This window comes from Schistocerca piceifrons, chromosome X, assembly GCF_021461385.2.
Source record: "Schistocerca piceifrons isolate TAMUIC-IGC-003096 chromosome X, iqSchPice1.1, whole genome shotgun sequence".
Classification (NCBI taxonomy): Eukaryota; Metazoa; Arthropoda; class Insecta; order Orthoptera; family Acrididae; genus Schistocerca; species Schistocerca piceifrons.
Window position 1 is genome coordinate 397,609,837 of NC_060149.1, and position 72,089 is coordinate 397,681,925.

The 72,089-nt window shown below is 43.1% G+C and overlaps 1 protein-coding gene across 4 annotated transcripts; it reads right to left on the reverse strand.

Annotated features, from left to right (window-relative positions):
• Nucleotides 1-531: 531 nt before the first annotated feature.
• On the reverse strand, nucleotides 532-47,892 carry LOC124721793 (pancreatic triacylglycerol lipase-like). 4 transcript variants are annotated; one of them, XM_047246912.1, is made up of 11 exons: nucleotides 47,689-47,892; nucleotides 6,751-6,902; nucleotides 6,554-6,658; nucleotides 6,311-6,457; nucleotides 5,803-5,926; nucleotides 5,597-5,713; nucleotides 5,386-5,508; nucleotides 4,960-5,262; nucleotides 3,884-4,013; nucleotides 2,902-3,093; nucleotides 532-1,111 (listed from the first exon to the last, which is right to left on the reverse strand). In XM_047246912.1, exons 1-11 carry the CDS (start codon nucleotides 47,834-47,836, stop codon nucleotides 1,024-1,026), a joined length of 1,629 nt encoding a protein of 542 aa, XP_047102868.1. In that variant the 5' UTR covers nucleotides 47,837-47,892; the 3' UTR covers nucleotides 532-1,023. The 4 variants fall into 4 exon arrangements, with proteins under 4 accessions (XP_047102868.1, XP_047102869.1, XP_047102871.1 ...); XM_047246913.1 differs by lacking the exon at nucleotides 47,689-47,892 and adding an exon at nucleotides 9,794-9,926; XM_047246915.1 differs by lacking the exon at nucleotides 47,689-47,892 and adding an exon at nucleotides 7,861-8,061.
• Nucleotides 47,893-72,089: the final 24,197 nt, after the last annotated feature.

Sequence of the window (72,089 nt, forward strand, 5' to 3'; positions counted from 1 at the left end):
TTCCTATGTACAGAAGTGTAATTTTGCATTAAATGGAAAAAATTCCTCCCTTGTCTGTAGTTTCATTTAATACTCTGTCAGGTGTGTGTGTGTGTGTGTGTGTGTGTGTGTGTGTGTGTGTGTGTGTGTGTGTACATGTACTGTGTTCGCCAAGACATTACACCAAAGCTATTTGAGAAAATTATCAAGGCTGTAATGCAAGCATTTAAGAGTCCACTACCAATGACAATTTAAGTTACTACTGAAACTTTAAGATAAAACTTTACACAAGTCACCAGTCCAGCAATTTGTTTAACAGTATTTCTTTCTTTATACTATTCTCCGAACATAGTCAGCATTTGTTTAAAACTGCTATCGTCTTTCACAAAAATTCATATTTTCTAACTCAGTCTCTTATGAAGGATTCTGTAGACCATCAGCGCCATATTCACATGAGCAATTGGTTAAGGACAGGAATTTTGTCAACAGAAGGAAGCAATGAATTAATGAATGCAGCAATTCCATTTTTCAAAACTTGTTTACTAATATAAAAATCTATAAAAACAAATGTGAAATCATGTCACATGCTCTCACATTTAAACAACAGTATATTACATCTAAAAATATGACTATAAAAATAATACTGTATGTCAAATGTTTGCTTTTTTCACTAAGTGCCAGGAGTTAATCTAACAGTTGTCTTGTTTGTTAGTATAACCTCCATGATGACAGGAACAGCAGAGATGACTGCAGAGACTTAGAATTGAACACCTCAATGTTTCTTCACTTAGTCTATGCTAATTACACCCACTCCTGCTAAGCAGATCAAACATTCTGTTTTCAGTCCTTTTGCAAATATTTAACACTTGCAAAAAATTAACTCACACTCAATTCTTTGGTACATTATGAGAGAGAGAACAATGTTTCACACTGTCCTCGTGTAACAACACACTATCACAGATTCACTGACAGCATCTCCAGTACCTGTTGGTACTGAATATTAGGAACTGCCAAGTAATAATTTAGTTAAATGGTTTATGGAAGTCACTCTTGTTTACATTCCAAATTCCTCCTCATTTCCATTACTTCTTTGGGATATATTGCTCTACCATAAGGTGGACATAACGTGTGCCTGAAACAATAACAATAACAATAACAATAACAATAAAAATATTGTTTGAAATATATATGATTCTTTCATTCTACAATACATATAACAACAAACATCAAAGAATATTTAGCAGGCATGTAACTTTAAAATGATGAGTGAGTCACCAATGTAACATTAGAACAATCTACAAAAGTAGACCAGCATGTCATAGTGGAAATTCATACTATATCACTGTGTGCTAAAATGAAGGGTTTATCTGTCAGGAAACTAACAGTAAATCTCATCTTATGCGTAATTATCACTCAAGATATGGCAGTGGACCTTCACTCTACACATTGTGTCCTCCAGACATACAAAATTCAGGCGGTGGTGTGTTAAACTTAAGTGGCTGGCAGGGCTTAATTCTCACACTGACAAGCTATACTATTTGCTTCACTTTCAAGCACCACTCCTTACACTGGTGCTTCATCTGGTTACTCAGTCATGCACTGCAGTGACAGCATTTAATGTGACTGTACAAAATTCAGTGCAGACTACTTTCGCTAGTCATCTGCTTACTCATGCCATGTCACCAGCAGAAAAACAAATTCCCACACTCTGCAGGCAGATGGGAGTCATTGTTTCAACTTTTATTGGGTCAGCATGCACACTTCACTTCACACTTTCAGGGCACTTGAGAAGATGGAATGATTGTATTTCCAGTTTCATCTACTGCAATGCCCTTACGAATAAGTTACATTAAAACACTATTTCATGAGCATATCTTTAAATGTACCACATAAATTAGTGAAAGCAGTCCCCAGGCTTCAATGAAGTCCAAATTATTTGGATCACCTTAGTGCTACCCTCCAGAAAATTTATAATATTGTGAGGCATTCTTTTGAGTCAGTAACAACGTCTCACACTGGTGGTTTGCTTTTCTTTTGTTCTGCATGAAATAATCTTAAGTCTTTGTAGCTTATTGTCTGTAATAGACTGCATACATTGTTCACAAACTTATCAGTTATGGTTTGGTGGAGAAAGACAAGTCCAATAATTCCAGTTGCACCAAATAGTACACCACTCTGCTCTCTAATTTTGCAGACACACTGAGTTATCAGAGTTTTCCGAACCCATGTGTGTTTTAAGGGTTTGCATGCAGCCATGTTTAAAAACCATTGAAAAATGGAACATTACAAATTATTTGTTCACAGCTCACAGCACATGCTTTCAACACCAGTCTGAAGCACTGAACATCAACGATTTTCTGACTTCTTTCAAAACCCACTCCTAACTTTTCTAGTTTATTCTCAGTTAAATCTGATACACAACCTACTCCACTGAACAACAGTCCCCATTAATGAGCCAGAGCACCATGTGGCAACTGCAGCCTATGTGGGTATTTGTTGCTGCATAATGCCGGAGAGAATGCACTGTATAGTGTAGCAGTCCAAAGCAATGAAATTCTTTGTCCTAAGGGAAGTATGAGTTAATACATTACTGAAGCTTTCACTTCACAGTAACATCACAAAGGCAAATTTGTCACGTCCGAGTTCCATGAAAGTTTTGCCCAGATGACCACATCTGTGAACCACTACTAATACGTCCCACTGAATTCCTTAGTCCTTCATTTTGACAAAGGAAATGTGTTGTGTCCAGGTATTATGTCTGCAGTTACATTAATCTCTCAATATGCATTTAGTGAATATCGGAAAACCTCACTACAGTGTACACATACATACTATTTTAACTTTTTCTTTAACACACAAATTGAAATTTGGACAGTAACATTAATATTTATTTTCAAATACATATTTCACATTTAGACCAACCTGCTTGACCGCTCCAGGTTCTCAACCACAGCAGACTGCAAGAATAATCTTGGGGGTGTGACAAATCTCCATGTAAGGGGGTTTAAAAATGACGTTTCATACACCCATTCAATACTAACTCCTTCAAGAGATTCTGAACACTTTGTTGATACTATGAACTTGTGTTGTGTACCTGGTTCAAACAGTATAGCCCTATTGGAGAAAAGAAAAATACATATACATAAACAATCATTTTTTAGAGTTAAGATTCTTATGTTGAAGTATTCATAAGAACTACTTACTAAGAAACTAAAACTACAATTTCAAATAATTATTTGCAAATTCTCTTGAGTGAAGATATTGTCAGCAGATGGATATAGCAGATTAATTTTGCCTACATGTGATTTAAGAGAAGAGAACCTGTGATTTGTTACAAATGGAACTCTACTGAATCAAATACTTGACATCACACCACTTAGCAGTAATTCGCCTGGTTGATACCCTGATATTGCGAGTCCATTATCAGTAATATTTTATACTCTCAACTGCCCCACAGTCTGCTGAAATAGTGCTGCTACAGAAGCTGTGAACTTCTAGTGCAAGATGATCTGGTATTACTCAGATTTACCAGTGCTCTTTCAGAAAGAGCAACTAGTTAGGATCATTTTTCCCAAAAAACTGTTCTACTTTGCACTTCCCATCAACATCGACATACTATCCAACTGCAGGTAGTTACTGTATTTTACCCTGTTTATTGTCAACTTTTTTCCAAGATAGTTTTCCTGTGTTCCCTTCAAAAGAGAATTATTTTCATCTTTTGGCCAACAGAAGAATATTCTGGTTCCTGTAAGTTTTTTATCATGTGCAACATGGCAAAATAGTTTTACTGAATGGCAATTTTATTATGAAAGTTTATTTTACTGTCATCACTACAGATATGTTAAGAGGCAGAATAAATGTTATTAACTTTTGTGTCTGGTGGATTCCACCAACTTGTGCATACCTTGTATTCACTTGGATTCTTTCAACAGATTCTCCTCTTTTTAGAACAATCCAGAAGTGTCCAATTTCACTCCCATGTTTCACACTTGCAGGTGAAGTTGAAACGTTTATTAATACTCTAAAATGTTCACCTGAAACAAAATGTCCTGTTTAGCACACAGTTCATTTCAATGCACTCATGTAATGTACTGTGTTATTGGTTAAAACAAACTCCACTTTAAGCAGTAGACAATTTGAAGTAGTTCTCACCACCACTGGCAAACTGTTCCAGAGTTCAAGAGCAATTTGTTTTCACAGACTATGCTAAGAGGTTGCTACAAGCATTCATTCATGACAATCTTAACACTTTTTTTCAGTAGTGTGCTAAATTTTATTTGTGACTGCTTTCAATAAACATTGAAGTTGCTATCAAACCAAATTAAGTGAAATAAAGAGTATTTTAAGCGTAAGAAAAATGGATGCCAGGCAGAATCTTATTCTGTCCTAAGGAAGTCAATTCATCTACAAAAGAAATGGCTTACGAAACTCATTCAAATAATTTTTTAGTACTGTTTGTCAGTGTGGGACCCTTATTGCGTAGGGTTACTATAAACAAGAAGATTGTATTATGAGCAGCACCTAATCATGGAATTATTTCAAAAATGCAAGAATGTTAGGGAGATTCTGTAACTTCCTTTCCATACACTGGAAGAAGCATTGGGGTTTACAGAAGGTTAGTGTTAAAACTGTGAGTGTTGTCCAGAAGAATCCGACAATGCACTCCTCCCACAAACAAAAACCAACACAGTAAACATATCTGAGCAACATACTATGTAAAATCTCAGACACATTTCTAAATTTCTTCATTTGTTACTAATAATATCTGATGTACAAATCCAGAGATTATAGTTGTAAAATTAAGCTGTAATACTGTCATAAAATGTTTTGACAGCAAGAGGTGACAAAGCTATCTCATTCTAGAAATTATTCACAATGAAACACTCACAATGAGGGTTAAGGAATACTTTAGTGAATCTTATACATCAAAGTTTTAAAAATCTCTTATGATGTTATTTTTGGAAAGTGAAAGTTACTTACGACAAAATGGTGTTTCAGATCCTGTAATTAGGTATGTTTTAACACTTCTCCTTTGTAGAATTCTGTTTTTTGAATTTGTCACCATATGCGGTTGTGAATTGTAACCAAATCTTGTGCAGTATGATTCTCCATTGTTATAACCATTTTTTATATCATAGTGCTTTCCACAAGAAAAGCAAGAGCCATTAAGAAAATCTTCCCAAGACTTGCATTCTATAGCCATGAAAGGATATTTTGTATTTATTGATTCCATATAATATTCATAGCTTCTAAGGTGGTTGCAGCTGACAAAACTGCGCAGACCTGAAAATTGGAAAACCAAATAATTATTCAATAATTATATTCCATGCAATTCTGTACATAACTTCCTACAGTGAGGCAAGGAAACATTTCTTTTGCTTATTAGCTGTACATTGACTGCAATACCTTTGGACAAACTTCCTTTCTGTCTTCCTATATGCCCAAAGACTCCATCAGTACAGCCAGGCTGACGAATGCCTCCATTTGGGTAAAAGTCCACGTGACCAACAGGTTCTTTCAGTCCAAGGCCTAAAAGCATTAAGCAAAATATTATATTTCTTCATTATGAAGAAAAAATGCAAACATGCCACCATCTTAATATTTTGCAGACACTCACCGCCGCTCATGAACGGTGCTGCATCAGTATGTACAACATCTACATAATCAGCATCAGATGGGTCCAGGCGCACAATGGGGTCAGTTTTTGTAAAATGCGGTTCTGCAGGATCCAGTCCTAAAATGATATGAAAGCTTAGCTAGATAATATACTTTATGAGAGGTAATTTCATACTGTGTTACAACAAAAGCAACAACTTTTGTTACCTGTTATGCGACCAAGCTTCATTCTAAATTTTGTTTGTAGAGTATGTCCAATGTATGACGCTACATGAGAACCTAAACTGTGCCCAATGACATGGCACTTTTTCACATCAACTCCAACATTATTCTGCAAAAAGACAAAATTGTGTAATTAACATATGCACAAACAAAATTAATACAAAATGGACAAACTAAATGAATGGATCAGCCAGAATGAAATCTGTCTGCATTTAATAAATCTACAGTTACAATTGGAAAAAAGAAACCAATCCAAATTTCCTGATTTTTCATGAGCAGCTGCCATAGCCACCAGACTATCTGAGTATGCCTCTACACCTGACTCAAACTTCCACTGCCACCTGAGTTTCCACATATGATTTACATTTACCAGGAATCCAGGTTCAAGTCCCAGCTCAAATTTTTAGTTCTAGGTTTAAACACAAAGCTTACAGTCTTAGTTTTTTATTTATAATACTATTCTGTGAACAGGCAGGGTGGGAACTGAACTTACCACCATATGTGCAACAAGATGGCCAGCCATTGCACCCACAACTCTAATATTTGCAACTGCTTGGGAGTACGGTGGTTTAGAGCCTCCACCCCATCCAATAACAATAACATTCATATCAGAATGGTCAAGAAGGGCCCTGGTCATATTCTGCAATAAAACATTTTGTGTTACAGATTAATACGTGAAAACCATTAATTTTATGAGATTATATATAATCTTAGCCTTAACACGTTTTCAGCTTACCATAAGCCACGGTTTCTGTCCATTTTCCAAATATCCATGACTGATAAGCACTACATTTTGCCTGGGGTTTAAATAGGAAGCATTCCATCTCATTAGTTCCAAACGCTGCAAATGAAAACATAAATAAGTGACAATTCTGGTTTTACAAACAAAGTACAGAAGTATCTTACAAATACTGTTGTAACAGAAGTTCTTACTTGGCACTCTTGTCGATTCCTTCGTGTGTATAAACAAAAATAGGGATTTATTTTCTCTGGAGATTCTGGAGGCAAGCTGATTGGTCGGGTCTCAGATGTCCATGGGCTATCCGTACTGAAGCAACCATATATGCCGTAACAACGTGTGGAGTCTGCAACACGAACATGACATACCATAAGCCTTCAGAGTTATTTTCTCAGAATTGGTCTTACTGTGTAAAATTCTGTCCCTGCATTGCATGTCACCATTTCTAAGGTCCGGAACATTCTTAATTAAAACCACACACTGCCAAACTACCATTCTGGGGAACCGCCTCTAATCTGACTAACACCCTCAACTGCAGCAATCCAAAATACATGAAATGAGCATTCTGCTCAAATATGAATGGAAACCTGAAACCTTGTCTTGTCTTTTCTGTTCTGGTCTGTTCTTAATTTCTTTTCTTGAAATTCTGACTTACATTGCGTGGTTGGTTACCTTATTCCGTTTCAACAATTCCATTACAATCTAGTACAAATTTTATAGGTGTGGTATTTGGAAAATAATTTTTCCAGTCACCACAATCAATCATTTAGATACTATACTGACATTAACAAATGTAGACTGCTAAGCAGAGTGCAATTTACAACATGAAACACCAGTATGTTAAGCATGGTTGAATACTGTCATCTGAACTTTTTCCCACCTCTCAATGCCTTAACATAATTCTGGACTTTTCCATCTTTATGTTTTAAATACAAGATAACAGTGTAATGTTTTGTTACGGCCTAGTAGTAACTGTTGCATTAAATGCAACTACCAAAACCTGAAACCTAGTTGTGTGGCAGCCAGTACAGAATACTAACACCTGGAAAAAGGAACACAAAATACCCCAAGTAAACTGGATGGCACTGCAAGGACAAAATACTATTCATACAATTAGCAGTTTAGTGGTACATTACTGGTTTACAGAAAAATGCGAAAGGTTTTTCTAAAATTGGCAAAGTACGAGGGAAGATACGAATATATTCTCATACTCCGGCAGATTGGATTGCAGAGCTGCATACGTTTCAAGAGCTGCTCGTACATGAAACAGAATACTTAACTAGTATCACCATTAAAATCATCACCGCAACGTTTTGCCGCACGTCATTCGTTGTCTGATGTACGTAGTCATTTTGCCAGATGGCAGAAAAACACTCGTTGGAAGGTGGTCCGGTTATATCGATATTCCCGCCCGACTGGAGACCTGTGAGCCTTTCATCAGCTGAGTAGACTGTGCTCGGGAAGTCTAAATTTATATTTACAGTTCACCAGTGTCTGAAACAAGTGCAGCCAATACTGCTGGAACCACAGTATGCTATTCCAGCAAATTTAACGTTAACATGTTTCCCTGCAAGAAACTAAGATGCAGATGGAATTACAGCAATGAGGAAGTATCTACTCAACATTACCGCGTTTATATTACACGGTAGATATAGTGACGGTAAAATCTACTCTCGCGAAAGTCTGGACCAAATTTTGTTTCACAGACTCACGAGGCGCACTGATACAAGAAACCTACAGTGATACCGGTACGCGTCTCGTGTGGCTACTACAGAACTACGGAGCCACTTTCCATGGTGTTGTCTTCGTGATATGGCGAAACCGCAAAAGTTTAAACTAACTTCTTGAAGATGAGGAAAATTTACTTTTCGTGCCGCTGACCTAGCCAATATAGCTACGGAACCTAGGAATTTTTTTATATATGTAGTCAACTGATTGTAAACATGGAGGTTTGTCTATTTTACCATTTATCGTGTCATTATCTTTAAGACTTTGCAGTTTTGCACAATCGATGTTTGAAAGTTGATGAATCTTACGGCTGCAGTAGTGATGGGAAAAACCGACCGGTTGCAACAGATACCAGTATTTTAGTTCTGAATAACTGGTATTTTCAGTATTTGTTTGGTCTTTTACGATAGGCCTTTAATTTTTTCACTAGTAACTGGAGAGAAACCAGTATGTCAATTTGCTGTAGAAGCAGTGATAAAATTTTTGGTTTTTAAATGAACCTTTTTGAAATGAGTAATTTTTATTTGAAAAATTTCGACTGCATTGAAATCAAAAGTGTTCATTTGAATTTCCTGAAAAAAAAATCCGTTGTATTCAAATTCCTGCTACAAAGCAAATATATTTGAATACGAAATTGGTTTTTGTCCCAAATAATTAAAAAGAACACCAGAAATTTCAAGCGAAAGCTTATTACTAGCTCGCTTTTTCTATATTATAAAAGTTAAGGAAATTAAGGTAACAAACTAAAAACAATTCATTCATAGTTTATGATAAAAATGGAAAGTAGCTGATCAACTGTGTATGTAATATACGTTCATCTACCTCTAGTCCCTTGTAACAAACAGCACCAAAAATAGAGTCTTCCAACCTCAGTTTAGACCCTCTAGCACTATTCGTTATACCCAAATAATGGTATGATCTTCGATTACAACACGATTTTTGAGCAGAGTTCCAAAAAATTGAAATCAACAGGGGAATATTTGTGATTTTTGCAGTATTCGTCTCATTGCTTTCGAGAAAAACGGCGAACAGCGAACGGACAGATTTCTTTATTTAGTTATTCTGACATATTGATTCTGTTTATATTGGAAAAAAACACGCAGAACTTTGGTGGTGTCTTAGAGCTTTTCCAACTTTCTGATGTCACCATTTAGAACTCGTAAAAATCTAAAAATAGTTTATTTAAAAAACTGGCTATTTTGAGCCGTTTTAATAGACTAAACCGGAGATGAAAATCCAGTATAACCGATTACAGGTTGTATCACCGACAGCCGCCATCCATAGACTACAGCTGCCTTGCGAGAACTTAGTTTCTACCTGGTGGGATAGCATTAAACACGTTATACCGCTTCAAATCGAATATATTGCAAAACCAGTTGTCAAGAGTATGCTCGCTCAGTTTCCTGTAAACTATGGTGGAGCGTGACAGATCTTCTTCATTATGTTTGTAAGAGCCTCGTCTGTCAGTACGACAAACTAAACGCGTGCGACAGGTAATGCCTGACTTACTTGGTCCTATTTCGATGTCACCGATAGAGTCGATGTCAAAGTCGACCTCGTCAGACACGGGCGGCACGGTAGCGTTGTGCGCCGTGAGGTTGAAGACGACCAGCGCCATCTCCATCACAACGGCGGGGTGAGTCATGGCTGCGACTGGAATGCGGCAGACGACCGCGCCAACAGCTTTTATTTCAGAGGGCCGGGCCACGCCTCCAGCCCTTGACGTCAAACGCCCCTCCACGTGTCTCCACACCGCCGAACTTTGATCTCGCGATAAATCGTTTGGCCCCCTCCGCTCGCCAATAACTCTCCATCTGACACGTTCCGATTAGGAACGCGTCTATACATAAACAAACCATTCGTCGGCTACGCTGCTTTGACCGTGTCCCGAAATCATTTGGTAATAATCACGATACCGAGCACCAACACACTACAGACGAGAAATTTTCCGTGTCTGCGCATACATCAATCTAATCCACTCTGAGCTTAGAACTTGCCTAATTTTTTACCATTTAAATCAGTCTTCTATGCTTTGACTCTCAGTTACAGTAGGTAGTGATCGAAGAAGAATCCTCGAGAAAAAACAAGTGAGATATCCGGCGTTCCCCAAGGAAGTGTTATTGGCCCTCTGCTGTTTCTGATCTATATAAACAATGTAGGTGACAATCTGGGAAGGCCCATTTAGAAGATTTGCAGGTGACGCTGTCATTTAGCGTCCAGTGAAGTCATGAGAAGATCTAACTGAATTGCAAAGTTATGTAGACAAGATATCTGGAAGGTTTGAAAAGTGACAATTGTCTCTCCTTTCGGAAAAGTGAGAGGTCATCTATGTGAAGTACAAAAAAATCAGTTAAATTTCAATTACACGATAAATCACACAAATCTAAAGGCTGTCAATTCTACTAAATACCTAGGAATCACCCAGGAGCAACTTAAGTTGGAACTGTCACATTTATGTTATGGGAAAGGAAAAATTAAAACTAAGACTTACTAGCATGACACTTAGAAGATGCAACAGGTCTACTAAAGCGATTGCCTACATTACCCTTGTTCGTCCTCAGAATTGATAGGTTGATTGACTTGGGGGAGGGGACCAAACAGCGAGGTCATAGGTCCCATCGGAGTAGGGAAGGAAATCGGCCGTGTCCTTTCACAGGGACCATCCCGGCATTTGCCTGAACCAATTTAGGAAAAATCACGGAAAATCTAAATCACAGGTGCTAGAGTATTGCTCTTGTGTATGGGATCCTTACCAGACAATATTGACGGAGGGCGTCGAAGAAGGGCAGCTCATTTCGTAGTGTCGCGAAACGGGAGAGAGTCACGGATGTGATACGCGAGTTGGGGTGGCACTCGTTAAGACGAAGGTCTTTTTCCTTGAGGCGAGATGTTTTCAAGGAATCTCAATGCACTTTCTCCTCTGAATGTGAAAAATATTTTGCCGCCAACCTATCAGTACATACGAAGTAATATTTTAAGTATTCAGTTTTCCTACCCGCTGCTACAGAGTAGAAAATAGCTTAAAATTGCTTCGAAGAGCCTTCTGCCAGGCGCTTAAAGGTGAATTGCAAAGTAGTCATGAAGACGTGGACTTAGATTACCAGGAAGTGAAATAATGTGTAACGCAAATTATTTCATTATGAACAACGCAGCTCTGTTGTTCCAGGAAAATAAGTTACTACTGTTAAATGTCAACTGACTACACACTTCCCTTTTCTATCCTTGTAACTCAGAAAATAAAGCGTTCTGTGAAATTATTCGGCATTTATTATTACCGTAAATAATAGCGGAACTCCAAGAAAAATACGCTCTGATGAAAGTTAGCAAGAGTGACACTTCCCAGGAAACTTAATTGTGCACACACGCATTAATACTAGAGCTACCGGTATTATTTCTGTCGAGGCAATGGACGTTTTGCTTCGGCAGCAATTGATCGTAAGGTGTAATACTGGTTTAACTACATACACGAGGTATGTTGTGTCCTTAGGGCAAGCACTTGTGCATGATAAAGAGAACGTCTAAGTGTATGAATTTACATCGTGTTTGCAGGCATGTGGAACTTAACTATTTCATTAATAACCCATGACTAGGCACAAGGAAATCACTCTTAAGTAAATTTCAAATTGTGATGTAGTCTTGGATGATAAACTCATACAATACTGACGTCTTTAGTGAAATACAAGCTCTTATTTTATGCATTTTACGGGTCAAGACTTAGTAGTGTTCTGCCACTTAACTTGTATAGCTTAATTAACTGAAGTATGTCCAGATGTTAGAACGAGCCGGCCGTGATGACCGAGCGCTTCTAAGCGCTTCAGTCCGGAAGCGCGCGACTGCTACGGTCGCAGGTTCGAATCCTGCCTCGGTCATGGATGTGTGTGATGTCTTTAGGTTAGTTAGGTTTAAGTAGTTCTCAGTTCTAGGGGGCTGATGACCTCAGCTGTTAAGTCCCATAGTGCTCAGAGCCATTTGAATCATTTTTTGTTAGGAAGAGTATTTATATTCTCATACTCCATTTGCATTCATTCATATCTATGACTGATGTTCCTGTTTTCTACATACGAATAAATCCACTATTTTGGTACAACATTCGCTGAGCTGAACTTCTCCAGTCATGTTGTACCATCAAAATTGCTACAGTGTCTTTCTAGGTCCTGGTTTGCAGAGTGTCAAGTGTTGGTGAACACACTACGTTGAGTGAATCCGTCTTTCGCAGTTTTGTTGGGCTTACGGATCCCTAATTTAAGTAGAAACCTCACCACGTTCACTTATTTCCGCTTGACCCAGTGTGACTTTCCTGAATATTCACCTCGGAGGTATCCTTCAACTGTCACGTTTAAATTTGCGTTTTTTATCTGTCGTCCGGCTCTAGATTCTTAAGGGTAATAATCACTACTGTCGACGGGCCTAGCCGCTAATGTGTGTACCTATTCAACGTAGCGAGCGAGAAACAACTGTTTCTTTACGCGCACTCCTTACTGGATTCTCATTATCACTGCTAGGAACGCGATGGAGGTGATTGCTGTTTTAACAGCATCTTCATTTCGGGTTTTGTACATTTAGCCAACAGGGATTCGCTAGAATGTCGCCTTTCGTATAACTTCCCCGACTGAATCTACACTTTTATTATGTAGCCTCTATAGAAGTGTCAAGAATATTTTCTAACGTCCCTGATGGTAATTCCCCGTGCGTACCCCAAGGTGTAAACGATGCCAAGGCTCAAGATGTTGATCGGTAACGTACATGGCCCATGTTCCGGCAAACACCAGTTTCTTAACTAGCAAGTTAAGTACCTAAGTTCGAAATGCTAAAACCGAATAAGAATTCCTTGCAATAACGGAACCGAAGCCCAAGAGACCGAGGGAAACAGATCTTAGCAATTATGAGCAGCTTATGCAGGGATTTAAGCAAATGTGAACATTTTATCCCAATAATCACTCTTTTATGACTCGTTAATTTTATGGTCATAATTGTCGTACACCGTGTTCTTTCTCCAGACTTGCTACTGTAGTTCACTCCACGACGAGGGAAATCAACTCTACGGCAACGAAATTGCGAAGTCGTGTTCTTTTTGAGCGGAAAGAAAGTGTCTCGTCTACGTACATGGCACCATGGGCTGGACTGGTCGTGACAGCCCTTTAGTTTAAGAACAACTCGCTTTTATCAAGTAAAGCATCGCTTGTACGACCACTACTTTCAGAAATTATCGAAATACGTATAGCGCTTACATGCTTAACAACCGGTCGAGTGGCAGTATATGTATGTATTTCTGTGGTTTGTCTGCTTCCATCACCATCTGTACGTTCTCAGTTTCCAGATTTCTAATTTTATTCATGTTCTACGCATGTTACTTCGGCTACCTCCATATTTTGTTGGGAACGCTTTTCATTATTTGATTTTACTTTGTATTTTATGGCCATTTTGCTTCTTTTCTCTCATATCTTAGGTTTATTAAACTATTGTGGTACCCTGAAGCCGAACTTTATGATGCCGCGGGAAGAACTAAAGAATAAGGTCACGCTGCCACATCCCAACGAGGCTAGTCAGCACACGGTAGACGACGATGCAGTTGTGAAGGCAAATCTGCAGTTTGACAGCCACGGGTTTGTCAAACGAGCGTGCGTACGTACAACCCAATTTTGTCGAATCTGACCTAACATTTTAAGCAGCTGTCACACTGTATGTACGTGTCGTAAAGTACTTTGGCACTCGTGTAATGTACGAGGCGCAATGCAGAATATAAACTTGCAGTCTTAGAAACCTGCTCCAATTGACAGATATATCAAAATTACAGCTAATACTCTGGCAAGCAAATGGCTACTGTGTGACGAACGCATGCGTAAACGGTAAACTTTGTCAGATCGGCCGTCGATCAAAGTACCCAAGATCTCTAACAAGTTACGTTTTACAAACCTTAAAGGAAACAGCACTTTTTCAAATAATTGGACAAACACGTGAAGTCTGACAAATTGCTTGATCGATTATTGATGCCTTAAGCGAGCCACATGTTTCACGACAATTACAGCCGATCAGAAGATGCAGGTAGGGTTTCTGATTTTCTCGCCTCTATCTACTTCCATTTGCTTTATCAAGCGTAAGAGTTTCGAAAATGCACCACTCTCAATTAGAATGGTTTCAATGCCAACTGTCTCTCAAATTGGAGCCTTATTAGCCTTCACCTTTATTAATGCTGTCGCTGATAAGTTTGAAACTCTTCCCTTTCCTTCCGTCAGCAATTAATTTCAGGAACTCCTGCCGGTAATGAGAAGTTAATTATCGTCCGACTAGTCATCACTGCAGAGCACACACATACCAACAGACAACTTCTAAAATTATGTACACGCTGTCATCACATTTACTAATTAGCCTCCAATGTGTATTTGCCCAATATCTGAACTGGCGTTGGACAGACGTTACTTATCTTCCCGCAGCGTTTCACAGATCTTACACTGAAGCGCATCATACGGCGTAACTACCGTTTCAGTGTGGAATCACTGACTAGTAAGTGATATACCAACCCCCCCCCACCACACACACACACACACACACACACACACACACACACACACACACACACTTTCACAAAAGACCACGGAAATCTTTAATCGGGATACAACATCCGTATTAACAGCAGTAACTCAGTTGAGAGCACGCAGCTTTGCGTCCCGTGTCAGTCGGACAGTTCAATTCTGCCACTTTACAAACCGGTTACAGCTGATGCGGCCAATTTACTAAGATAGCCCGACGGCCATCTGTTCCGGGCACAAAGGCATTGACAGAACTGTCCACACCACGTTCTACATTTCATCTCACAGAAACCATTTTCCGTGTAGAAGCTCGGCGACTGAAATTTCACTGAGAAAGAGAAAAGAAAGTAACTTTTCAGGGCAGAGCACGCAGAATTGTTCAGAGTACCGAGTGAAATCAGTTTGCGCGGGGAGAGGGGGAGAGGGGGACAAGAGGCGTCAGTTTTGATACGGTTTGTTGTAATCTGTCGTTACAAGTGCTACCATACCATTCAGTGCATAGGAATGGGTGTGAATATAAACGTTACCTGACGCTTTACCAGCGCCTACGCCAACTCAATATGATTATGTAAAGATAACTTTTGTAAGATGAACTTCCGAGTTATTGAGGCAAACGAGATAGAAATAACTTTAGAGCAATTAACAAAGCACCCAGTAATGTGTTTGGCAGCACTGCTTTTGAAATCGAGTTAACTGTTGAATTCCTGGTCAAGTGTACAATTTAACTCGTCTCATATATCCGGAACATTTTCCAAGTTCAGGTATGTTAAGGACGTTTGAGACGGAATTTAAAATTTTAAACGATCTTTTCCCGAACATAACAGTCATTTAATACATTTACATCACCACAGCGGATTTCGGGATTTTCTTTCACGCGTGTCCAATTTCGGAAACAAATTGTGCGTTAATAGTGCGACAGATGTTTCCGTCTACTGCCGCTGGAGAGCACTGCTATCGCAGATAACGCCGGCAAGCCCGTCCGCAGACGGCGTATGCTATGCAGCACTCACTCCTGCACGGTGCATTTTGCTGCGACTCAAGCGGAACGTAATTTCATGTCAAGCTTCACGAGAACTGCCACTCAGTGCAGACATCAGGGTGCAGCGAATACCAATGGCACCATTTTGTTGTTTGTTACCCTGTCCAACTCGACAAGGCAGGTAATTAAAGACAGAAAATTGTTAATCGAGTTTGCGCTCTGCCGATACATCGACGCCTACAGCGAATCTGATGCAGTGAATAGGCATACCACTAATTTTGATTCCAACAGGTATGTCAGGGGGAAAACCAGTAGTCCGTCCGGGAGCAGCCAGAGGTATCCCGGGGCTAAAAGTGCGGCGGGAGGCAGTCAGCTGGACCAAAACAATGTTTCAGAAGTACACAATCCACTCTGAAGGATAACACTGAAAACTCGATAGTCAGCCTGGGCATTATCAGTTTGGTTTTCAGGGAGTGATTCGGCTGCGAAGTTCGCCGGCAGTAAGGAGGTTATAAGGGTCTAACTACGTCGTCACCTGACGCTCGTTAAGGAAATTTGAGGTAAGATGATATGAGACCAAACTGCTGAGGTCATCGGTTGCTAAGCTGACACTACTTAAGCTAACAAACTAACTTACACTAAGAACACACACACACACACACACACACACACACACACACACACACACACACACACACGAGGGAGGACTAACCTGCCGACGGGGGGAGCCGCGCGCACCGTGACAAGACGCCCTAGACAAGGCAGCTAACCGCGCGACCGGTACGGTCGCAGGTTCGAATCCTGCCTCGGGTATGGATGTGTGTGATGTCCTTAGGTTAGTTAGGTTTAAGTAGGTCTAAGTTCTAGGGGACTGATGACCGTAGAAGTTAAGTCCCATAGTGCTCAGAACCATTTAAAAAAGGCAGCTACCCCGCGCGGTTAGCTTGTTAAGAAAGCAAGCGCTGAAAGAGTAGTGCCGACAGCTAGTGCTGTGCTGGTCACGTGTTTAAGGAGACCAAACAGGTCTCTCATTCACCCCCAAGACAGAAGCAGTTTACCCAATCTGTCTCCGTGTAGAATAAAATCTTTGCTCAGTGTGTATTCGAGGCGGAACATGAGGTGTTCACCTTGTGGGAACTGGTGCACCACCTATAATCACATCCAAGCCGGCCTACACACCGACGCCTCGATATTGCATACACAGGTGGCGATAGTATCGCGTACACAAGGTACAAAAGGCAGTGCAGGGCATTAGAGCTGTCTTACGTACTCAGGTGATTTATGTGAACAAGTTTCCGACGTGATTATGGCAGCACGTCGGAGATGATCAGCTTCTGAACGCGGAATGAGGGCTACAGCTAGATGCATGGAACAGTGTTCTGGAATTCGTTATGGAACTGAATGTTCCGAGATCCGCAGTGTCAAGTGTGTGCACAGACTACTAGATTTCCAGGTGTGTGTGTGTGTGTGTGTGTGTGTGTGTGTGTGTGTGTGTGTGTGTGTCGAAATATTTACGTATTTACGTTAATGGGCTACGGCAGCGACTGCCTTTGCTAACAGCACGACATCGCCTGCAGAGCCCTCTCCTGGGCTCGTGACCATATGGGTTGGATCCTAGACGACTGAAAAGCTGTGGTCTGGTCAGATGAATTCAGATTTCAGTTAAGAGCTGATGACAGCGCCTGAGTGTGGCGCAGACCCCACGAAGCCATGGACCTGGGTTGTCAACAAGGCACTGTGCAAGCTGGTGGTGACTCCATAATGGTGTAGGCTGTGTTTAGAAGGAATGGACTGGGTCCTCTGGTCCAATGGAACCGATCATTGACAGGAAATAGTTGTGTTCGGCTACTTTGAAACTATCTGCAGCCATTCATAGACTTCATGTTCCCAAACAACGGAATTTTTATGGATGACAATGCGCCATGTCACGGGGCCACTACTGTTCGCAACTGGTTTGTGGAACATTCTGGACAATTCGAGCGAATTATCTGGCCACACATCTGACACTTTTGGGACATACTAGATAAGTCATTTCGTGCACAAAATCCTGCAGCGGCAACACTCATTATGGGAATGTGTTGAGACATCATGGCTTAATATTTCTGCAGGAAACTTCCAACGACTTTGTGGGTCCATGCCGCATATAGTTGCTGCACTACGCCTGTTGGTTGGTTGGATGGATGGATGGATCAAAGGGACCAAACTACTACGTCATCAGTTCCTTTTTCCTCTGACAGGTCTACATGCCTGTACAACAGAGGTAGCCCACCCCGCAATACTCAGGGAAGAAATTCAAGTTCTACGAAACGTCAATGAAGGTGAGACATGGGAGAAAAAGAAGAAAGAGACAGAGGAAGAAAGGCACGAAAGGTGCCCCAGCTAGGAAACAGCCGAAAGCAAAGCGCAATGAGGGAGGATACATCTACCAGCCCTCGCAGCTTACCAGAGGTACTCCACTCACAAAATGCCTAGGAAAGACTTGCAACACGGGCAGGTCAAGATAAACACAGAGACTAAAGATGAATAAGTAACAGACAGAAGGGGAAGAAGAGAAAGACCACGTAGGGTTAGCACAGGGCTGGACCACCACGCCAAGACAACCGCAGCCCAGTCAGGGCAGAGGAGGCAGTTTTCTGCTAACCCCTCAATGGGCCGATAACGCTACAGGGCCCTCCCTTAGAGTGTTAGAGGCCCCTTCACGAATGAGTCAGCCGTACTACGCCGGGCAAAAGGAGGTCCAACACGATATCAGGAGGTAACCATGACTTGTCTCCTCAGTGTAAAGTGAATGTACGGCGGAACAGATGGGGCTGATTTGCGGCCAGATGCACCCCGTACCCCCTCCGCCCGGTCTCTACCTAGGGGTGAAACCTGATTTAATAAACACCCCCTTTAGATACGTGGGGAGGAAGTCAATACTCTTAACACGGAATGGAGCTGAAACAGTCCAGAAGGAAAGAAAATTCGTGGCCGGCAGGTGATGCAGACAGTGCAGTCTCGCGAAAAATTGCGACGCCTACACATCAACATTTGACTAGGTCATATCTTCTCTTTAATTTTGTTACTACTTTTCAGTGACATTGTGCGATGCACTGACCAGATGCCAGACATTGAAAACATACTTGAGTTACCTGAAGAATTGGACAAAGTGTACAATTTTTATATAAAGACACTGCAAAACGATTTATGAAAATTTCCTTCTCTATTACCCCCATTAACTTCTTTCGGAGCTTTCGCATCACTAGTGAAATTGTACCCCAAAATACAATAATTTATAAGTTCTGCCTAATTTTTCTGGGCCGGTAATGGTTTTTACGTATTAGTGTAATAAGTTAGTTCTCGAGTTAATTACACGCAAATTAGGGCCCAAAACGCGCTGCAACTTTGATATCCGTATGTGTTTCCCTACCAACGGACACACAACATCAACTGTGTCCCCATCCCACTGGCTCGGACGCTGCAGAAGCTTCTAGACTTCCGCTGGCAGGCCATTTTCTACTCGCCAACATGCGAAGATAAAAAATAATTACGTGTATCAAAGCGAAGAATACCCAATTCTATCAGCAGGAAACATGACAAAGGCTATCACGGCATGTTTGAATATTTCGAAACAGTCAACGATTAGCGCACAGGAAACCTTGCCCTGCTCACAGGCTCAAGGAACAATACGTTGACTTACGTAAGCAGCCCGCAGGGAAGAACACGAGCCTCAGGATTTTGATATAATCAACGCTACTCAACTATCAACTCCTTCCCTTAAGTGACTGGTTCGTTCGTTCATTCTATGGGGATTAAGGGATTAAACTATGAGATGAATAGTCCCCCGTTCGCGAAAGAAGTCCATGCAGAATGGAGTTACTACCTAGAAGTAAAAGCGGTCTGAGCGTGTTATCAAGCCGCACTGCGTTTGCGTCTCGTCATTCTTTGTAGTCCTCCATGGATCACTCGTATTGCTATAACGAATTATTTTCCTTCGAGAGGAACAAACAGTCACACTTTTTTTTGGTGGGGTTTAAGGGCGCTCAAATACTGAGGTCATTAGCGCCCAGTCACTGTTAGAGCACATGGAATCTAGTAAAACTCAAAGGGAGGGGGGGACACCAGAAAGACTTAACAAAGATGTAGATAAAATAAGTAAAAATGTTAGACGTCTTTGGACAAGCCAGTCAAAGTTATAAAACGCAGAACACGAGCAGCTGCTCTAGCGTCATCAGCTAAAATATCCGGTAAAGTAGATGGCAGGGACAGGACAACACGAGATTGACTAAAGCGGGGCACGACAATAAAACATGGCGCACTGTTAATGCCTGACCACAAGGGCACTGCGGGGCTGGGTCACCGGAGAGCAGGTAGCGGTGGCTAAACCGGCAATGTCCAATCTGCAACCTGGTCAGAAGGACCTCCTCTCGCCGAGATGGTCGGGAGGAGGTTGTCCAAGCAGTTGGGAGCGGTTTTACTGCCCGGAGCTTGTTTCCTTTGATGGATGACCAAGCATCCCACCACAACGACACAAGCCTCTTACAAACATCCCCACGAACGTCAGATGACGGGACACAATGGGAGGCTGGCCGAGGCAGGAGGACTGCAGCCTTGGCTGCAGCATCCGCAGCCTCATTCCCAGGCACTCCAACATGTCCGGGAACCCACAGAAAGCTGACAGGAGAACCATTATCAGCGAAAGAATGGAGGGACTGCTGTATCCGTTGAACTAAGGGATGGACCGGATAGGGAGCTCCAAGGCTCTGAAGAGCAGTGAGTGAGTCAGAGCAGAGTACATACAATGAATGGCGGTGGCGGCGGGCATACTGAACGGCCTGATGTAGAGCAAAAAGCTCGGCCGTAAAGCTGGAACATTGCTCGAGGAGCCGGTATTTAAAGGTGGCGGCCCCGATGACAAAGGCACAGCCGACACCATCGTCAGTTTTGGAGCCATCGGTGTAAATAAAGGTGTGACCGGCAAGTCGAGCACGAAGTTCGACAAACCATGAGCAATACACTGCAGCCGGAGTACCCTCCTTCGGGAGTGAGCTGAGGTCGAGATAAATATGAACCGGAGCCTGGAGCCAAGGTGGTGTCGGGCTCTCACCCTCTCTGAAGGTGGTAGGGAGGGCAAAATCCAATTGTCGAAGCAGGCGACGAAAGCGGCAGCAGGGCAGACACATACAACCCGTACTGACGGTCGAGAGAATCGGCGAAGAAGGACTGGTAAGAGGGGTGGTCGGGCATAGACAACAGCCGGCAGGCATACCGACACAGCAGTACGTCGCGCCGGTAGGTCAATGGTAATTCGGCAGCTTCAGCATAAAGACTCGCGACAGGACTAGTGTAGAAGGCTCCGGTCGCAATACGTAACCCCCGATGGTGGATGGAGTTGAGACGGCGTAAGAGGGATGGCCGAGCAGACGAGTAGACGAAGCTCCCACAATCCAGCTTCGATCGGACTATGGACCGATACAAGCAAAACAGGACAGTGCGATCCGCTCCCCAAGATGAACCACTAAGAACTCTGAGGACATTAAGGGAACGTGTACAACGGGCCGCCAAATAAGAGACATGCGGAGACCAACAGTTTCCTGTCCAACGTGAGCCCTAGAAACTTAGTTGTTTCCACGAATGTGAAAACAACGGGACCGAGATGCAAGGATGGCGGAAGGAACGCTTTATATCACCAAAAGTTGATACAAACCGTCTTCTCTTCAGAGAACCGGAAGCCATTTGCCACGCTCCATGAGTATAGGCTGTCTAGACAACGCTGAAGGCAGCGCTCCAAGAGGCATGTTCTCTGGGCACTGCAGTAGATCGCGAAGTCATCGACAAAGAGAGAGCCTGAGACATTAGGTGGAATGCAATCCATAATTGGATTGATCGCGATGGCAAAAAGGGCTACGCTCAAGACGGAGCCCTGAGGCACTCCGTTCTCCTGGAGGAAGGAGGACAATATGGAACCCACACGTACCCTAAACATTCGATCCGTTAAAAAGGAATCAATAAAAAGGGGCAGGCGACCGCGTAGGCCCCACCTGTGCATAGTGCAGAGGATACCTCCTCTCCAACAGGTATCATAAGCCTTCTCCAAATCGAAGAACACGGCTACCGTTTGGCGCCTTCGCAAAAAGTTGTTCATGATGAATGTCGACAAGGTCACAAGGTGGTCAACAGCGGAGCGGCGGCGACGAAAGCCGCATTGGACATTGGTAAGTAGCCGTCGAGATTCAAGAATCCAAACTAACCGAGCATGAACCATGCGCTCCATCACCTTACACACACAGCTTGTAAGAGAAATGGGGCGGTAACTAGAAGGAAGGTGTCTATCCTTCCCGGGTTTGGGTATAGGAACAACGACGACGTCACGCCAACGCATGGGGACCTGACCTTCGGTCCAGACGCGATTGTAGGTACGAAGAAGGAAGCTTTTGCCCGCCGGAGAAAGGTGTGCCAGCATCTGAACGTGAATGGCATCTGGCCCCGGAGCAGAGGACCGGGACAGTGCAAGCGCACGTTCGAGTTCCCGCATAGTAAAGGGGGCATTATAAGTTTCCAGATTCAGCGAGTGGAAGGAAGGTCGCCGAGCCTCTTCTGGGAAGGAAGGCAGGGTGGTAATGGGCGGAGCTTGAAACCTCCGCGAAAAACCGGCCGAAGGCGTTGGAGACAGCCACATGATCAACGAGGACCTCATTACCTGAGGTCAGGCCAGGTACCGAGGAGTGGGCCTTAATGCCCGACAGCCGACGCAGGCCACCCAATACGACAAAAGAGGGAGTAAAACCGTTAAAGGAGCTGGTGAAAGAGGCCCAACAAGCTTTTTTGCTGTCTTTGATGACTCTACGGCATTGCGCTCGGAGTCGTTTGTATCCAATACAATTCGCCAACGTAGGATGGCGGCGAAAGGTGCGTAAAGCACGTCGAGCACGGATAGCGTCTCTACAAGCCTCGTTCCACCAGGGGACGGAAACGCGACGTGAAGGAGAGGTAGTACGAGGAATGGAACGTTCGGCAGCATTGATGATAACAGCCGTGAGGTATTCGACCTGACTGTCACAACTGAGAAAATCGTGGTCCGGAAAGGTCGCTAGGGAGGAGTAAAGTCCCCAGTCAGCTTTCGGCATGTTCCAGCTCGAAGGACGTGGGGATGGGGTGTGGTGCAGGAGACGAACGACACAGGGGAAGTGGTCGCTCGAATAGGTGTCAGAAAGGACATACCACTCGAACCGATGGGCAAGAGTGGTAGAACAGATCGAGAGATCCAAGTGGGAGTAGGTATGAGTAGAGTCCGAGAGGAAAGTCGGGGCGCCAGTATTGAGGCAGACAAGATTGAGATGGTTGAAGACATCCGTAAAGAGTGAGCCTCTTTGACAGGATGCAGGAGAGCCCCAAAGGGGATGATGGGCATTGAAGTCGCCAAACAATAAAAACGGCGGGGGAAGCTGAACAATCAGGTGCATCATGTCAGCCCGACTAACAGCGGATGACGGAGTGTAGATGGTACAAACTGAAAAAGTAAAAGCAGAAAGAGTAATACGGACAGCTATTGCTTGGAGTGGGGTGGTCAATGGGATGGGATGGTAATAGACATCGTCCCGAACGAGCAACATGACGCCACCATGAGCTGGGATACCGTCCACAGGGGTGAGGTCATACCGCTCCGAGGTATAGTGGGTAAAGGCAATACGGTCAGTCGGGCGCAACTTGGTTTCCTGGAGACCAAGGACGAGCGGACAGTGCAGGCGGAGGAGCAGTTGTCGTTCCTCCCGATTAGATCGAATACCTCTTATGTTCCAATGTAACAAGGCCATCGATAGTCAAAAAAGAGGGGGAACGAGACGGGGGAAGAGCTGGTCACCTCGACGGCCGCGGAGGGCCAGGTTTCGAGGGAACAACGCTACAACCGGCGGGAGGCGGATCCTGTTCCATCGAGTCGTCGCCAGCTGCGGCCGCTGTCCCTGGTTGTGTAGGAGGGGCAGCATCATTTGCCGACGAGAGGCCAGCTGAGCGCCTGGCAGCAGAGCGTCCCGGCGAAACTGGGGACGGCCGGGAGCAGTGACTCACGGATAGAGCGTCAGATGAAATGCGCCGGGGTGGAGAGGGGGATAGAGACTACTTCTTGGGGGCCTTCTTGGAAGTCCGAGGAGGCACAGGGGTGGTGGGCTGGACCCGAAGAAGGTCCTCACGCGCGAGGTCCGTTATGGAACGCCGGACCTCTGAAGCTGGGGTTCGGAACGTTGCCCCGATGGACGCCTGGGAAGAGGATCGCTTCTCAGGTGGCGGGGGAGGGGGGGGGAATGAGGAGGAGGAGGAGGAGGAGGAGGAGGAGGAGGAGGAGGAGGAGGAGGAGGAGGAAGGGTGGCCCCTGGGGCAGAGGGGGCGGGGGCCACGGGGGAGGAGGATTTGGAAGGGAGGGATTTGGGAGGTGGAGGCAGGGACCCCAGATGGGGGGAGGAGGTGGAGGGGGGACAGGATAGGGGTGAGGATACTGCGGAAGGAGGGGGGACAACTGAGGCAAACGAAGTGGTCAACGGCACGGGATGGAGGCGGACATACTTCTTCCTGGCCTCAGAATAAGAGAGAGGATCCAAAGTTTTGAGTTCTTGTATCTTCTTCTCCTTCTGATATGCGGGGCAGTCTGAGAATCTAGGCCAGTGGATGCCAGGACAATTAACGCACCGAGGTGGTGGGGTGCATGTATGTTCCTCACGAAGAGGATGTCCACAATCGCCACAAAGGGGCTCAACCTCACACCGTGACGACATGTGCCCAAAGCGCAAACACCGAAAACAGCGCATACGAGGCGGGACGTAAGGTCGCACGTCGCACCGGTAGCACATCACCTTTACCTTCTCTGGGAGAATGTCCCCCTCGAAGGCGAGGATAAAGGCCCCGGTGTCGATGCGACGGTCTTTGGGGCTGCGCTGGACTCGCCGGACGAAATGCACGCCTCGGCGCTCCAGGTTGGCCTTGAGCTCATCAGATTGCAGCAGGAGGTCCCGATGAAAAATAATCCCCTGCATCCTATTTAGTGCCAGATGCGGGACAATGGACACTGGGATATCCCCTAGGCGGTCGCACGCCTGGAGCACCGCCGACTGTGTGGCGGACGTGGTCTTTATAAGAACGGACCCCGAACGCATCTTACTGAGAGCCTCAATTTCCCCGAAGATGTCCTCAATGTGCTGAACAAAGAACATGGGCTTGGAGGTGGCGAACGTCCCCCCCATCGGTTCGAGAACAGACCAAATAGCGGGGGAAGTACTTCGCCCCAAGCCGGCGGGCCTGTCCCTCCTCCCAGGGAGTGGCCAAGGGGGAAAGGGCAGGAGAACCAGAACTAGAGACAGTACCTTTCCGTTTGAAAGACTCGGCTGCAGAGCGACCTGATACGTGTTGACGTTTCATCTGCGAAACGTCCGCCCGATACCACCCACTCCGACCAGGGGCTCTCCCCACGGGCACCACCCAGCCTCAGCAAGGGCCACCTGGCAGGACGACTGTTGCCGGGAGTCCTGATGCCCCAAGGAGACTGGCATCTACTCCTTGGCCGACGTGGGGAGGGTGCAGCTCAGGTATCGGCAGTACGATCCCTGTGTTGTCAGGGGGCTACAACAGAGAGTACATGACGACCCCACCACAACGGGCTGGCTACCGTGCTGGATTTCTGGTGCCATGGGAAGTCCATCATGATCGTAACTTGTACAACCCATCAGGCGTTTAGGCTCAATTTGAGGAATAGTGGGTATGGTTACAACGCCGGTACAATGCTGAGTGCCAAGGACTTAGTGCACTGAGGACCAGTGGTACACCACGTAAGGCGTCCTTCCCCAAAAGGCTCGTACTTCTGTAGAATTTTGAAAAATGGAGGTCAAACCCCAAGGGGGACCATCACATGAAAGGCCGAAACGGTTTAAACTCCTTTTAGTCGCCTCTTACGACAGGCAGGAATACCTCGGGCCTATTCTTACCCCGGACCCGCAGGGGGATATATAAACAGTCACAGTTGGTATATACCCCTGCATTAGGCATGACCGAGCGAGTGGCGCAGTGGTTAGCACACTGGACTCGCATTCGGAAGGACGACGGTTCAATCCCGCGTCCGGCCATCCTGATTTAGGTTTTCCGTGATTTCCCTAAATCTCTTCAGGCAAATGCCGGGATGGTTCCTTTGAAAAGGGCACGGCCGACTTCCTTCCCTAATCCGATGAGACCGATGACCTCGCAGTTTGGTCTCCTCCCCCAACACAACCCAACCCCATTAGGCTTGTCTGCCCTCTGAGGAGAGTGTGCAGTACGGGATCCTGACCAGATAGAATTGACGGAGGACATCGAAAAAAGATTAAAGAAGGGCAGTTTAGAAGTTAGTGTTAGAGTTTCCACACGTGCTATTCGAGAGCGAGAGCCAAGCACTTAATTGTGAATTTTAGTGCAATCATGTAGATACAGATACTCGTGGCGAGGTATAATAAAGAATCGCTGTAAGCATTTATTTATCGATACAGTCATGCGCACATTAAAAAGTTGAATTGTTTACACCATTTTTCGTCTTCACTGACAGATTACTTACGAAGTGCTATTGGCCTATCATCAAAGCATGACATCATACTTAGTCTAATTTTGAACAGCCTTTTATACTGAGATTCTAATACACACCAAATTTTACCCTTAAAGCAAAATAACCTCTAAACGTATTTAAAAAGCATACGCAGAGAAAATTTAGCTATGTTTTGTTAACTATTGGCCCTCGACATTCAGGAACCCATAACGCTTGGCTCGCTGAGGAAATATTGTTGTGTCATACAATTTGGTATCTTACTCATTTTCTTTTAACTAATGTTTCTGCCGAGTTTGCCATACGGGGCTGTTTTCCCTTTGCCGAACTGCGACGTTAAGTGTCCTCAGTTCAAGCGAGAACTGATTTCTGTTTGTTACTTCATGAATTCCTGACCACGTTCTTACCACACTGCCTCCAAAGTTTCATTTGCAGCCACAAACGTATCTGTTCCAAGATAAATTCTCTTGCTCCAAAAGCTGAACTGAAGATGTGGTCATTTATGTTAGAATGAGAGTACAACTCCCATAATAAAATTAGAAAGATTGAACGTACGAAAAGAAAAAGCTGTAGCAGTAGCAATCTGTCGAAATAGCTGTGTGTTTATTACCCGAAATTTTGAATAATCTAATTCTGGGTTTGTTACGAATGATGGCTGACATCTAAGGCTCTCCTAAGCTACGTAGAGAGTAAGAATATCTGTCGATATGATTGTAATGCGCAGTCTACTCATTGTAGATGAATCAGATCTTACACATTAGGTCTACAGCGCTGCCAGGCCATATATGTAATTACGGATATTCAGTCTGCTTTATTCACCGGTATCTAGTGGTTTCATTACTTAATCGTAGACTGTGCAGCAATGGCACAAATAGTTATCGACATAATATTTTTCTTATGAAGTCAGGATGAACTTTGAACCAAGTCGCGAGTGGTTTGTGATTCATTTGTTCACAAATCAAAGTACGAATACCAAAAAGATTGATCATGGCTCTTAGAGCCCATTTGAGTACCAGCATTTTTCACAGTACAGTTTTGTTGCAAGCACACGGTATGAATGTCACCTTCCTGACACGTACATTTGATTTTCAATAACGCAAGCACAACACACACCATTCATATTTAAGAAACGGCCGTTCAAGCTCTTTGACACAAATCATGCGCAACACCAGAACTCATTTGATGCAGTACCAGGGAAGGAAGATTGATTCAATCTGGGCGAGATATTTCTCACTGGTCCTGCAACACTGTTTAAGCATTCTACAGTGGCAAGGTAGACAATAGTTACGATTACTTATACCTCGCCTCTAAAGTACACAGTGGAGGAGGAGGAGGTGGAGGTGGTGGTGGCAGCGGCGGCTGTTCTATTATTCCTTTCCGAAGACTCCTGATTAGTTGTAGCGACATAAAAGTGTGGTGTTCGATTAGGAAATAAAATGGAGACTAAATCAGTACGGGAAAATTCTTCATCCCCCGATCTAACAGGCTGCGCTAACTCTGCATCGAGACGGATGGTGTTCTTGCCTGATAGTCAATAGGGTCGTAAAACTTAACCTAGAATTTCTGACGACGCACGAGAAGGGTACTGTACAAAAGCTATGTTACCTCTAAGTACAGGCTACAACCGTGCGAAAGATAAACAAAATCTAATGCGCTGGTGTACGCTTCCTTTTAGAAATTCTTCGACGGTGCTTAGCCACCCTCACTTTTTTTGTTTGAAAGAATAATCCATGTGACCGTATTACTGCATTTGTCTTCAGTGCTACTTACATTTCGACTTTTATGCCATTTTCGAGTTCAATACTCAAAGTTATTAGAGTATTAACACGTCATATCTGTCAAGGCAAACAAAAACAGGCAATCAAGGCCAGCACATGATTAAGATAACTATTAAAGTAATAATTATATATTAAAGTCATGTGTTAAGTCTTTTTTACCTGCTTTGGACTGCCTTAACAGGTATGACGTTAACGCTCTAAAAAATTTCAGCATTAAAATGGTATAAAAGCCGAAATCTAGATAGTACAGAAAATAGTGATACAGAGTCAAACACTGGTTTACTCTGTCACAAAATCTTAAGTTGAAAGCATTTTCATTTTCATGAAATGTAAAATGAGGCACAAAAATCGAGCCGGCGAGTAGGTCAGAGGCAGATAGGCCTGTCGGGATGCATCTGCAGTTGGAGATGACGGAAGGTCTGCGTGTAATAATGCCCCGATTAACAATTTGCCGTCCGCAGCGCTAATTCGGATTACTTGGCTTGTCGCCGGCCGCTTGTCACCCTTCCGTTGATGACAAGCTTCAAACACGTTGACTTTTGCGCGCTTTAGTTTTTCCAGAAATCCTCTATTTTGCCGTATCGTTCCACAAATTCGAATTTTCTTTTTACCTAACTTCTCTCCAAGTTCTACACTTATAATAATTATCCATGTAGAGCTGATGCCACTTTCCATAAGGTGTCAATAGTTCCATCACTGTTTTTGCTAAAGGTTGTCCAGCGCCGGAATATATATTAAATGAGGAAATGTATCCTGTTCTCGAATCACACAGCATCCGAATGAGTATGCCATATTTCGTATCTTGCGACGGATTGTAAACTTTAAAATTTAACCGTCCACGCCACGATATTCCTTCAACTGAGACGTTTTGATTTAGATTAAAAGTTTCTTTAAACTTTTCGGAAAAATAATCGGTTAAGAATTGCACTTTGAAAATCCAGTCGGCATTATCCGGTTTATTGTCGGAAAAATGTTGCGACACATCGTTTTGCGGAGTATCTGTTTCTATCAACGGTTTCGTTGACCAATAATAATCGATCCTTGTTTTTTTAACAGTTCCGTTAAGGATAGCAAGCCCAAACCATTTTCTATGTTCGGGTCCCGTAACGTCGACAAATTTGGCATTTTTTCCATAGGGACCCGGAGATACTTTAAATTTATTACTGATCCTCGGTAAATCAAAGTCTGGCCGCTATGCGCTGTCTTCTTAGTCTGATTCACCCGAATCAGTTGGCAACCGTAGCGTTCGCCGAATTATTCTTGGACGTATTTCACTATCTTCCGACGATTCTGCTTCACTCCCATTTTTTTGATATCCAATGACTTCTTCCCATTCGGCCAAGTCGTCCGGAACGTCAGACGAGGCGTCCGCGCATTCATCGTAAATAATAATAGTATCTCTTTCGTCTGCCATGATGAAAGTGCACAAGTACTTATAAGAACAAAAAATCTTGACGTGTGTAACTTATTGTTACCTAAAGAGAACAACAGAAGGCAGAAGATACTCACGTGCTGTCGCCGGCCACTGCGCGGTACTATGCACACGACACCACTGTAGTGGCGCCGGACGGCATCGTGTTAATAGAACCAGTCCGAAATACTGCCTTATGGATTGGGTTTTGCATCAGCTCAAGATCAGTTAATTATCTAATTCCTTTGCTTACTGTCATAAGGACTAAACACTTCCGACACGCTTACCTTCTCGACCAGCCCTTATGGCTCAGCACAAGCCACTACTTCCTACGAGGCGGTAGCAAAAGCTGCCGAAATAGTAAAATTACTTTCTCACTCTCATTCTGCACCATCGGCTTCCAAGCAGTCTGCTTGCGATTGAATACAGCGATCCTAGAGTTATTGCCACTTTTTAAATGCATCTCTTAGATCTTTGTTAATGTGTTAAGCACCCTCTGCGATTCAGTTTTAATCTGTTCCCCTGCATATAATCCTCGCCGCCCCCCCCCCCCCTACATTTTATTTTAATTTTGATAAAGACGAGCTGAAGTATTGTGATTATGGTCATTTTTGAACTGTGGTCTCGAGTTTAATTAAAGATATCCTTTATCTCAAGTGTATGAGGTCGTGTATTGTCTTGAGTATCCAGTCATTCGTGCGCCACTTCTGAAAACGTTTCTTATTTTTTTCCTCTCTCAAACATCGTAGAATACCGTGGTGGAACTCTGATGACCGTCTGGCCAGAAGGGACAAACTTTTTGAAGAACCCCTCAAGGAAATCGTTAAGCACTGAATGTTGCTCCGAACTTTTTTTCATTCTACTTAGAGGGACTATTCAACTGTGAATAATGCTGCTTAGTTTCAGAATCAGCCATAAATTAACTTTCGTCAGCAGTGACAACTTGAGAAAAGTTTGAATCATCTTGAATCAGTTATTGAAGTTCCTTGCAGAGTTTCGTGCAACGTCGGTTCTCATCGTCTTGAAGTCGTGGCACAACCTTCGCCGAAGTCTTCCAAACGTTCAATTCTGACATTACATTCACGTATATCGTGGCCTATTCTCAAAGCGTTGCGAAGGTCCGTTAAGGTCTGCCATTTATGAAGAATCAGCTGTCACTATCTGAACTTTTATGGTCTAATGCCAGTTTACAGCCGACCGGAACGCTCGTCGTCACCAGTCTATATTCGCCAGTTATCGAAATGCATATGCCAGTCAAGTCTGTATGAAAGCGCTGTCTCCATAGGCTTGCTCCATTCGGTACGTTCCTGCATCTATTTTACCAAGTTTAAGTTTCAAAGTTTATGCAGACTCTCTGCTCTTTCAGGTCACCCATCGTAAAAACTGCGAACTCACGAAAAGAATGAAAATACGTTCATCGGAACAAACCACAAAGCTCCACAACGGCACATCTACGCACTCTTAAGGAGGGGGGGGGGGGGGTGTAGGACGTCAAACAGGCCGACTTGGAGCAAGAGAAGCACCACAGGACATTTTTTACAAATAAATTTAGGTAACTGTCAGTATGACCTGGAAGAATAAAGGATTCACACTAATAGCAGTAGAAGTTCAAAACCAAAAATTTTTTTACATGTGAAACTTCATTTTTCCACTTACTATTGGCTGCATTTGTTGCTATAGGTACACTTTTCTTCATAAGAGATTCGATGAATTTTACACAGAATACAAACCATACTTACAGGTGTATGAAAGTATAGAATTTATTTATGAAAAAATTAAGGATCAGTTACATTTTAAACTTCATGTTTAAATAATTCAAGTATCTCTTACTTATGAAGAACAGTGCACCTATAGCAACAAATGCAGCTAATAGTAAGTGAAAAAATGATAAAAATTCACATGTAAAATATTATTTTGTCACGTTTTTGAACTTCCATTGCTATGTGTGAGAATCCTTCCTGGTCATGCAGACAGATTGTTATGAATTTATTCGTAGAAGTATAGACGGTGGAAATTAAAATGTCCTGTGGTGCCTCTTCTGCTCCAAATTGGCCCGTTTGACGTCCTACCTCCCTTTAAACATTCGAATTTCGGTAACACTGATAATATCTCTTATCACAGGAATAAATGACAGGAATACTATTTCCATTTGCGAAGCAAATACAGAGTAAACGATGGGCCTGCTTCAGCTTATATGCCATAACACACTCCGAATACGAAGCATGAGAGTGCACAATAGAAATTGTCTCCTTCGCACTTCTGAGTTAGCCATTTTAACAGCCTGAAACACTGGGTAGCGCCGAAAACTTAATGATAAGCCTTCCCTTGCTGGCCGCGAACTCCTAGGCTTCATTTAGTGAGGGCGCCATTAGAACGAACTGTTGACAACGGGTAAGTATTGCAAACCACCTGCAGTTCAATGTCCAGCTCTAAAATACACACTAGTCCCACAGGACGCACTTAAATAGACGCGTTTCATCACTGTCTTCTAGCTTCTACATTCTCAGTTGGGCGCGAATTATATGCAATTCGCTTCCTGACTGTCACACCAAGCAACGGGCAATTTACTTTATCTGCTACTTAAATAACAGCAACGTAAGATGAACAATAGACCAAGAGTTATGGAACGCATTCTAATTAAATCGAGCAATGCTGACAACAGGAAAACGCGACAAAATGAGTTCTGCTATTTGGACAGCATATTAAACAAGGATGGCCGAAGTAGAGAGGATATAAAGTGCGCACTGGAAATGACAAAAGCGGTTCTGAAAAGGTAACTGTTGAAACTTCCTGACAGATGAAAACTGTGTTCCGGACCGTGACTAACCTTCGCCTTTGGTTCGCAAGTGCTCTACAAATCTTAGCCACCCAAGCCGACTCACGATCAGTCCTCATAACTAATTCCGCCAGTACCTTGTCTCCTACCTTGCAAGTTTCACAGAAGCTCTCCTGCAGACAAAATGGCAGAACTAGCACTCCTTAGGTAGCTCAGATGGTACAGCACTTGCCCGCGAAAGGCAAAGGTCCCGAGTTAGAGTGTCCGTCCAACACAGTTTTAATCTGCCATTAAGTTTCATATCAGCGCACACTCCGCTGCTGAGTGAATATCAGTCTGGAAGGTAAATGCTTTAACAACGAATTTAAATTTAAGTGTTATAACGTCTTGAGGGTATTTGTCTTCATTTTAGTCTTGCACGGAAATGAAACTTTCACCAATGACAGTTCGAACAAAACAGACATGAAGTGGGCATTATACCACTCACATCTACGTAATTGTTTTTACTCCTTAGATAATTAGATGTTTATGTACCAGAAAGTTCAGAATTAACGTGACAAGTTCACCAAACACGTTTAAAACAATTTAAGTCTTATAAAACGTCCGTCCATGTAGGAGATTTGGTACGGCAGTTAAGCTGCGTGATGGTGAATTTTCTGCTAAGGCCCAAACGTTGCCACAGATTATGTTTAATAACTATTCGTGTAACAAGCTGCGGTCGTTCATTACAGGCGGTGTTAATGAAGAAGAGATCGGATAATTTGCCTTGGGTGATTAAGGAAGTGCGAACTAGACGCCATGTTACTTCCGCGATCCGCGAGATCCCGGGAAGCTGTGTTATCTCTGAGCTGCGCGCTCGTATCAGCCGAGATAGGCTGCGGCCACAAAATCGTGCCGAGTCGGGGTTCCGCCCACAACTTCACGGTATCCGACGTAGTGAAAACGTCTCCGCAACAGACTACTCTTGTCCTATTCTGAACTTTTTTTACTCAGCGGGAACTTACAGCTCGCTTGTTTCCTTGGGTACCAACATTTCACTGCTTTGCATATTTCGCGAATATGAACAGGCAGTGATATTTATTTACTCAAAGAGAATTTCGTGCCGAAAAGGAAGGTGGTGTTGAACGTATTCACAGTCTAAACATTACAATGTAACAGATGCCGTCAGGTGTGAATGTTATCTCTCACACTTTCGAGCTACTGGGACGAATTCTTATTTACAGAAGTATGGAGGAAAAAAAAAAGAAAAAACTGGTAGAGGTCAACCTCAGGGAAAAGCAGTTTGGGTTCCAGAGAAACGTAGGAACACGACTTACCTTACGACAACCTACGATGTTGTATGTTTAGATTTAGAGAAAGCTTCTAACAATGTTGACGGAAATTACTCAAATTCAGAACGTAGGAAGGATAAAATACAGAGAGCGAATGGTTATGTACTAACTTTTACAGAACTACACTGTAATTATGAGTCGAAGAACATGAAACAGTTATTTAAGAAGGGGGGGGGGGGGGTGTGCTGAGTCTTGGGCTATCCTAGTGTTACTGAATCTGTACATTAACCTTTCAAGTATCAGTGGTTTCCACCCGAAACCACTTTTAGTATCGATGCCTTTAGCATGAAATCACCAATGCCGTTTGAGTTTGAAGAGACGCCTAATCGTACAGTGAGGTACTTCTACGAAAGTAGTGCGTTATAGCAGTCACGCACAGCGTTCAAAGCAACAGTCGGCGCGGAGGTTGTTCTACTTGATTGTGACCCGTTGTTTTTTTATTGTAGGGATAAGTTTGAGGAGATCACTAACAGTGAAAGTAAGTAGATATAAAATTACAGCAACGTAAATTTGAGTTATATCCCTGCTGTTATAATCAATTTCGAAACGAAACCAATGAAGCATTATGTTCTTTTGAAATGAATTTATTACATTTTAGGCCCTTTTGCTTGTTATTCAGCACTAATTTTTTTAAAGGCATGAAGAGTTCATAGAAATTTCCAGATGTGGGATTGTGTATAGGAAAATTTGCTTTCAGACATAACATACGATATGATTGGTGACTGAAAACTATCGCAATGGTACCAAAATGAAACCACCTGCTTAAATCAACTGACTTTACTTTAAACCAGTGTATTGTAGTATTCTTTGCTTACTACAATAATACAGGCTACTTTTGCGAAGAAAATTTAAAATTACATTTTTCTCATTGTTAGGACTAAGGGTAGAAAGAAAAAAAAGGAAACTGAGGAGAAATTTGGGAAAGAAATGAAAGTTTAGGAGACGAAATAGTAACAGATTTGCAGTGAATTAAGTCACTCGGCAAAGGACTTCGAAGAGGATTTTAAATGAATGAACAGATTCTTAGAAATAAGATGTCCACAAACAAAAAACAATATAACGAAGACTAATTAAATCAGGCAGTTTTGAGGCAATTAGATCAGGAATTCAGACACTAGTGATTTTATGCATATAGATTGAAGCGGCGAATGGAAATTTATCAAGGTCAGCAGTTCTGTTCGTGTAAGGGGGAATTTAAAGAAGACTGGGGCGGCGGCGAGGATTTGGATCGAGGAGAGAGGCGTGCCAGGGTAATCGGTGCAGTTGTGTAAACCGCTGTGCCAAGGTGGGTTAGTGGCTAACGCTCCTGCCCCTAAGCAGGAGACCCAGGTTCGATTCCTGGCTTTGGTACAAATTTACCCTCGCCGCTTCAGTCTATGTACTTAAAATCATATATGCATGAGACCAGTACAGTCTCTGAAATTGTGTCGTTTCATTTTACTAAACAATGAGTTTCACTATTTGGGCAGCAAAGTAATGATGGCCGAAGTACAGAGGATACGAAATGGAGACTGGCTATAGCAAGAATAGCATTTTCAGAAAGATGAACTCTTTAGCATGAAATACAAATTTAAGTGTTTGAAAGTGTTTTCTGAAGGTGGTGTGCGTCCAGGTGTGGATGACATGCAGTTCGAACGACAGAATGGAAGCTTTTGATATGTGGTGCTACGGAAGAATGCTGAAGATCAGATGACTACATCGATTAAAGGACGAAGTTATGAGTGCAACTAGGAAAATTTATGCCACAACTTGACCAAAAGAAGGTATCTGTTGGCAGAACGCATCCTGAAGCATGCAGATAGCGTCAGTTTGATACTGGAGGGAAGAGTGGGAGGTAAATATTGCAGAGGCTGACAAAGGGATGAATATGGTAAGCTGGTTCAAATGGATGTAGGTTGCAGTAGCTATTTAGAGATGAAGCTTGCAGAGGATAGTCTAGCTTGAAGAGCTACGTCAAACCCCTCTTCGGACTGAAGACTCCAGCGACATACGTTTCTTATGGCGTCACGTGCCCGAAAGGTCGCCAAGCCGCATTCCGTTTCGCGGTGAACACTGTTCAATGTTTCGGAGCATCCGTGTGTTTCCGTTTTTCCCCCCCCCCCCCCCCCCACTTCATTTTCAGGTAAATACATATACTCACGTAACGTGTGAACATAAGGTAAGGTTAGCACGCTTGTGGAAGAAAACGAACACCCTCCACTGAAGGAGCTCTTACATAAATTACTGATGGTGGAGACTTAGCAGATCCGCGAGCGGTTAAATAGTGATGCCTATGAAACGGGATATGAGCAGCTAACTGACGTGCATGTGGGGAACGAAGTGTGTCCGGTATATCTTCCATCGAGGAACCCCGTTATCAGGCGCAAAGAGGCGGTAAAATGCGTTTATCGATTATTGGAATACGCAGAACAATTCGTTTGATTACACCGGTGTTCTGAGTCCCTGGAAAATGAGAACCAGTCAAGAGAAAGTGATCTAAACACAGAAAAAACTTTTCGATTTGTCCAAAATGGACGCAAAGCGAGTTACACAAGTGTGTTAAGTAATTCTGTAAAAATGTTACCGAATTCTGTAGAGTAATGTCCTTTAGCCAAGTTGTGGCGTAAACTTACTTTAACCCAGTTTGAATCCTTACCTCATCCATTATTCGACGTACCCATCTGATCTTTTGCCGGCCGAAGTGGCCGAGCGGTTCTAGGCGCTACAGTCAGGAACCGTGCGACCGCGACGGTCGCAGGTTCGAATCCTGCCTCGGGCATGGATGTGTGTGTTGTCCTTAGGTTAGTTAGGTTTAAGTAGTTCAAAGTTCTAGGGAACTGATGACCTCCGATGTTAAGTCCCATAGTGCTCAGAACCATCTGAACCATCTGATCTTTACACAGTGGGCTTTCAAATGTAACATGTGGCATGTTTGGTAAATGCAGTGTGTATTTTGCAGCATTCATGTTTCTGTATCTAAATCAATACTCTGCAAGCGACCTCAAAATATGGCCGAGGGTACTTCATGTACTCTCGTCACTTTCCTTTTCCTGTTCCGCGAATGGTTCGCGGGTATAAATATTGTTTGTATCCTCCGTGTGAGCTCTAATACCGGCAGTTTCACGTCAATGATCTTTTCGCGAGGTACACCCAAGAGTGGGCAATATATTGGTGGACTCTTATAGGGGCGTACAGTCGCTAAACTAACAGTAAACCATACCGCTATGCAGAACTCATCCCTTGCCGCGACTATCACTCGAGTTGACAGGGGTATCTCTATGGCGCTTTCGTAGAGGCTACCTCGGGTAGCTCAGTTTGGGTTCCAGAGAATAAGTGTAAGGAACACGTGAGCAAATACTGCCCCTGCGACTTAGATAAGAAGGCAAGAAAAGGCACTTTACGTTTACAGCATTTGTAGATTTATAGGAACTTTTTGAAATATTGACTGGAACACAGTTTTTGCTCTCATGAGGAAAGCAGGGGTAAAACAGGAAGAGAAAGGGTGCCATGAAAGGGCGCCAGTAGTTGACAAGGGGGTGAGAGGGTTGTAAGCCTATCTCCGACATACTTCAGTCCGTACATCGGGCAAGCTATGAAGGAAGCCAAAGAGAAATTTGGAAAGGGAAAGTTCAGGGAGAAGAGAAGTAAAAACTCTGCTGTTTTCTCTGGAATCCGTGCACTCTCGGATCCGCATTAACCCGGATAATTGGGAGCTTGCTGTATTTAACTTTTCATTAGTCTTACGACTAGAATTTCAAATTAAGTGTGACGATACCAGGGTTCCAGAACTCTGACTCTTAACCAGGTTGGCGACCAATGTGATTCACTAATCGCGAACAGTGTGAGAGGTAAGAATGGTACTAGCTCAGATTTCTTGTGCTGTAGATGCTACCTATTTCTGGACGGGTTATTGTTCACAGCGCTGAAGGCTATTAAGCTGGCGACTAGTTTCGAACTACGAAGTTAATTTTCATGCCAGGCCTTCTAGAACTGCACTAATACTGCTTGATTAGGCGATAATGAATTCACACACAGGTAAGACACGATCTGTTTTACCTATGTGTTAGTTCATTGTCGCCTAACCAAGCGTTCTTTCAGCGTTAATAGGCCTGGCTTGAAAATGATCTTTGTAGTTTTAAACTAGTCGCCAGCTTCATAAAGCTCAACTGTGACTGAATTATAATAAAGAATTTACTATCCAAGTTGCTGGTGCTTCTCTGAATTCATGTCGGAAATATGCAGGTCGTAATTTACTTTACTTTGTAATACTCTCGAACTTCCATTACCAGTTTCAGCATACATAAGAGTCCTGCGAAACATGCTGACACGCCATCTTCCGTCGTGGTATTTTTTCACATTTTCTAGAAGTCACACTTTGGTTGAGTTAAGGGACCAAACAACGACGTCACAGGACAGTCTATATGGAGATAACGACAGCCAGGAAATTTATCTAATAGTGACAGTATGCAGGAGTGGTAAAATCGGGGCACTGAAAACGATACTGGTGCTGCAGGAGAAATAATTGCGTGAGAGAAGTGTATGGTCAGAGCAGACTAAGGCCCACCAGAGCTCATCTGCGGCGAGACACGACTCGTCATGTCTGACCCTGATACAGCGGTCAGCCAGAAACTGAATAAATATAAGGTATGGCCCAATGAAAAGAAACGAATTTAACAATACCGGTTGAACGTTGCATATGCAGCTTTGGGATAACGTGGTGAGTCATCTAGGCGGCGGAAACATGCTTCATTACCTCCCCCTATAAGATCTGAATTTGTGCCCTCAGCAGGCAAGGTGACGTCCAAGATCCGATGTTCATCAAATTCCTCGAAGGCGGGGGAAAAAAAACCGTGATTTGTACTGTTAGACACTGTAGCCTGTACAAGTCCAGCAAGAGCACACAGCCTGGGCTGCTCCACGGTAACACGCTACCACACGTGTCAATAGTCACACAAGGTAAGGGCCCAAGTTAAAGTGCGAGCAGCTTCAGCATCCGCACTGTAGTCCAGACACATCACCCTGAGACTTCTGTGTTTCCTCCTCTAAGAAAGCATATGAAAGGGAACGCTTCAACTCCGACCAAAAACTGAAGGACACAGTGGAGGACTGGCTCCTGTCACAGCCATAGCGCTTCTGGAAACAGGGAATCCTTCAGCTCATGAAACAGTGAGTTTCTGCTCAGGCCTGTGGCAATTACTTTTGAATGTAGACATCGATTCTGCGCAGTTCTGTGTCTTACACTTTTCAACACCGCTCATAATTCCTTTCAGGCGGGTGGAGAGGAGATCTGTAATAGTAGAACTGAGATGGCTAAAAATGCAATGAACACCACTAGGACCAACAAGGAAAAGTGAAGACTGGAAATGGGAAACGTTAAAAGTGCAAAAATTGGACTTTTTTCCCTGTAAACCACTGATGTTCCATGGCTAATACCTTGAGGAGGATTGGAAGAACCAAAGAAGCCTCCTTGTACTTCAAAATATCTCCACTACATATAGCAGTAAGTTACTTTGTTCGTGACATGAGGAACGCTGGATGTGCCAAGTGTGGTAGACCGCTGTGGTAAACATTTTATAATCTGCTTCTCACTCGCTTTCCTACGACAAACAAGCAATAGTAAATTTTACTTAATTTCAGTTATTTTCAACATTAATATATTATGTCCAGTGCTTCATAATGGAAAACAGGTGGCGCAGTGGTTTGCACACTGGACTCTCATTCGGAAGGACGACGGTTCAAACCCGCGTCCGGCCGTTCTGATCTAGGTATTACGTGATTTCTCTGAATAGCTTCAGGCAAATGCCGGGATGTTTCCTTCGAAGGGCACGGCCGACTTCCTTCCCCGTCCTTCCCTAATCCAAGCTTGCGCTCCGTCTCCAATGCCCTCGTTGTCGAAGGGGCGTTAAGCAATCTCTTTCTCCATGATGGAAAGGAAACGCAAGATTACAAACTTAAGAATACTGAACTAAGAATTCTAGGAAAGCCGTGTTTAACAAAGAGAAAGAACAACCACAAAACGATATAAGTTGAAATCATTAGAATTTAACTGCGTATTGTGCAGCATAATAAAATACAACAAAATTCGTAATTTTGAGGGTTCAAACTGCATTTTCTTCCCATTATAAGAAATATTCTTCGCTTTCCATTGATCGACAAATTAAGTGCCAAAAAAGAAGCACCTATTAGCCATGGTTAATTTTCTTAAAGTGAAATACAAGAAATTATTTCTCTGTGTCTATTGTCAGTACGATTTCTTTTTTGACTCTGCAGAAAAAAGTGATCTGTGTACATTCAATAATTCCTTGGAAACGAAGATGTCACCTTACCAACCAACTCATTTAGCTACTTTTTAATTATAAAATTATAACAATGTTGCAACTGTGTCTAACATTACAAATGAGGTGAAAACTTGCATTCCTTCGGATGAATTTTGTAATGTGAATCTGTTACTGTTTTTCTCACTTTCTTAAAATCGGGAATTTCGTACCTTCAGTGTTTCCTATTTCCAGCCTACAGTCAGGTCTGTAGATGGTGCAGTCCAGCGGCCCCTGGGCACAGTATGCGGCGGGAGGCGTTCCTCTCTCTCAACCGTCAGATCCCAGATTCGTTGTAGTCGAAGTGAGGATTCAGGCGTGCATTGAATTGTTGGCTGCGTGAATAGAATGCTACACCAAGTGTACATACAGGGGTTCGACACACATGGAAATACCAAAAAACATTAACATGACTGGCATTCCATACAGCTTCAGTCGTGTCGGAAAGGATAAATACAGACTCTGTGTGATCTTCAAGGGAATCATACCACTCCGACTGCAAAACTGTGACAAGTTCAGATAACAGTTATGGAGATTTACAGCAACCATGCACGCCTCCTTCCGAAGTAGACTATGAAGAAAGTACTACTGAGACCTGCCAAGGGAGATGCGGAAACAGCCTGGTTTCACAAAACCAGACCTGTATGACGTGAGCTCTGTTAACAGGGGCCTTGTCTTTGAACACAGCACCACCACTGTACCATGGGATGCACCTACATAACCAAAATTGCCACATAACGCTTGGCTGGAATGCGACTTTGCCGAACAGCGATGGGACCCACGGAACACCATGATATGGGTGCCCAAATTATCACAGAAACCTCGTGATGTTTCCACTATTGGCACAAACTCTGCCGGAAATTGGAAATCGTGTGAAACAAGACCATGACCAAATGACATTTTTCCATTGCTCCACAGTCCAGGTTTTATGGCTTCGACGGCACCTTTTCATATTACTGGTTCAAAAAAAAAAAATGGTTCAAATGGTTCCGAGCACTATGGGACTTAACATCTGTGGTCAGCAGTCCCCTAGAACTCAGAACTACTTAAACCTAACTAACCTAAGGACATCAGACACATCCATGCCCGAGGCAGGATTCGAACCTGCGACCGTAGCAGTAGCGCGGTTCCGGACTGCGCGCCTAGAACCGCTAGACCACCGCGGCCGGCATATTACTGGTATTTGCATCACTGATGAGAGGTTTTGGAATTCCATCTCGCCCTGCAATTACCAGGTAATGGAGCTCCCTTCGCGTTTTTGTGCCGACAGGGCTTACGAGTGCGCCTTCAGTTCTGCTGTGACTTGTCTGCTGTTAACTTTCGCAGCTGTCGTCTTCTCATTTTTCGTCAGAATCCTCTTCAATGACCACCTGTCACGATCACTCAACATCCTTTCGTCCTCACGGTGGCATCTACATTTACATCCATACTCCGCAAGGCACCTGACGGTGTGTGGCGGAGGGTACCTTGAGTATCTATCGGTTCTCCCTTCTATTTCAGTCTCGTATTGGTCGTAGAAAGGATTGTCGGTAAGCCTCTGTGTGGGCTCTAATCTCTGATTTTATCCTCATGGTCTCTTCGCGAGATATACGGAGAAGGGAGCAATATACTGCTTGACTCCTCAGTGAAGGTATGTTCTCGAAACTTCAACAAAAGCCCGTGACGAGCTACTGAGCGTCTCTCCTGCAGAGTCTTCCACTGGAGTTTATCATCTCCGTAACGCTTTCGCGATTACTAAATTATCCTGTAACGAAGCGCGCTGCTCTCCGTTGGATCTTCTCTATCACTTCTATCAACCCTATCTGGTACGGATCCCACACTGCTGAGCAGTATTCAAGCAGTGGGCGAACAAGCGTACTGTAACCTACTTACTTTGTTTTCGGATTGTATTTCCTGCTTGGTGGATAAGGTTTTTTGCTTTCCGTGGTTGTGGTATAAATCTATACAGTGCCTCTTGAAACCACAGACCACTGTTGTGACCACGACTGACTCTTGCAATTTGTTGAGGACATTGCAGATGTGCCTTTCGTGGCCTAACAATGCAACCTGCAGGTTTGGCTTTCATCTGCATTTATGTTCCAGCACGCATTTCTCGTATTTCCATATTTTTGTCCAACTCTGTGTATTTATTGTCCATTTCGTAAACAGAATTGCTACAAGACCGAATTTAAGCTACCATATAACCACGAAAGATGTCCAAAACATTCTGCGTCTGGTATTCGTATACTTGTTGCAGCTTATTCCTGTCAGGAGTTCACCGATTGCAAAAGAGAAACCACCACGCATCCTCGTAGTCTTGTTCGTGCACACTAATAATTCACAGTTACATTGCGCCAGAGATTTGAGCGTCCAGTTCTCGTCCCCTGTGTAACAACTGGTCACGTGCGACAAATCGCTGAATAATGCCCATTGCCTGGTCGTTTTGTCTGGCGTAAGCTAACCGGAGAAGCAAACCATTTACTTGGTCAGCCCGGCAGCACGGGCTTGTTTACGCCCGAGAAACGCGGAAGGGAGGTAGCTACTGAGTACACTCCCTACTCCTGCAAGTGGAGCACGGCCAATCCCCCCATACCTCTGTACACTATGCCATGCTTAGCACAATTAAACGATGACCAGCACTTATCCTACAGTACTCCATGCACACTGCGTCTGCAGATATTTACACCGTGCTGTGCATTAATCTACGTTTCATCTGAATAAACCACTGGCCACTAATTCTGATACTTCACGCCATAGCAAAAATCTATAGGATATGCCTTGTAAATAATAGATTTCAGGTATGAGTATTCAATGAACTGTGGATGAAGCCCGACCAACAGGCACTGCATACATTGATCAAAAATTATAGTGCATTGAGAATGGGTGTTTCTAGCTGAATTATAGATGTGCCAATAAAATTTCGAAAGGACGACTGATAGCTGAACTCTATTATTTAGAAGTCAGTATAACAGTCGCTGCGTGCAGCAGCCTCTGAATGGAGGGTAACCTTATGAGATATGCTTTTTTTTAAGCGCTGCCCCGTTCGCACACGATGACTTATTCCGGCACCTTTCAAAAGCAGTCCACATGAACAGTCCAATTTATCTCAGTTTCTCTGCCAGCTACCGATGAAGTCCACTTCTGTGCTACGATAATTTTCGAGAGCTCGAAAATTTTTTTTGTATTATTCGTATGACAAAAATTTCAGCATATTTATTCATATCATCAATGTGATATTTCGGATGTGCATTTTCTTCATTGGGGCAGACACACGAATCTTACTCCAATCAGCATAGTGTCCTCCGTGCTGCAAATAGTACACCATTTATGTACTCAACTTTCACGGGGACCTTTTTCATCAGTATTATCATTCTGTTAGCAAATTTTATGACGTTAACGGAAAGCCGGTGCGGATTTCCGCCAAGTCACTTTCCGCGATCACCTTCTGCGCTTGCAGTGCGAGGTAACAGCGCGCTACTTTGAACTAGAAAGTAGGCACGTGACCGACTTCTCGTTACGACCGGCACTAAGGTAGCTTTATTGACTAACAGAAAAGTTAACTCACTATCAATCGTTTTATTGTTTTAGTCTGCGTAGTCCAACGTAATCTATTTTTACTAGTTCATTCTCACAAGACGTGAATAGCTGTTCCGATCGAAGTCTCTAGACAGTGCACGACTTCTGATATTCATTTGTTTCCAGTCGCTAACAACCTTAACTTCCAATACTATGTGCAAAGATGGTCTTCATTGAACGTGTGAAGTTTTAAGCATTTGGAGCGATTACATATTACATTTATGATATATGTAGGCCTATTCCCGAAAGGAGTATCTACTTTTGTGGTTACAATCATTAGAGTAATGTGATAATTTTAAACACTTTTCCAATTCAAACATTAGTTAGGGAAGAATCTGGTGAGGTGGTTCATAGGCACACGTGTTCACATAGAAAATTTTGTGAATGGTGCAACAACTACATGTACTGTAAGGCACTGAAATTATAATCTATCGCAAAAAACATAGAAAAGGTCTAGATGAAACTTTATCCTAGCAATTATCACTACTTTAATAATTTACTTTTATTTGAATTTCAGCAATCCTAACTATATTACGGGTTTATTATTTAAATTACTAGATCGTACGTTCCAGGAAGCGTCATGCAACATTATTTCCACGTATCTGGTGAAATGACACTGAGGTTTATCGACAGACTTTCCGCGCGTCATTCGCAAATACAAGGAAGCGGAGAGATGTTAGTGGTACCAGAAATACCATTGGCGTGCATGAAAACTTACTGTGAATTGCAGACGACACCTGTAGAAAAATCAGAATCCCAAGCAAAGTTAGAAAGCAGAATTTCTTAACTACTTTGGCAGCCAATCAATTAGTTACGACCTAAATTACTTGACACTTTAAATATCGCATAATGAAATATTTCAAGACCGTATCTGTAACGCAAATTAGCTGCTTTAATAATCAAACTTCATGTATTCCTAGAATTGACATGTTAATCTAGTTTCAGGAGGTAAAATTTGCCAACAATCATGTGCAAAATGACACACATCAAAAGACTAACTGTACAAAACCAGACGATTTATGAATCTTCAGCTGACAATCGTTTGCCTGTTTTAGAAACTTAGCACCTCTCAGTGCATTTGAGAGAGCTTATTTGTGCCAGTCGCTGGTTCCCTGCAACTACAACCCCTTTTGTTCACATAACAGTTAAATAGCCGTCCAATTGCAAGTTTCAACTAAGTACGAATCTTCAAGCTTACGAAGAAAACGCCAGTTTTAAAACTCCAGTGTTAACTTGGGCCTTCTCATTCGGCCAGCCGCAATAATAGTGCACGTGCTTCTTAGCTTCTCTTTACGAATGCCACCCACGGCTCTTCGTTGTAAAGCTATTTTAAAACTCTTGCGTACCGGCAGTAAAACGGACTGGAAGGAAGATTACCGTTTAACGCCCCGTCGACGACTACGTCATTAGAGACTAAGTACAAGCTCTGATTGGGGAAGGAATTCGTCCGTGTCCTGTAGAGAGAGAGAGAGAGAGAGAGAGAGAGAGAGAGAGAGAGAGAGAGAGAGTGTGTGTGTGTGTGTGTGTGTGTGTGTGTGTGTGTGTGTGTAGAATTCTGCACAAGATCCAGTTGGTATACCCAGTTCCCGAAAGTGTCCTTTAACTAAGGAGTAATTAAGAAGAGCTAACCACTTAGATGTCAACTGAAGAGACATTTACGCTGTCTACCCTGTGTAGTCAGTTTTCACAAATATCTGACAGACAGCCCATAACTCGTGCTTGTCTGAGCCTTAACATCGTTATCTCGCCCATATTGCCTAACATCTCCCCACCAAGCACTCGCTAGGAGTGAAACGTGTACCTGGGTTGGGGAGTTTCGGGTGTTCGTAACTACCTGAGCTACTAACCAACAACACACCAGCATAGACTTCAGTTCTTCGAAACAATTCAGCATCCAACAAGTGCGATAGTTCAGCACGTAAACCAGTGAACGTTACCCCTCACCTCGCTAGTCCAATTTAAATTTCCAGTTTTAGTGTGGTCATAACTTAAAAATGACTACTATGCTGCCGTTAGCTGTCTTTATCATTTCATTTGTCTTAATCTGCCAGCTATCAGTAGCTTCAGTGATCTACATTGCTGAGATGTTTTAGATTACTTACTCCTTGAATTATTAGCAAAATTTTTTTTAAGAATGTGGTAAAAGCATTAATTGAAAATATTTCCTCAAAATTTTGAAATATAAATTACATGATTAGAACACGATATTTACTATAGTTGGCATGAAGTGCCCCCACCGCTGTTGATATTGCTAGGGTTCAGTAACACGTCAGGTGCGTCCCTAGATGCCGTGGAACAGTTTTCGATCGCTCGCCTAGTAGTGCGATATCGTTCGAATCTGGTCTAACTCCGTTTAGTACATGTTTGATTGGAGTAAACTGCACAACAACCTATCAGCTGATAGATGGCGGGAACAAACAAATCACCCTGGATGTCACAACGGAGGATGGGCACTGTTATCTAATACTGGTGTTATCATAGCCGTTTCCGAGCAAGAAACGCAGCGTCATGCGATACATTTCGCTGGCGTACGCCTGACAAATTACGGAAATAGCGTTAACAGTGACGCTCATGTCTACAGTATTCGTCAACTGGTGAAGAGCAAGACAAATTTTGCCTTGTCACTAATACTTTCCAATCAGTTACGTGAAGGACGTCAACAATACAGTTCCGTTCATCGTTCATAATTCATCCTCTTACATTGCTTTCATTCATGCAAAATTCATCTTAAGGTACAAGCAAGAAACACTGTACTAGCTCTCAAAAACATACAGTAGTTACTACAGTAAATATTCTTTCTTGCGTTTAATGTAAACAGCTCTAAGGCAAATCAAATATGCGTACTACTCCTTGCAACTTTACAGTATTATTAATGCAAACTTTGCTATGGCAAACAACGTAACACACATTCAGGCAATGCATTTGAGCCATCTAAAATTCTAAAGGAAACACTCCACTGTTCCTACGTGAAAGATGAAGCTCGTGAATTTCCTCGTCGCTATCTCAGAAGATTTAACTCCAACTAATAACGGAAAAATCCTTTCAAAAGGCTTAGTCTCTGTCACGTAGCTAATTATGAACAATGCTTCAGTTCAAACCTCAGTATGGAGGCACGTACGTTCCATACTCTTTACTGACATGGACACAGTGACAGCCGAATCTCGTCACCCCACCGAGTGACGTTTAAGAGCGCAGCTTCAGTTACCTTCCTAAATAGCCAACAATACACAACCGTGTGATGTAACCGTTTAATATATAGGACAGAGGCCAAAATTCAGGGCCAGGACTTGGCGGTAGTGGTAAGGTGGCGTGACGCGCCGCTTTTATCCCGAGGTGTAACACCACGCCGACGCCGGCTACGTCACGAGCCGCGGTCAGGCCACTCGCTACCGCTACACCACGCAACCTGCCGCACTTCCTATTGGCTTACGTCCGCATGGTCCGATGTGACGTCACGAGAAACCTGCTGTCGCCCGAGCTGCCGCAAGCGCGGCCCGGCGTCCGAAAAAGCCACCGGCGCTTGGCTCGTTTTCACGTGTTACGTACCGAAGGAGTAATAGGCTCATCGAGGTTTAATCACGGCCAATGTCGAGATCGAGTTACACGCTCTACTCTACAAAATCCCCAAGTTCACAAGCGTAAAACTTATCTGCACAACGTGCAACAACTAAATTCCCCTAATAGCCTTACCTTTCCATTCTTGTTAGATTATGGTACATATCGCACAGGAAATAAGTACCGGCCTCACAAGTACGTGCATATACTGCGTTCGGGAGATTAGTTACATGAAACTGGCCCTAAACATCCACGGTCTCTATAAATAAAGGTTAACTTTTTTACATATTACTGAAATGAAATTACGCGACATGCGAGACATTTGTCTATGTTATTGACTGCAGTTTTGTCTTCTCTGAGGATATCTGTTTTTACAGGCAAGCAGGACGCTTACTGTTTTTGATTCGCTTTTGAACTTGCGTACTGTTTTGTTTAGAGCTGCCTTCACGCCACCTACAGTATGGACGCGCTACTTTCAAAACAAGCGTTACATACATCACAAAGTACGCAAACTCTTCTCCCACTAATCATTGAATAATGTTGAACAACATAGTTTTACGAAAGATCAGATGAATTACGAAAGATTACGCACACTCAGAAGCCTTTTTGTACTACTACACAATGTTTTTTCCCCCTGAATATACTGGTTAAAAGCAGTTTCTTACCTCCCTGGATGGTCTCCGTGCTTGACAGTGGAGGAGCGGGGGTGAATGCAGTCGGTTCAGGCTCGAGGTACCTAGTATTCATCATTACTAGCATAGCAGTCTGCAGAACTACCCGTGACGATAATACAATCGGGAACAACGACATCATGAAGACTTCTGCTACGGTACTCAAAAACAAAACTCCTAACTTCCAGCCGCTGCGGCAAAAACAGCGCGAAAAAAAAAAAAAAAAAAAAAAGAGAACAATGCGTGCTATCTGCGAGAGCAGGCGCAGACGCACACGACCGCGGCCCGCGTGGCGACAGACTGAGGTGAAGTACACAGGTGCCTAACTGCCTATCCTCGCGCCCCGCGCCCCTAGCGACTGCCAGGCCAACTACAATTGCAAGGCCGCTGCAGCGTTGCCCAAGGGCTGGATGCTGCTGCAAAATCCCTCGGGATGGGCGCCTATAAACCCCGTAACATGTTACGTATTTGTATTACCAGTTCTATGACCTCTTAGCTGTAACCGATCAGCAAGACAATTTATTTGTGTTCTAGTAAATCTACACTGAAAAGCATTTAGCAATTTAGCATATTTATTTGTCTTCATTGATGATCCATCACCTAGCTAACTAAAATTGGCCGTTTTTTTATACAGTTCATTTTGAAACAAGTTGTGCAAAAGAACATACATTTTTGCTGTCAGTTCTTACAGCACGTCATATACAGGGTGTCCGACTTCTCTTCACTACCCCAAATAACTTTTTTGTCCAGAAGCAAAATTTAAAAAATGTATCAAACAAATGTTGCTTAGTTACCGTTGGGGCATTGACCAGAATGAGTGCTTTACTTGTAACATCGTTCGTTACGGAGAGATGAGCAGCAGTACGCCTTTTTAATTAACATTTTACATTTTTTATTCGGTAATCCACTTTCTTTCTTCAACACATGTTCAAAAACTTATCACAGAGTATTATTCATGTAAACATGAAATTATTAAAAACATAACACGAAATTGACTTTGACTCCCCTGCACCAGCTCTTTGTGCAAGTACTCGGGATAACGTAACGCGTCCCCTTGCTGGGGTTGCAGTAAACAAATGAAACACAACGAAAATACACACTAGTCATTGTAAACCGCCTCCAGTTAAAGGTTTGTGCGAGTGCGATGTACACCACTGAAGAGAAGGTAGAAATACTACTCATCTATGGACAATGGAAGTTAACAGGATAGTAATTACAATATTTTTCTATTTACACAGAGGCACACAGTACAGTAGCAGGTGGTTATAATTAAAGTGCAGCTGCTCACATGTATCTAGTGTGGCCTGTACCTATCGTGTGGCACCGAAACTTGGTAGATATTCTAGTGCGTTAATGCGGAACCGATTTACACTAGGGGAAAAAATAGTTCCAATTTGGGCCTCCATGTGCAAATTTCATGTTACTTATAATCCGTCTTGATTGCAAAATGTTTATTCACATGACCGGTTTCGGTTCCTCTAGAACCACCTTCAGATCTGCAATTTCGGTTCTGTAACCGAAATTGCAGATCTGAAGGTGGTTCTAGAGGAACCGAAACCGGTCATGTGAATAAACATTTTGCAATCAAGACGGATTATAAGTAACATTGTAAAACCATTGATTGCGGTTATCCCATCAGACATTATGTCTGTATTTGCAATGTGCAAATCTGACACTGTGAATGCAAGAAAGACGTATATAAATGTTTCATACGTAGGATGAAGGACGGGACGTGGGTAGAAAAGGTCACACAAGTGAGAAAGACGTAATGTCGATCTTATTCTTAACCGCCGCTTACACAGTTTGTTCAGTTCGAGGACTGGAGACGTCGATGAGACGCTGTACAGCGCCAGATTTGCACCTAGTGGCCCAAATTGGTACTAATCTTTTTCAAGCATAAGTCGGTTAACGCATTAGCATATCTACCAAGTTTCACTGCCATACGATAATTACAGCCCACACTATATCTCCATGAGTAGCTGCAAGTTAATTATAAGCCCCCCCCCCCCCAGTACATTGGAGCAACGGTTTTCCACCGAAATGTCACCCACTTCTGACAATCTGGTCCAGCAGTACACGCGAGAAACAGGGAAAACCTCCGATCAAGTAATATATAAAATTTCTACCTTTTCTGTCTTCTCTTCGTTGGTGTACACTTTACTCACACAAACCTTCCACTGAAGACGCTTCACTGATTGACTGGTGGGCATCCTTCCTGTGTTTACAATTGTCAACTGTAGGAATATCAAACATACCGTATAGGCTAATAAACTCACTGATCTATACGACAAACATTACCCTATACGCACAGTCCGTGTGATAAAACCACTATTTCATAGCTGACAACAAAAGTAGGCGTCAAAAGATGAACAATTGGGGTGCTGCTCATAGGCGATTCAAGGCAAATCCGAAACCCAAATATAACGAAGAATACTGAAAGCTAGGAATAGCCCAGTCAAACTAGGCCAAAGGTTGACGTTTAGGGGAGAATTAGTAACAAGCTGGATTTTTGCACAGACGTTCGTTACATAATTCTCAACAACATACTGGAAGTACCCATCGATCAGGTGGAGCTTCGCCCACCATATTGGAAAAATGGTGGCAAAAATCACGTTTTCTTATTTTTATGGGAAACAGTGGCATTTATGAGCAAAATACTTCAGCACAAAATTAAAGAACACAAAATTATCTACAAAAAAGGACCGAGGTACTGTTTTCATAGGATTAATAATATGACTACACAGTCCTCGTATTTAACATCTTTTTACGAAACCTTTTCGTACGGTCTCCCACAAGAAATTAAAATGATTTTTGTCTGTCAAATTTTCGATAGTTATGTGTTTAAGGGTTGTTGTTATACGGTGTTCCACCGAGAGCTGCACTATTAATTTTACTCTATTTTGTAGGAATTGAATGCAGTGTGGTGATGAGCCAAGACATCGTGACGCTGTTAACGAACTCTTTAGTTCCTGCAGTATTGAACATTTACTGCGTAAAATGGTTGAAAAAGGAAAATAATAATGTTTATAATATAGAGTCATGAGAAGTATCTGATTGTTGATGGATTAATTATTGAAGGAATCACTTGTACAGCTTCGGATAAAGCTCTTGGCTACACTGGTAAGAGACAGTGTGAGACGTGGTGACGTGAAATGTGAAGCTTTTGATAGTTCACTGGGTTTGAAACTTCACGTTGATTGCCGGAAAGATTATACTGGAGAAAGTGCTATGAAGAAGTGCGAGAGACATCAAACTTTCATTGTTACGAGCAATACGCAGCTGCTGATTTCACCAACCAAAAGGAAACTGAGACCAACCGGAGAATTAACTATTCAAAACCAATGTTCATGTTTGCATGGAAGAAATAAGCAACGAAACATTTCCAAAGGAGGAAAAGAAACCAATACAAACACGTTTTGAAGCTGAAGCGTTAATGCTATGAAAACAGTGTATAGGACCTCTTTTGTAGATAATTATGTGTTCATTAATTTTGTAGTGAAGTATTTTGCTCATAAATGCAACCGTTACCACAAAACGCGAAATGTGATTTTTTTGCCGCCATTTTCCAATGCGGCGGACGAAGCTCTAGCGCGGTCAGTGAGGACTTCTAATATGTTGTTTAGAAAGGTATAAGGCATGTCTGTGCAAAAATCCAGCGTCTTACTAATTTTTCCTCTAAAAATCCTTATTTGATTGGACTAGAAATAAGGAAAAACAATGCGTTCGTAATGCCAAAAGCAGGCACGCCCTTTCCTTTATATGCAGCAATACGACACCCTCGACTCTGTAGAAGAATCTCCGTGGCTTGGCTATAGGAAAAGCAAGATCAGAAACACCTTCTCAGGATTCGGCCGACGAACTGAATGAAGTTGTGTCCTCGCCAGTCAACTCCCATGAGCAAGGAACTATCGCCCACAAGAGACCCCTAACTGCATAACTAACCAAGACACTTTCCACGTACAACGCATAACACTAAACACAAGCAGAAAAGCAATAATGAGAATCTCTTTTCAAGCAATGAGCGATAATTGCAGTAGCATAACCATGATCAACAATGTCACCGATACCTTAATACCTGTCTTAACAGACATATTCTCAGTTCCAATGTAATAAATTTCCTTGAGACGGAAAAGATTATGTCCGCAAATCATAACGAATTTAGAAAGCATCGCTTGTGCGACGCATAGCTTATCATTTTCTCGTATGATATCCAGTGAAGTGTGGATGAAGGGAAGCCGGCAGATTTCCGGAAAGCGTTTGACGCGGTGCCCCATTGCAGAATGTTAACGAAGGTACGAACATGCGGAATAGGTTTCCAGACACGGGAATGGCTGGAATGCTTCTTAAGTAAGAGGTCCCAGCACGTCGTCCTCGACGGCGAGGGTTCATCAGAGACAAGGGTATCGTCAGGGCGGCTCTTATTCTACGTACAGGGTAGATAGTCTAAAACTTGCGTCGCAGATATTGAGGAAATGGAAAGCTATGGTGATGTGCGGTTTTCACATAATGGATTGGTAGTCAGGGGCTCGTGTTGTTAGCCAATCAGCAGATTGTAATATTACTTAGAAAGTTTATTTTTGTGCAAACATACACTTTTTAAAATGGAACAATGAATATTGACATTAACAAACTAAAAGTAGGGTGAATCACAATGCTAGTGGTGTTTGTTGCAGGATTCTAGTGCGAGTCGCTTACGAGATACTGTACTTTGAAAAGTTTCCACACCGACACTTGGTGTGCCATTCAACCTGCGTAGTTGCTAGGTGCGATGTTGTTACGTTTGCTTACCGTGTGCTTGTGTGATCCTTGATTGGATTGCGACTTGCTAGTCAGTTAGTGCGTTACAGTCCAAGCAGTAGGCCGTGAGTGGACGATGGGATTTACAAATATAAATGGTTCAAATGGCTCTGAGCACTAAGGGACTTAACATCTGAGGTCATCAGTCCCCTAGAACTTAGAACTACTTAAACCTAACTAACCTAAGGACATCACACACATCTATGCCCGAGGCAGGATTCGAACCTGCGACCGTAGCGGTCGCGCGGTTCCAGACTGACGCGCCTAGAACCGCTCGGCCACATCGGCCGGCATTTACAAATACAGAAAAATCCTACATGTTCATGGTGTACGGAGAGTGTAGGAAGAATGCAGTTCGTCCTTGTACGGTGTATGAGGGAAGATATACCAGTAGACGTCAACTATCTCAGTAAATATTTATCAACCTCTTCAACGAGTTACAGCTTGAAGAAAGAAACAAATGACGACAGAAGAGGGAGAAATTAATTTTCTAGGTCGTATTCCAGTTGATCCGTACATTAGCTCCAGTGCAATCGCACGAGGAAGTGACATCAGTAAGGCAAGTGTTTTACACGTTGTCCATCAATATAGGTTCGATCCCTATCACATCTCTCTCCGATTCCCGGCGGGGTCAGGGATTTTCTCTGCCTCGTGATGACTGGGTGTTGTGTGATGTCCTTAGGTTAGTTAGGTTTAAGTAGTTCTAAGTTCTAGGGGACTGATGACCATAGATGTTAAGTCCCATAGTGCTCAGAGCCATTTGAACCATTTGAACATCTCTCTCCATCAAAATCTGCGTGGAGAACCGATTATGAGAACCGTGTTCACTTCTGTACATGGGCCTTAAGGCAAGATACTCCGGATGTATCATGTATCTTGTTTAGTGAAGAAGACACATTTACCAATCGTGGCCAGGTAAACCGCTGAACCATGCAGTATTTTTCTGTTGATAGCCCTCGTTGCTTTCGTCAGGTAGAACATCATCGTTCATGGAATGTAAACGTGTGGTGTGGGATAGTGAACCATCAGCTCATGGGCCCTGAACACTCACAAGTATCGCAGCCTCTTAACAGACCATCTTCCGCGGATACTAAAACTTTCCTTTGCAGACTAGGAGGAACATGTCGTACCAACATGATGCCTGTCCAGCCCACAGTGCACGAAGAACTACAGCATGTCTTCATGAATCGTTTCCAAATCGTTAGATTGGATACGGAAGACCTGTAACTTGGCCGGTCCATTCCCCTGATTTGACGCCCGTGGTCTTTCTTCTGTGGAGAAAGCTGAAAGTATCTGTCTATATGGACATACCAAGTACAGCCTACGATATGCAACGACGTATTACTGACGCCTGCTCTGACATCTCCGCTGAAATGCTAGCACGTGTGCACCAGTCGTCCCATACCAGACAGGAAGCGTGTATTGCCGCTACCGGTCGTCATTTTGAACACAACCTGTGAGGGTCAATTGTCTCGTTATTGGCCAGAATCTACACGACTAGTGTACGCACTTGTGTTATTCTTTAATGTTTCTTTAATATGTGCTAGAAACGACTCGCACTAGGATCCTGCAACAAACACCACTGACATTTTAATTTACCCTACTTTTAGTTTGTTAATGTCAATAGGTTGTTCCATCGGAAAAAGTGCATGTTTGCAAAAAATACACTTTCTAAGTAATATCACAATCTGTTGATTGGCTAATAATACGAACCCCTAACCACTAATTCATTCTGTGAAAGCCGCACATCAATAGCACTTTCCATTTCCACAATATATGCGCTGCAATCCTTATGTGGTTCACCCTGCACACATAAACGATCTGACGGACAGGGTGACTGGCCATTTTCAGCTGTTTGCTGATGATGCTGTGGTGTACGAGAAGGTGACTGTAGGAGGATACAAGATGATTTAGACAGAAGTTGTTGCAGGTGTGAATGTCAGCTTGCTGTAAACGTTAAAAAAAATTAAGTTAATGCAGATGAGTAGAAAAACAATTCCGTAATGTTGGAATACAGCATTAGTAGCGTGCTGCTTGACACAGTCATGTCGATTAAATGTGTAGACGTAACGTTGCAAAACGATATGAAAGGGAACGAGCATATAAGGACGGTAGTAGGGAAGGCGAATGATCGATTTCGGTTCATTGGGAGAATTTTGGAAAAGAGTGTGAACAATTCTTGATTACTACTAGTATGTTTGGGATCCCGACCAGATCGGAATAAAGGAAGACATCAAAGCAATTCTGAGGCGGGCTACTAGTATTGTTACCGGTAGGTTTAATCAACACGCGACTATTACGGAGATTCTTCTGGAACTCAAACGGGAATCTCTGGAGGGAAAAAGACATTCTTTTTGCGGAACACTATTGAGAAAATTGAGAGAACTGGCATTTAAAGCTGACTGCTGAAGGATTATACTGCCGCCAACGTACATTTCACGTTAAGGACCTCGAAGATAAGATAAGACACAAGACTGTTTGAGCTAACTATGAATGCATGTGTTCGTTACATCTGCAAAATTCGTCGATATGACCATGTCAGTGCTTTATATACGCCGTTAGGATGGTTGCGGCCAGACAAGTTACGGGACTACCACACGCTGTGTTTACTTCACTGTCGCTTCGGTTCGCAAACACTCCAGTACCTCGCGTCAGAGATTTAACACCGTTCGTGCTACTATAATACAAACACAAGGTCTCACTTATCTAGTATCCTGGCTGTGCCCATACATAAAACGAAAACATTTGCAAACTCCTTCGCCGTCGCTGCTGCTCGTATCTGGAACAAGCTGCCCTGCACTCTTCGCACGATTCAGTGCGCAGTTACTACTACGGAAAAAGTTGAAGCATCTCCTTCTGTCGCAATCATAGCTTTTCCTCAGAATTAAAGTATATGGCCAAGCTTCTCTCTGTAAACATGAAAGCCAATGCTCCTATTTTCTTTCAGTTATGTTTCTTTTTCTTTTCCGTTTTATGTGAATCACGCCACCTTCTATTGTATTCATTAAATGTGTGTATCACATTCGTCTTCCCGTCCTCCTCCACCGCTTTATCCATGCCCATTGCTGCTAGCACTTACAATTAAAAACCTACCTTACCGTAATTCCTAATTATTGTTATATTTATCATGTGCGAAAATAAACTGTGTGTATATGTTCTATGTCTCCTATTATAACTTTTATCTTCTAAATTTAGTATAACATGCTTACCATAATATATGCAATGTGAACTAAGTAGCGCGCCTGGCCAGAAGAAAGAGAGTGCCTGATGTTCCTTATCTTACCAGATAGAATAAATAATAAATAAGAAAGTAAACAGAGCTCCAGCAAGTGGTGCTTGCTTTGCGTGCAGTGCAAGAGAGTCAAAGACAAGTTTTCCTTACCTTTTTAATAACGCCATGTTTACGTGAATGGTACACTGCGATCAGTTCTTGAACACGTCTTGAGAAGAAGAAGTGGACTATCGAGTAAAAAAATACAGGGTGTCTCAAACCTTTTGGTGCAAAGTGGCTCTGAGCACTATGTGACTTAACTTCTGAGGTCATCAGTCCCCTAGAACTACTTAAACCTAACTAACCTAAGGACACCACACACATCCATGCCCGAGGCGGAATCGAATCTGCGACGTAGCGGTCGCGCGGTTCCGGACTGTGGCGCTTAGAACTGCTCGGCCACTCCAGCCGGCAAACCTTTTGAATTAAATTGAAACAGGTGATGGTGGGTCCATAGCTGATTATCTTGAAATAGGGGACCAATTGTTGGAACTGCATATTTCTTGTGTTATGGACATTCACAGCCTACGCCGTATAAAAACTCAGCTCGTGCAGTTTGTTTTGTTCACAGATGAGCCTCCATTCACCCGTGTAGTGTTTTCGCCACTCACAACAGCGGTGTCTGGAGTGAGGACAATCCCCACGCCACACAAATCGGTGGCCACCAGCAACAATTTTTTGTCAAAGTATGAGCGGGTATTGTCCAAATCACCTAATCTGTCACAGTTCTTGGAGACTGTACGCTTTGTTGTCTGCGAAAAGGTGTGGTCTCAGCGCGATGATACACCAGTGCACTATGATGTTAATGTCCGCGAGCACCTAGACAACACTACCATCATCGTTGGATTGGAAGGCGAGATCCTATCCCATGGTCCATCGCCAGATCTCACACTTCTCAAGACGTTGGTGTATGAAACCCTCACAGAGACGGGTGAAGACCTGCTTCAAAGGGTCCAGGCGAATTCATGACACTTGCACGGAGTGACACTTGTACGGAGAGGTTCAAATGGCTCTAACCACTATGGGACTTAACATCTGAGGTAATCGGTCCCCTAGACTTAGAACTACTTAAATCTAACTAACCTAAGGACACCACACACATCCATGCACGAGGCAGGATTCGAACCTGCGACCGTAGCAGCAGCGCGGTTCCTGACTGAAGCGCCTAGAACTGCTCGGCCATACGGAGAGGGAATGTGTTGACATTTGCACGGAACCCAGGACGCAGTAGGTAGTGGACAGGGTGTTCCAGAAGTAGGATACACCGGCCTGGCAGCCGGTCCCTGCGACGTACTCTGGAGAAGACCAAAAGCCCATTTCTCGCTCAAAGTTCCCTGTCCCCCTACCAGTTTGTAATGTGTGTGTGTGTGTGTCTGTGGCTTTCTCCCAGAGTTCAGTGTGGCTGTTATCTCTGACTGGCAAGTAGTGTTCCACGTTTTAGGACTGAGATAACTGAATTCACCGAGACCACTAAAGGGTAGTCTTTACTGATTTACAGCAGGCATCATTATATAGTGGACTGTACAAAAAAACAAGAAGTGGCTTAATGACGTTGTGTAAACTTTATAAAGAACTAATACAAAAGAAGACTATCCACAAAAAAGTAACAGCTTTAGGGGAAGGAAGCCTCGTTTGTTTTGCAGATGAAGCAGAAAATGAAGTGCGAAAACATTTAGTCAGCGCAAAGAAGCGGGCAAGAGAAACAGACGCTACCGTTTCAGCAGTTTACGTTGTAGGAGTGTAACACGCCCTGGAGAAAGAGGGTAGACATGCAGTGGTAATAAAAGCTAGCCTTTAGCACTCGGGACTGTACAACACTCCCTAGACGCAGGAATGGGACTGGATATTTAACGACCGTGTGCCTAAACCCACGTACCTGGTCCTTCCCGCGGCGGTTGATCTGCTGCTCTCTGCGCTGCCTGCTATGATGTTTCCTGTAATAACTATTGTCTAGCAGGGAGAGGAGCCACTCACACCAACAATATCACGATGATCTTGTAGAATTCACTGTATTCTGTTAAACACTCGCACCGCGTGGGGCTGCACTGTTCACACATAACGTTATCCACCAATGGACGTGATCAGTATTTGTACTCCAAGTACGTGTGCGTTGTGACGTGTAAGGTTGCTGTCTAAATGATGGCATCCAGTGTAAAAACACGGTACATAGAACACAAAATAATCACTGTTCAACGGATATTTTACCAGTCGACGATTGGCACAGTTCTTCCAACAGTACTAAACAATTCAATAGCTTAGAACACGAGCGTGCGCGTGACCGAATCGCGACGCGGATGCTCCATAAAATTTCGTGTACGATATACGAACGAGAAAGAACCTGCGCTCGTAATATTCAGCCAGACAAAACGAAATGTGTTTCTTTCACTTAGAACTTGCAATTAGGATCCTACCAGTCCACATTATTTTTCCGTAACCTTCGCGACGCTGTTGATTGTTGTTCTCCCGATACGACACACGAAACCGTGAAACATCACCTTTTGATTAAACATTGATACTGCGTCTTGAATACTGAAATTAAACGCAAAACTTTTGTAGCAAACATTTTCAATTACTTCACCATACCTCGTAAGATATGTGCTGCAGCCACGGGATCAATACAACACTCCGCCCACGCTCCACGAGAGCTACGCCACGTCTCCTCGCTGTTGCTCTGCGCTCGGCAGAGAGGCGACTGTCAATAGTCAACTATACAATTCTATGCTTAGAGAAGTAGGGCAGCTCTTCAACCGAGGCTACGACTTATTAATATTGCTACCTTCACACATAAGTGCGAAACAATCGTTACGTTGCATTAGGCGAAAATATGTGTGAACTACACAAGATCCGACGGGTTCCGGAGGAATATTCTTCAAGAAAATAATTTGCTGATGAATGATGGTAGGAATTTTTTACTTGCAGATGGTAACAGGGGACCGAACGATGGAATACTTATGTGTGTTTATCAAACTGCGAATCGTTCTTGCCCGACCGAATGTTCAAGAGTTCGAGCAAGCAGTTGGGACAGTTGTTTATACTCATCACCGACCTTAACAGTTCTTGGGCGCAGACAAACATAATTCCAGTTGCTTACCCTTTGATGCGAAATAAAAAGCGCGAAACATACGATTTTTTTAAAGCTATTAAAAATAAGGTGCCTGGATAGAACCCTGCACCCTTGGTAATGGATTTCGAAATTGCCATCGTCCAAGGTCGCAATTATTATTTTAATCAATGTTTGTGGAAATAAGTTCAGTGTTTCGGTCTCGTTCCAGTCTATAAGAAAAATGAGGAAATATTGTGTCACATAACAATGTTTTCTGCTCTAACATACCTTTCCTGGAAATTTGGACGATGGCTGTTTGTATATTCAAGAGAGCACGCCTGAAAACCAAAAACTTCATGACTTTTATGAATATTTTTTTGGGCCAGTGCCTTGATACCATGTGCCAATATAGATGTGAAATTTCAGTGGAAGGGGCCATCGCATTAATGATGTCTCTGAAGAATGGACCCGAAGAATAAATACATTATATCAGAAGTTCATCCGAATGTTTACTCATTAGTGAAAAATCTTCGAGAATATTCAGAGTAGCACGGCCACCAATTTGACCCGCCAATTTTAAACTTTGATGGGAAAAAAGCGTCAGAAACGAAAACTGACGAAATGGTTGCAAAGGCTTTATAGAAACTCCAAACTGATTGAAACTTAAAATCATTTCTGACTTGTGTGGCCTGCGCACAGAAGTTACAAAGACGAAGAAAACGCCAGAGTCACTGAAAAATTTGTAAGCTTTAAAAAGTAGTTTAATACCATCACTTTCAATCTTGTAAGGATTGTAAATTAATTTAATGAGAGACAGAAAGAAACTACTTCTTCGTGCCCTTCCCTGAAAACGACACAAAGTCGGCTAAATATCTCTTGAAATTTGAAAAATATTCCCTAATTAACAGGACTCTCTCAAGGGCGAAGCCTTTTCTAGGGAATATTCACAGCATTCGCCTTGAGAGGTTCTTAGAATCAAAATCTGCATGCGCAGACACTGAATACAAAGTCTTTGCATCGGAAACGCAGGCAAATGACATACAATTAAATGCACACTTTATCTCTCCGTTAGATGGTACGTAAACCGACATGAAACTGGTAAAGTCAAAATAAACTATTGTAAATGAGTGGCTGGTCACAGTTTTGCATCCTTTCAACATACGTTAAAGCTAATTTCTAGGAACACAAGTCGTAGACTACAGGAGGCCAGTTGAGGATGTGTCTAGGAGTTTTTATTTATTTTATTTTTTATTTTTTTAGATCTCATTTTGTGCTGTATTGTTCCTTGAATTTGTTCGGGCCGGACATCCAATGACACCCGTTCAGGGCAGTTTGTTTTTTATTACAGAGGGTAGCTAACTCCCTGACCGAGCATGCTGAGCTACCGCGCCGGCAAAGAGCGCTCGCTATGGCTCGCCGCCTGTGGTGAGCGCTCGCTGAAAAATGGGACGGTTAGACGTCGTTACGGCCGACTGGTAGCGCAGGAGAGGTGCAAACAATGTTCTGCCTTCAGAGGAACCATAAATAGGTTCGGCGTAGCCTTAGTTACGGCGCAGTGCCTAACGGGAGACTCCAACCATAAATTTTACTTTTCTTCTGCTTTGCCGACAGCAACCAAATTTTAAAATCGTGTCTATTATGTAAAGGTATAGCAATACTCATAGTCCATAACTTCATTGGTTTTCAAGTTTCGAATATTTAATTCGATTTTAATGATATTCTTGAAAACCAACTTTTGGTATTTACACCACAATTTTCACATGTCAGATTGTGTAGGTACAGTCACAAGACATAGTTTAACAGTTCTGTATATGCTTTCTACGAGAAATATTAATAATTTGTTTTCAGCGTTTATTTAAAATTTCAGCCTTAAATTTTCTTTAATTATCGGTACATAAATGTGATGATAAAAGTAAATAAATTACACTTTAGATAATATTAATTCATAGAAGTATGCAAACACGTTAAGGCTACTTTCTGCAAAAATTCATTCAGACTGGTTAATATTTATGATAAAGACGTTGGCACTGAGCTTCGGCCGCGCGGAGTGGCCGCATGGTTTGAGGCGCGATGCATGCATTGCGCGGCCCCTCCCGCCGGAGGTTGGAGTCCTCCCTCGGGCATGGGTGTGTGTGTTGATGTTCTTAGCGTAAGTTAGTTTAACTAGTGTGTAAGTCTAGGGACCGATGACCTCAGCAGTTTCCACCCTTAGGAATTCACACGCATTTGAACATTTAAAGTGAGCTTCGAGAGACAAACTTATGGTAAAAAGTATTTTAACATTTTATCAAAAAATGAATGTTACAGCAAGATACATACCCATTATAGTTCACCGCCACCACAACGTTTTCCTTCCTGTTTATATGACGCTTTTTCTTGTAATTTCAAGATCAGGGTAGCCTTTTTCTTCTTTTTCTTGAATTTTTTAAATAAAAATCCACTCTCAGTCTTCTTGAGGAAGTGCGGTAGGAGGGATATCTGATAGTAGGCCAATACCTGTTTTCTTGGAGCTTGTTCATTATACTGAAAGACTTCAGTGTATTCCCTAAATTTATGTTTACACAGTCAACAAGTAAAGGAATTGATTTCCAACGACTGGCTGCCAATTGTTTCGCTGCAGTTTCTCTGAAGTTCTTGCAACTTGTTTTTTCCAGTTTGAGTGTATGCCAAGTTCCGAGTAAAGACGGTTCTGTTTGATGGAGATAGAAAATTATCTTGGGCATCTTTAAGTGTGCCACAGCCTCTTACGCAATCCGTGTTTCAAACATTTCTTAGACGTACTTGTAATCTGAATACAGCCAAATCGTTTTGGGATCTAAGAATAAACACTCTAAAGATGTAAACTAGCCATTAATTTTTTTAAAAAAACATTGAAGTTTTAGAGTGGCGTCTCTCCTCAAAATTGAGAGAAGCTGTTTTGAAAGGGACGAGAAAGTAAAATGATATTCGGGTTAGGAACTTCAGGGCGGTCAGACACTTCGACGTCAACGTATCAGTCCAGGATATCTAGTCTATATGTTTATTGTATGTGAAGGTGTCTTGATACTCTTAGTGTTCTATTAATGTTCTTCGAACTTTGAACGCAAATAAAAAAATTCAGTTTACAACAATAGATTCCATGCAAAAGATTATGGTTACGTGGAAAATAAACAGCGAGAAGCCGACGCGAAAAAAAAGAACGCCTGTAAGCGGCATGACTGAAGAAAGTATTGATCATAAGCGGAGAAGCAGAGAAATAAACGTCTCAATAATTTTTCCAACATTTTCACTATGAAAATACATATTTGCTTCCAACAGGAACACTCAACGAGCGCATCTGCCGTTACCACAAGTTACCATAATGCTTTTCAACTTACAGAGGGTTGCGCAGTTTCGCGGATTCCCAGGCTATGTTGACAGGTTGGAAACTCGGCTGCAGTTACAACTTATACACCTACTGTGTGAAGTTTGTGTATTTAGTTTCATAGTAAAACGAGTCCCGTAGACTTCTGTTTCATCAATCTAAATGTTCACCACTTTACAAGTCTGCAGCTATCATGTCGATGTTCAGACTTACATGTAGATACTGCTTTTTTTCGCAACGAAGAGAACCAAATACACCCACAGAAGCTCACTGGCAGACTTCAACTTAAGAGCTTGTCTTCAAATTAGAATTAATTCAAAAGTTGTAAAAGACATTGGACCTTTAGTGAAAAGTATAAGTAATATTCATTGACATTCTGTGTTTTTATGTTTAACTTTTAAATAAAATGGTAACGCACTGCCGGCCTGGGTGGCCGTGCGGTTCTAGGCGCTACAGTCTGGAACCGCAGGACCACTACGGTCGCAGGTTCGAATCCTGCCTCGGGCATGGGTGTGTGTCATGTCCTAAGGTTAGTTAGGTTTAAGTAGTTCTAAGTTCTAGGGGCCTGGTGACCTCAGAAGTTAAGTCCCATAGTGCTCAGAGACATTTGAACCATTTTTTTTGGTTGTTTATTTAAATTTCGTCCTAAAATGGCAGTCATCATAAGGCTGCAACAGTCGTAAGAAATACCATCCTCCTTACTTAGCTGCCCCTTCCCCCCCTTCCTTGCAACATCAAAATGTTAAAAGAGATGTTGAATGTCATTGTCATTTTTCAGCAATAAAACAGTCTTAAAAATACAATGATGAGCCAAAGAAACTCGTATACGTGCCTAATATCGTGCAGGGCCCCCGCGATCACGCAGAAGTGCCACAACGCACGTGGCATGGGTTCGGCTAATATCCGAAATATTGCTGGAGAGAACTGACACCCTGAATCCTGCAGGGCTGTCCATAAATCCGTAAGAGTACGAGTGGGTGGCGATTTATTCTGAACAGCACGTTGGAAGGCATCCCAATAATGTTCATAGCTGGGGAATGTGTTGGCCAGCGGAAGTGTTTAAACCCAGAAGTGTTCCTGGAGCTATTCTGTAACAATTCTGGACGTGTGGGGTGTCGCATTGTCCTGCTCGAATTGTTCAAGTCCGTCGGAATGCATAATGGACATGAATGGATGCAGATGATCAGACAGGATGCTTATGTACGTGCCACCTGTCAGAGCCGTATCTAGACGTACCAGTGGCCCTGCGTCACTCCAACTGCACACGCCCCACACCATTACAGAGCATTCACCAGCTTGAACAGTCCCCTGCTGAAATGCAGGGTCCATGGATTCATGAGGTTGTCTCCATATCTGTACACGTCCATGTGCTCGATACAATTTGAAACGAGACTCGTCCGACCAGGCAACATGTTTCCAGTCATCAACAGTACAATGTCGGTGTTGACTGGCCCGGGCGAGGCGTAAAGGTATGTGTCGTGCAGTCGTCAACGGTACACGAGTGGGCCTTCGGCTCCGAAAGCTCATATCGATGATGTTTCGTCTAATGGTTGGCACGCTGACACTTGTTGATGGCCCAGCACTGAAATCTGTAGCAATTTGCGGAACGGTTGCACTTCTGTCACGTTGAACGATTCTTTTCAGTCATCGTTGGTCTCGTTCTTGCAGGATGTTTTTTCCGACCTCAGCGATGTCGGAGATTTGATGTTTTACCGGATTCCCGATATTCACGGTACACTCGTGAAATAGCCGGCCGCGGTGGTCTAGCGGTTCTAGGCGCTCAGTCCGGAACCGCGCGACTGCTACGGTCGCAGGTTCGAATCCTGCCTCGGGCATGGATGTGTGTGATGTCCTTAGGTTAGTTAGGTTTAAGTAGTTCTAAGTTCTAGGGGACTGATGACCACAGATGTTAAGTCCCATAATGCTCAGAGCCATTTGAACCATTTTGAACTCGTGAAATTGTCGTACGGGAAAATCCCCACTTCATCGCTACCTCATAGATGCTGTGTGCCGTCGCTCGTGCGCCGACTGTAACACCACGTTCAAACTCACTTATATCTTGATAACCTGCCATTGTAGCAGCAGTAACCCATCTAACAACATCACCAGACTCTTGTTGTCTTATTTAGGCGTTGCCGACCGCAGCGCAGTATTCTGTCTGTTTACATAAGTTTGTATTTGAATATGCATGCCTATACGAGTTTCTTTGGCACTTCAGTGTTTTTCCACAAAACGCGACAATGGGCCAACCTGAAGCAGTATGTGGTAGGTTACTGCTGTGGTGTGAGCGCTAGCCAGCTCGTACGAGCAGCTGTGTGGAACTGATAGAGACTTCTTAGCGCTACGTGCAAGTGTCACTCCGTGCAAATGTCACTCCGTGCAAGTGTTCGAACTTCGTTCAAGCTGCCTGTGTCGTTGTACAACAGACACTAGGAATCTTCGAGAGAGTGCGGCAGAATGGTGGGTGTTTCCTTAACCGCGGGAGCTGAAGTATTTGGTGTTTCAAGAGGCACCGCGTTGAAGATTTTACTGTATACAGGAAAGGCGGGCCGGCCGCTGTTACCGAGCGGTTCTAGTCGCTTCAGTCCGGAACCGTGCTGCTGCTACGGTCGCAGGCTTGAATCCTGCCTCGGGCATGGATGTGTGTGATGTCCTTAGGTTAGTAGGTTTAAGTAGTTTCTAAGTCTAGGAGACTGATGACCTCAGATGTTAAGTCTCATAGTGCTTAGAGCCATTTGAAGGAAAGACGGAAAAACATCCGCTAAGTTACAGTGCGGATGAAATTGTATGTTCAGAGTGTATGTAACGGACGGTCAGTGAAGAGGGTTGTGACAACGGAAAAAAAGGGGGGGAAGACAGATGCAAAAGACATTGTAGAGCCGACGGTCGCAGTCGCGAATCCTTCAGAGCCAAAACAACGAGAAGGGAACTCCATAAACTGGGAAGTGCAGGGCGAGCTGAAATTCCAAAATCGCTCGTCAGTGGTGCAACTGCCCGTAAGAGGAAAAACTTTGTGATCTGCCTTACGGTAGGTCTTGTCATGTGGGAAGCCTCGTCAGAAAGGTCCACCAGATGAGCGTCTAGGGAAGTGATTCCAGTGGTGGTTTCCCATTACCTTCCACTGATGATGATGAAATGATAATGAGGACAACACAACACCCAGTCCCTGAGCAGAGAAAAATCTCCGACCCAGATGGGAATCAAACCCGGGGCCCCTGGCGTGACAGACCGCCGCGCTGACCACTCAGCTATCTTTTTTTTTTTTCATTTTGTTCGTTGTTGATCGCTGTGTTTGGTCTTTGCGGACGTCACATGACATCTGTTTGTTCAAGTTCGTCTGTTGAGCCTTCCACTCAGTTTTTTATTAAAGAGGTCAACCGGCGCTCTGACCGAACACGCTGAGGTACCGTGCCGGCCTGTATCTTTCTAGTATCTTTGCGAGTGGAATGAGAGAAATATGATTAGTAAAGGCTAAGTCTTGTTTTGTATAGGCGAGAAATTAGCGTTTACAGCCATGAAAGAGAGTCTGTTATCGGGGCGTACCGTAAGAGGAAAACCTGATCCAAAAGCAATAAAATATGGACTATGTAGCAATGGAAGAATATCATTCGGTCGCACACCGTTTCCAGCTTCTGGCTGAGTTTGCGTTGCATGAGTGAACATGGCGGGGGTTCGGCGATGATTTGGGCAGCCATATCGTGTTATTCTATGGGTTTCATGGTTACACTGCAAGGTCGCATTACTACCAAGGAGTATGAGACTATTTTGCCTGATCAGGTACATGCCATGGTACATTGCTTGTTCCACATTGGTGATGTTCTGTTCCAAGACGTCAGCGGCCTTGTTCACACAGTTTGCATCGTCCAAGACTGGATTTGTAAGCACGTGGATGAATCGTCGCATCTCTGCTGGTCACTACTGTGGTGTCACCGTCAGACACCATACTTGCTAGGTGGTAGCCTTTAAATCGGCCGCGGTCCGTTAGTATACGTCGGACCCGCGTGTCGCCACTGTCAGTGATTGCAGACCGAGCGCCACCACACGGCAGGTCTAGAGACTTCCTAGCACTCGCCCCAGTTGTACAGCCGACTTTGCTAGCGATGCTACACTGACAAATTACGCTCTCATTTGCCGAGACGACAGTTAGCATAGCCTTCAGCTACGTCATTTGCTACGACCTAGCAAGGCGCCATTATCAATAGATATTTAACTTGTGATGCCTGTACCGTCAGACCGATGTACACCACTTATGGATTAAAGTTAAGTATTACATCAACTACGTACTTTAGTTGCTGCTATTAATTCCCTTAACTGTTCCAGACCTCGCGCCAGCCTGCGTGAGCTTAAGCGCGTGCCTTTCGGCTTCCTCTCATAGTGACTTGGCTGTCTTGCCAAGTCACAACAACTACAGTCAGCAATCTTGATGTTATCGAGCCTTTGGTCTGCTTTAGAGAGAAGGTCGCGTGATCGCCATCCACATCCATCATCGTTACCTGAACGTGGCACTATTTTCCAAGGAGATTGATATAAGATTCCCTTGAGTCCTTTCATTCCTAGACGATTGGAAGCTGTGTTGAGTGTCAACGATTTTCCTACACCTCATTAGGCATGGTAATGTGTTGTGTTTTTGGCGATTCTTTATTTTTGTCCAACCCCTGAATTAGTACTTTATCCATGACAACTACCCTTCAAAATTACCCTCCATCTAAAATTACAGCAACAGCTAACAATAACAACTAAGAAGTAATAACTATAAAAAGTGAGAGAAAGGGAATATTTGTCAGTAAATCGTTTTCTTCTAGGCGATTCATAATGCGTCTTGTCACGGTTCGCGGGGCTCTCCCCGTCGGAGGTTCGAGTCCTCCCCCATGCATGGGTGTGTGTGTTGTTGTTAGCATAAGGTAGTTTAAGTTAGTTTAAGTAATGTGTAAGTCTAGGGACCGATGACCTCAGTAGTTTGGCCCCTTAGGAATTCACACACACACACACACACACACACACACACACACACACACACACACAGGAACTACCACAAATTTCCATTTTAAGTGGAAACGAGACAGATGGATAAAAGTAAGTAAAATGTTTATTATTTCAAATGTAATCCTCGGTACTGTTAATACGTTTATACCTCTGTGAGACAAGACGGTCAATGCCCTTATGGAAAAATGTTTGAGGTTGCCTACGGAATCAAGATTGTAGCCACACGTCCATCTCTTCGTCCGAAACAATGAATTCTGAAGTGGTTCAGGAACATTTTCTACGTATTTTGATATAAGGGAGCCGCAGTATCCAGTGGCTCTTTACAGAATAATAGTATTTCTTTTGTATTACTGCACGGCGAGAGATGGTTAATGTATGAAGGCTGTTTAAGGGCTTCCCAGCGAAACTTCTGCAGCATAGTCAAAACGACCTTGGCCACATGTGGACGGGCAGTGTCCTGCAAGTACGTTACTTGTGGCGCAGTGTTCCAGAAAGTCAATGAGCAGCGGACCCTTGCAGTCAAAGAAAAATATAAGCATGATTTTTCCAGAGCTGGCGTGTCTGCTGTTTCTAACTACGCAGCAGAAGTTTCACTGGGAAGTTCTTACACATCCTCCATACTGTTCCGACCACTCCCCGTGCGTTGTTCATATTTTTGGGGCCCTGAAGAAAGACATTCGTGGTCCTCGATTTACTTCGGAAGAAGAAGTTCAGGCCTGGGTATAATCATGGTTCCGTAGGCAGCCGCAAACATTTTTCTGTGAAGGTATTGACTGTCTTGTCTAACAGTGGGATAAATGTATTAACAGTGCCTATAACGCGGGAAGAGAACGAGACGGTATCTGATTACGAGATCAGTGGTGAACATCCTGAGCACGTCACATAGAATAAGTTTTGCGGATAGTACTAATAAACGGTAAGGAATGGGAAGATCACATAAAGTCAGAATCAGGGAAGGCGAATAGAAAACTTAGATTTGATGTGAGGGTTCCGGGAAAGTAAATGCATCTGTAAAAGCCGGCCGGAGTGGCCGAGCGGTTCTAGGTGCTAGAATCTGGAACTGCGCGACCGCTACGGTCGCAGGTTCGAATCCTGCCTCGGGCATGGATGTGTGTGATGTCCTTAGGTTAGTTAGGTTTAAGTAGCTCTAAGTTCTAGGGGACTGACGACCTCAGAAGTTCAGTCCCATAGTGCTCAGAGCTCAGAGCCAATCTGTAAAAGAAATCGCATATAAGACGATAGTGCGACCAATTCTAGAGTGCTACTCCGGCGTTTTGGTTCCTTAGGAAGAAGACAGGACAACACGCATCGAAAGAATTCAAAGACGCACTCCTGGAGTGGCAGCAGGTCGGTATAGTCCATTCGAAAGCTGTTAACGATGGGGCATATGGATGGAAATCCTTGCAAGAAAGACGACGTGCTTCTCGTGATACTTTGGTGGGTAAATTGAGAGAACCTTTATTCGTAGAAGACTGTGCAACCATTACGCTTATACTGTCGTATATCTCACGCAGGGATCGTGAGGATAAGATAAGAGAGATTAGGGCACGTACAGAGCCAGCTAATCGGTATTTTTTCCCCTCGTTCAATACGCTAATGGAACAGGAAAAAAAAAATCCATACTATTGGTTCGATGTACTCTCCGCCATGTACCCGACAGTAGCTTGAGGAGTATACAGGGTGGTCGGAAATTCCCGTTACAGACTTCTAGGGCTTGTAGAGGGGAGTGAGTACATCGTATTTTGAATAGGAACCCATGTCCGGAAACGTCACCCAACGAGGCTACAGAGCGTCAACGTTATAGGCGCGGGCGTCTGTAAATGTACGTATACACGGGGTGACTCCGTGATGATGTTACATACTTTCTAGGATGATGGAGTAAGGATCCCCGTACCGGAAGCGAATGAGTCGAAAGTCATAAACGAAAACCGTTCTGATACCTCTGACAGTTGAATACATGTACCGATTCTTGTGTTGCAAAAAGTGTAGGGTTGGTAACTTTCAGAGGTGGTAGAATGGACAAAAACAAGAAAAAATGTCCAATAAACGTGGGCTCTAAAACGCGTACCTGAGGAGCTATGACCATTCTTTCATCTTGACTAACGTGAAACACATCTCCTCTATTGAGCAAGTGTTCATAGCTGTTGAGGTACGCACTTTAGAGCCCACGTTTATTGGACATTTTTTCATGTTTTCGTCCATACTACCACCTCTGAAAGTTACCAACCCTACACTCTTCGCAACACAAGAACTGTACATGTATTTAACTGTCAGAGGTTTCAGAACGGTTTTCGTTTATGACTTTCGACTCGTTCGTTTCCGGTACAGGGATCATTACGTCAAATTAATACAGTTATCGTTCTCCATCATCCTAGAAAGTATGTAACATTATCACGGAGTCACCCCGTGTATACGTACATTTACAGACGCCCGCGCCTATAACGTTGACGCTCTGTAGCCTCGTTGGGTGACGTTTCCGGATATGGGTTCCTATTCAAAATACGATGTACTCACTCCCCTCTACAAGCCCTAGAAGTTTGTAACATTAATTTCCGACCACCGTGTATATGTAGGTGTAGAAGGTAATTCCATATATACCGAACGAGGTGGCGCAGTGGTTAGCACACTGGATTCGCATTCGGGAGGACGACGGTTCAATCCCGTCTCCAGCCATCCTGATCTAGGTTTTCCGTGATTTCCCTAAATCGTTTCAGGCAAATGCCGGGATGGTTCCTTTGAAAGGGCACGGCCGATTTCCTTCCCAATCCTTCCCTAACCCGAGCTTGCGCTCCGTCTCTAATGACCTCGTTGTCGACGGGACGTTCAACACTAACCACCATCACCGCAATTCCATATAGTCAGAAACTGTAACATTGTTCCTTAAACTGAGTGTGACCTTTCTGGTTTCGGACTGAGTGGAACGTGTGAAACGGAAACCTTCAAGATTCTGTGACGACAAAGAATGTGCCGTAAGCGGCCCCTTGGCGACCAGTATTATGGCACCGTATTTTCGGTTGCGCAGCGATAATGAATGTGTTTGGATTAGACTGAGAGGCTGCGCAATATAACAGAGGGCATCAGAAACCTTTAAAATATATTGCACAATATCAGAATTATGCCGTCGATAAGCATTGTTGTGCAGTATTTTACCTATAGACCGTAGATCGCGTACCCATCCTGTTAAATCCTGCCTAGTCGTCCATTATGGGGTGTCTAGGAAACCTGCTTTCTCGGATCGCTAGACAACATTCAAACAAATCGTATTAATGAGTTTTATTACAAAATGAATAAATACAACACTTAACTTTGTGTTACACAGACGTGTCACAAGTAAAGGGCGACAGACAAAACAAGAAATCTCTTCAGTATAACAATTCCCAAGTCCGTGTTACATAGACGTTAATAAAGTAGTCGCTGCTATACAAGTGCCTAATCTTGAAGTTGCTCTTCAACTGGCCGCGACCAATCGGGCGCAGCTGTTGTATTCTCTTCGCATAGGGACCGCTGCTGTCGCGTTGTCGTCCTGGAGGGAGGTCCGGTCAGCGTGCGATTGGCTGACGTATTCTCACGGCCTTCTCTGTTCTTTCGTTCCCGACTGGCATGCCGGCGCTTCACTTCGTGCCGTAACACATCCATCGCTGCTGTGTTGATGTTCGAAACCTTCATCTAAGTCACGTGACGGGTGGAATAAAGTCTAATCACTGTCACCACACCCTGTGCGAAATGAATCTGACGGTTGCAATTTTTCTCATTAGTAACTGAAACCAAGATTGATCTTGACAACTGAGTGACCTATTGTACAAGTTTTGTAAGCATAGCACTGCGATGTACATAATATCTGCAGAATTTTCAATATTATTGTGATGTTTCCACCAGATGAAAGGATAATAAACAAAGTTTGAAATATTATCTTTACACTTATTTCGCCTAATAATTTTTTACGATCTTCAGAATTATATATTCTTCACTAAATTTTGTGTTTTTGCTACATTGTGCATTTGGTTCACCGCTTCCAAAGGAGCACAAGTTTGGTAGGAAGCATTTAGTTTTCAGGAGATTTCTCAATAATACGTGTGATTTTTTTTATGCTGTTGCAAGGAAGGACTTCCGATTTTATCTATCACGTCATAATGGTAAAAGTACGAAAAAATGTACCTTACACCTCTTTGTCCGATGCAAGTGACGGTTCTTGCGTATTTCTTTGAATTGTTGATTCCCTCATATTTTGTTCTTTAGGTGCTAAATGTGGAGGAAAATAAAAGAAAAATATCATGACAGTACATAAGACCTGAGTGTCGTTCCGATATAGAAAGTCTCAAGTGACAAAGCTCTCAGGCGAAAACTTTTCTGCAGTGTAACTATGTGTGGTCGTTTACATTAAAGTTCTTCCTTCTCAGGGCAAGTGTCCAAATATGCCTTCGTACTTCTTCAGTAAGGAAACTGTTACCGCTATTCTCATTATTTAAAAGAAGTTACAAAGTTTGTTTCATGAACAGAGAAAAAGAAAAAGCATGTAATTAATATTCAGAATTTAGAATTTATTCACCTTCGAACATTTTACATGTTATTGGTGTAATTATTTACATATAAAGCTAAGAGACTTAAAAATTTCATGATATTTACATCAGTGACACATTGTTACATGTAATGTGAAAATTATATATGTAGGAACCAGTGATGTGCTACAACTTAATATGACAGTAGTCAGAACTTTATCACTTAAATCTGATTCCTCATACTCTTTTATGTAGTAGTGTGCTTCCTTCTTAAACGATTCAGTTCGAAAAATCTTAAATGTATTATAGAGAACAGAATGGGCAGTTTTTGAGAGTCTGTCTGGGACCTAGATATTTGTTGCTGTTCTGAACCTTAGCTAGCATACTATAGGGTATGTCAATAGACTGTCAGGTTCTTGTGTTTTCATCGTGTACAGACATCCAAAGGTTAAAATTATTTAA

Coding starts and splice junctions, on each gene's coding strand:
- LOC124721793 (XM_047246912.1), bottom strand. CDS start 47,836: ATGATGTCGTTGTTCCCGATTGTATTATCGTCACGGGTAGTTCTGCAG. Junction 4,014..4,959: donor ATCTGAAACACCATTTTGTC/GTAAGTAACTTT, acceptor ATTTTGTTTCAG/GTGAACATTTTAGAGTATTA. Junction 3,094..3,883: donor AGAATCCAAGTGAATACAAG/GTATGCACAAGT, acceptor TTTCTCCAATAG/GGCTATACTGTTTGAACCAG.